This window comes from Lynx canadensis, chromosome D1 (genome assembly GCF_007474595.2).
Source record: "Lynx canadensis isolate LIC74 chromosome D1, mLynCan4.pri.v2, whole genome shotgun sequence".
Classification (NCBI taxonomy): Eukaryota; Metazoa; Chordata; class Mammalia; order Carnivora; family Felidae; genus Lynx; species Lynx canadensis.
In genome coordinates, this window is record NC_044312.2 from 105,140,463 (window position 1) to 105,201,410 (window position 60,948).

Consider the following 60,948-nt stretch of genomic DNA (forward strand, 5'->3'; position numbering starts at 1 on the left):
GTGGAGATGTGTGTGTGCCCAGGAAAGACCTGTCAATATGCTAACCTCCCACCTCTGGCTGACCTGAAGCTATCTGCAAACAGGAAGTGATAGTTAATATAGAGTTGCAACCTGTCTTCCAAACCCTTAAAGTCTTACCCCAACACACACACACACACACACACACACACACACAACGCACGCACGCGCACACGCGCACGCACACACATGCACACACACACACACACAGCTCCTCAACAAAGCCTGGGAAATTTCTTGGTTCAAAGCAGTTAAGGAAATCAATGTCCAATCATCTAATAACACTAAGCTAACAGAGGCATCAGTGACCATACAGGACATGAATACTCTACACAATTAGTTCAGGAAAGCCACCCCTAGAATAACAAAAACAACAACAAAAACCAGTCCCTGGAAGAATCTGCTTTCCAACATTGCTACATTATATTATTTTAAATATGCAATTTTTAACAAAAGAAATTATAAGATATGTAAAGAAACAGAAAACTATGACCTAAACACTGGGGGAAAAGCAATAGAAGTTGTACCAGAGGAAGCCTAGATATTGGACTTACTAGGGGAAAAAAAAACCCTTTAAATCAGCTATTATAAGTATGCTCTAAGAACTGAAAAACCATGTCTAAAAAGTCTAAAGGAAAGTAAGAAAGCAATGTTTCATGATAAAGAATATCGATAAAGACAGAAACTATTGAAAAGAATCAAGTAGAAATTCTAGAGCAGAAAAATATGTAACTAAAATGAAAACATCATTCAAGGGGCTCAACAGAATGTGTGATCTGACAGAAGAAATAATCCACCAACTTAAAGATAGATCAATTAAAGGGCACTGGATGGCTCAGTTGGTTGAGCATCCGACTTCAGCTCAGGTCATGATCTCACAGTTTTTGAGTTTGAGCCCCACAACAGGCTCTGTGCTGAGAGCCCAGAGCCTGGAGCCTGCTTTGGATTCTGTGTCTCCTTCTCTCTCTGCCCTTCCCTCTCTCATACTCTGTCTCTGTCTCTATATCTCAAACATATATAAACATTTAAAAAAATTTTTAAAAAGGTCAATTAAAATCGTCTACTCTGTGGAACAAAATGATAACAAATGAAGAAAAATGAACAGAGCTTCAGACACCTTTGAAACGCCATCAGTCATACCAAATGTGCATAATGGAAGTTGGCATAATGGGAGGAGATAGTGAAAGACAAAGCTACACAAAGAAGTCTTGAAAATATATTGGATGCAAACTTAAAAATTTGATGAAAAACATTACTCTACATATCCTAGGAGCTCAACAAACTCCAAAAAGGAGAAATTACAAAAGATCCAAACCTGGACACATCACAACCAAGATGCTAATAGACAAAGACCAAGAGAAAATCTTGAAATCAGCAGAAGACAAGAATTCATCCTGTAAAGGGGATCTTTAATAAAATTCCTCATCAGAAACTATGGAAGCCAAAAGACAGTGAGTGGTATGACATCTTCAGAACACTGAAAGAAAAATACTGTCAATCAAGAATTAGATATAATAAATATTACAACATTATTAATACAAAATAATATTGATAATAAACTAAAAATAATTCAGAAATAAAAATGTAATAAAGTGGTATAGAAGAAAAAAAATAAAATGGTATGAAAGAAAACATTTATTTAACGTAAAAGAGAGCAGTCATATAGAAGGACAGACAGAAGAACAAAGACATACAATATAGAAAACTGACCATGAAATAGCAGACATAAACCCTATCTTATCTGTAACTACATTAAATGTAAATGTATTGAACACTCTAATCACAAGGCAGAGACTGGCAAAATGGATTTTTAAAATGAACTCCAATTAAGTGATATATATATAAGAGACACACCTTAGATTCAAAGACACATATTGGGAAATATGGTTGAGAAAGACATTAATTATCCGACCTTGACCTAAAGAGATACTGGCATTGGGCAAGACGCTCAATTTCACGGAACTCTAGTTTCTAAACCTCTATGGTCAGAATAGATGGGAGGATGCCAAGAATTCTACAAAGGAAAAAAGAAAAGACACAAATATGTCCAATATAAGTATGGAAAATATATGCCATATAAACAGAAACCAAAAGAGAGCTAGAGCAGCTATAAAAATAATGTCAGACAAAATAGACATTAAGACAAAAAATTGTTAGTAGACATGAAGAAGGACATATTTATAATTATTTTTTTAAGTTAAATCTGTCAGGAACTCAGCAATTGTAAGCATATATGCACCAACAACAGAGTCCTGAAAACACATGAAACAAAAACTGGCAGATTGGGCAGGAAAAACACAAAGTTTAAAAAACAACAGTTGGAAACTTCAATACCCCATATTCAACAATGTATAGGAAAACTCTGAAGAAGAGCAAAGGCAATAGGAGTATTGAACAGCATTATTAACCAACTGCCTAGACCTAACAGACATCTATATGACACTCCATCCAACAACTCAAAGTACACGTTCTTTTCAGGTGCATGTAGAATATTCTCTGGGACAGACCATATTTTAGGCTGTAAAACAAGTTTCAATAAGTTAGAAGGATGGAATTCATACCAAGTATTTTCTCTGATTATAATGGAATTAAATTAGAAATCAGTAAAAGAAGCGGGTGCCTGGGTGGCTCAGTCAGTTAAGTGTCTGACTTTGGCTCAGGTCATGATCTCACAGTTCATGAGTTCGAGCCCCACGTCAGGCTCTGTGCTGAGAGCTCAGAGCCTGGAATCTGCTTCAGATTCCATGTCTCCCTCTCTCTCTTCCTCTCCTCTTCTTGCGTGCTTGTGTGCTCGCTCGCTCGCTCTCTCTCTCTCTCTCAAAAATAAACAAACATTAAAAAAAAAAGAAACTGGTAAAAGAAGGACATTTTAAACTATCACCAATATGTGCAAATGAAACAATACATTCCTAAATTACCAAAAAGTCAAAGGAGAAATCAAAAAGAAGAATAGAACACATTTTGAGATGAATAAAACAAACCACATACCACGATTTATTTGATGCAGCTAAAGTAGTGCTTAGAGGGAAATTCATAGCTATAAATACTATATTTTTAAAAAGAGAAAAAAGTCTCAAATCAGAAACCTAACTTTCCACCTTTAGAAACTAGAATGGGAATGGGGGGCTGGGAGAAACGGGTGAAGGGGATTAAGAGCACACCTATCAAGATGAGCACTGAGTAATGTACTGAATTGTCAAATCACGATATTGCACACCTGAAACTGCTATAACACTGTATGTTCTGTAGGTTAACTCTACTGGAATTAAAGTTAAAAACTTAATAAATATTAAGAGCATAAACTAGAAGAGAAAACTAAACCCAAAGTCAGAAGAAGAATGTAGATAATCAAGACTACAGTGGAAAAAATGAAATAGAGAATAGAAAAACAGACATAAAAGAGTAGGGGACACCTGGGTGGCTCAGTCAGTTAAGCATCTGACTCTTAATCTCAACTCAGGTACTGACCTCAGGGTTTAAGCCTTGCTTTGGGCTCCGTGTGGGTATGAAGCCTACTAAAATAAAAAGAGAGAGAGAGAGAGAGAGAGAGAGAGACTAAAAGGGGATACTATGAATAATGATATGCCAAAAATTTAGTTCACCTACATAAAATGGACAAATTCTTAGAAATATACAAACTATTGAAACTGTGTCAAGGAGTAATAAAAATCTAAATAAATCCATCATGTTAAGAGACTGAAATAATAATCGAAAATTTTTTGTAAAGAGACCCCAGTCCCAGGTGGTTACACTGAAAATACTCCTAAACATTTAAAGAATTAACACCAGTCTTTAACAAATTGTTCTAAAAATGAAGAGGAGAAAATACTTCCTGACTCATTCTATGAAGTTAGTATTACCCTGATACCAAAACCAGACAAATATATCAAACAAAAGGAAACTATAGACCATTATCCATTATGAATATAAATTTTTAAACCTCAAAGGAAAAAATGTTTCAAATACAATCCAGCAACATACCAAAAGTATCAGACATCATGACCAATTAAGATTTATCGTAGGAATTCAGAGCTGGTTTAACATTAAAATCAATCAGTGTAATAACCATGCTGATAACATAAAAACAAAAAATACATGACTATCTCAATATACATAGAAAAAACAATTTAACAAAATCTAACACCCTTTCATGATTAAAAAAAAAGAAAACATTCAACAAACTAGGAATAGAAAGGAATTTCCTCAACCTGAAAAGCAGCAGTTTAGGTGTGGGGAAAAAATCTGCAATTAACATTATACTTGATGGAGAGATACTGAATCCTTTTGCTCTAAGATCTGGAACAAGACAAGGATGTCTGCTTTTGCCACTTATTTTCCACATTGTACTGGAGGTTCTAGCCAGGAAAATTAGACAATAAAAAGAAATAAAAATATTCAGTTTGGTTGGTCAAGGAAGAAGTAACACGAACTCTCTTTGTAACTGATAAGATCTTGGGCTATAAAATTCCAAGAAATCCACACACAAAAATCTAGTACAAGTAAGTTCAACAAGTTGGAAGGCTATAAGATCAACATATTTTTCAAAAAATCAGTTGTTATTTCTATACATGAGAACACAATTACAATAACATCAAAAAATAAAATGTTCATGTAATTTATATTCAGGAAAAAAATTAACAAGATTAGTGTAAGACTTGTCTACCACAAATTGGAAAGCATTATTGAAAGAAATTAAAGAAGATTTAAATAAATGGAAAGAATTCATGTCCATGGATCAGAAGATTTAATATTAAGATGGTAATAGTCCCCAAATTAATCTATAATTCAACCCAAGCCCTACCAAAATCTCCACTGATTTTTATACAAGCTTATCCTACTATTCATATGAAAATGGAATGGACCCAAAATAGCCAAACCGATCTTTAAAAAAGAAAACAAACCATTACACATATTACAAAGGCCGAAATCTGAACACTGATTTCACCAAATGCTGGTGAGAATAGAGAGCAACACTGCATTGGTGGGAAAGCAAAATGGTACAATCACTTGGGAAAGCAGTGGCTTTGAGGATTTCTTGCAACACTAAACATACCACCATACAATCTAGCCATCAGTCCCTTGGTGTTTACCCAAAGGAGCTGCAACCTTATGCTCTCACAGAAACCAGCACACGGGCTTTTATAGCAACTTTATTCATAGTTGCCAAAACTTGGAAGCAGCCTAGATGCCCATCAGTGAGTGAATGAACAAATAAACTGTGGTCCATCCATCCAATGAAATATCATTCAGTGCTAAAAATAAATCAGCTATCAAGCCAGGAAAAAGACATGGAGAAACCTCAAATGCGTATTACTAACTGAAAGAAGCCAATCTGAAAAGTACACACGCTGTATGATTCCAACTATATGACATCTGGAAAAGGCAAAACTATGGGTACGTTTACTTTTTATGGAGTAAAAAATCAGTGGTTGCCGGGGGCGGGGGGTGGGGCATAAATAGGCAGAGCACAAAGATTTTTAGCGCAGTGAAAATATTCTGTATGATATTATCTAATGATGGATATTATACATGGATGTATACATATATAATGATGGATGTCATTATACATTTTCCCAAGCCCTGCAGAATATACAACACCAAGAGTTAACTCTAAGGTAAGCTATGGACTTCGGGTGATTATGGTATGTCAGTGGTGGTTAATCCTTGGTAACAAATGTACCATTCTGGGGAGTGATGTCAATGAGGAGGAGGCTATGTATGTGTGGGGACAAGGAATATATGGGAACTCTCTGTGCCTGTTTCTCAATTTTGTTGCAAACGTAAAACTGCTCTAAAAAATAAATAAACAAAGGGAGGTGGGGGAGAGGGGAAAATGTGTGATGGGCATGGAGGAGGGCACTTATTGGGATGAACACTGGGTGTTGTATGTAAACAGTGAACCACAGGAATCTATCCCAAAAACCAAGAGCGCACTTTGCACACTGTATGTTAGCCAACTTGACAATAAATTATATTTTTAAAAATTTTTAAAGTATATTTAATAAATAAATAAATAATATCTTTAATAATATTTATTTTAATAATAATATTTATTTAATGATAATAAATACATAAGGTCTTTAAAAAAAAAAGAAAGAAAAACAAAGTTGGAGGGCTCACGCTTCCCAATTTCAAAAGGAAGTACAAAACTATAGTAACCAAGACCCATTGTGCTACTGGCATAAGGATAAATCATAATTTTTACTGCACATAAAAATTAGTGCAGTAGAATCAAGAGTCCAGAAATAAATCCTGAATAAATCTGAAAAGGAAATCACAAAAACAATTCCATTTATAATAGCGTCAAAAATAATAAAATACTGGGGCGCCTGGGTGGCGCAGTCGGTTAAGCGTCCGACTTCAGCCAGGTCACGATCTCGCGGTCCGTGAGTTCGAGCCCCGCGTCAGGCTCTGGGCTGATGGCTCAGAGCCTGGAGCCTGTTTCCGATTCTGTGTCTCCCTCTCTCTCTGCCCCTCCCCCGTTCATGCTCTGTCTCTCTCTGTCCCAAAAATAAATAAACATTGAAAAAAAAAATTTAAAAAAAAAATAATAATAATAATAAAATACTTAGGAATTAACCAAGTAGCTGAAAGACTTACACACTGAAAACTACAAAACACTACTGAAAAAAATTAAAGAAGATGTAAGTAAATGGAAACACATCCCAAGTTCACGACAGGAAGAATCAATGTTGTTAAGATGTCCATACTGCTCGAAGCAGTCTACAGATTCAATGCAATCCCCATCAAAATCTAAATGCCATTTATGCAGAAACAGAAACACCCATCCTGAAACTTATGTGGAATCTCAAGGGATCCCAAATAGCAAAAACAACTTTGAAAAAGAAGAACAAAGCTGAAAGACTCACACTTCCTGATTTCAAAACTTACTACAGAGATACAATCATCAAAACCGCATTAAGCACAGTCTTTCCAACAAACAGTACTGGGGAAACTGGTTACCCACCTGCAAAAGAATGAATTTGGACTTACCTAACACCATGTACAAAAATTAACACAAAATGGATCAAAGACTTAAATGTAAGACCAAAAATAAAACTGTTAGAAGAAAACATGAGTCCAAAGCTTCATGACATTTGATTTGGCAGTGATGTTTTTGGATGTGACACCAAAAGCATAGACAATGAAAGAAAAAACAGATAAATTGGACTTCGTGAAAATTAAAAATGCTGTGCCTCAAAAGACAGAGTAAAAGGGGCGCCTGGGTGGCACCTGGGTTAAGCACCGACTTCCGCTCAGGTCATGATCTCGCAGTTCACGAGTTTGAGCCCCACATCAGGCTCTGTGCTGACAGCTCAGGGCCTGGAACCTGCTTCAGATTCTGTGTCTCCCTCTCTCTCTGTTCCTCTCCTGCTTGATCGTTCGCATGCACTCTCTCTCTCAAAAATAAATAAACATTTTAAAAAAAGAGAGAGTAAAAAAGCAACACAATGAATAAGATAAACATTTGCAAATCACATATATAATGAGGGGTTCATATCAAGAATATATAGAGAACACCTCAAACTCAACAACAAAAATAAACAATTCAAAAATGGGCAAAGGACTCGAATCGAGATTTCTTCAGATAAAGTCTACAAATGGCCAATAAGCACATGGAAAAATGCTCAACATCACTGACCATTAGGGAAATACAAATCAAAACCACAATGAGGTATTACTGTATACCCATAAAGATGGCTATTATCAAAAAAATAAAAGACAGAAAAAACAGAAAATAACTAGTGTTGTCTAGAATGTGAAAAAAAACAGAACACTTGTGCACTTTTGGTGGGAACATAAAACGGTACAGCTGCTGTGGAAAACAATATGATTGTTCCTTGAAAATTTAAAAATAGGATTATCATAGGATCCAGCAATTCCATTTCTGCATATATACCCCGAAGAATTGAAAGCAGGGTCTCCGAGAGGTATTTATGTGTTCACCCATGTTTAGAGAAGCATTATTCACAATGGCTACAATGTGGCAACCCAAGTTTCCATCAACAGATGAATGGATAAGCAAAATGTGGTATACAACTATAATAGAATACTATTCAGCCTTCAAAAGGAAGAAAATTCTGACGTGTGCTACATCGTGGATAAGCCTTGAGGACATTATGCAGACTGAAATAAAGCAGTCACAAAAAGGCAGATGCTGTGTGATTCTACTCCATAGGAGATAGAGTGGTCAAAACTGTAGAGACAGAAAGGAGAATGAGGGTTGCCAAGGGCTGGGAGTGAGGAATTACTGTTTAACGGATGTAGAGTTTCAGTTTTACAGGAAGTAAAGAACTATGAAGACGGATGGTGATGATGTTTGCAATAACATCATATATGTATTTAATGCCACTGAACTGTGCATTTAAAAATGGTTATGATAATAACTATTATGTGTATTTTAACACATAATTTATTTTAAATTGGAAAGAGTCAATATAATACACGCCATTAATAGAATAAAGGATAGAAACAATCACTAAATTGTGATAGAAGGAAATAGGTTGTAATGGCTGATAATCTTATCTCCTTACCTACAGAGTTTGTCTAAATTCTTTCAAGATGGGTCATTAAATCCCTCCCACCCAAACCTACATTTTGGTAAATCAGCCTAAAACTCTGCCTGGAGCCAGCATGGCACATTTGAGGGATTCCTGTAGGCTAGTATTTAGAGGAAAGTGAGGGGTGCCTGGGTGGCTCAGTTGGTTAAGCGTCCGACTTCGGCTCAGGTCATGATCTCGTGGTTCGTGATTTCAAGCCCCGCGTGGGGCTCTGTGCTGGTGGCTCAGAGCCTGGAGCCTGTTTCAGATTCTGTGTCTCCCTCTCTCTGACCCTCCCCCATTCATGCTCTGTCTCTCTCTGTCTCAAAAATAAATAAAAGTTAAAAAAAATTTTTTTTAAATAAATAAATAAATAAATAAATAAATAAATAGAGGAAAGTGATAGAAAATGAAACTGGAGAGGCAAATTGAGGCCAGATCCTAACAGAATCCAGCCACCCCTAGAAAAGAATTTGGAATTTAGCCTGTAAGTACCAGGATGCTATTGAAGCCTTTCTAGCAGCAGGGAGGGTTTCTCGATCAAACTTTGCAGTTATATACAGTAGTCCCTCCTTATCGGTGGTTTCACTTCCCAGGGTTTCAATTACCCTCAGTCCACCACTGCCAGAAATGGGCGATCCTCCTGACAGATGGTCAGAAGCCTAAGGCTACCTCACCAGCCCACATCGCTCATCCCATCACCATCTCGTGGGCTCTCCCCATCAGAATGCCTTCTGCGGGGATCCCGCCCCCCCAAATCCTATAGTCTAAGCCAGACACCCCCCCCTCCGTTGGTTGTTTCTCCTTCTGACCTAGAATATGAAGTAGAGCACCCCAGAGGATTCTTAGCACCCACCACAGGCCAGCCGAAGGTTAAAGTCATTTTCTGAAGACTTATATTTTAGTTGAATGTGACGGTTGTAATTCAATGAAACCTCTGGTTTCTGACGGGCCACAGGTCTGTTGCATTTTTACCTCTCCCCCCGGACAGAGTGGGTGTTATCTTCTCAGTGTGGTTTCAACTGGTCACATTTTAGGTTTGCATATGTATGTGTTTGTCATTGCTGGGGTTTTTTTGTTTTGTTTTGTTTTTGTTTTGTTTTGTTTTGTTTTGTTGTTTTTTGTCTTGTTTTGATTCAGTGGCTCGGGACTAAGCTCGCATCTTCTGGTGTCACGGTGATCAATCTGCTATCACCCACCCCCCCAGGTCCATAGCTGTCGCAGTGCAGTGTCTCTACATAACTCACAAAGAACCAGTGTGACTCCCATCAAGAACGAAAGATTAATCGTGAACTGGGGAAGAACTCCGCGATTGTTCTCAAGAGGCCTCACGGAAAATACAGGCTACTGAAGTCCTTCCCAGTGTGCCTTCTCCCTACTTCTTCAATAAAGGATGCAATCTGATCACAAGTCGACTCTACCCTTCTTAAAAACTATCTGAGTGAGCATAGACAGATACAGCCGGTCCAGGGGCTATAGGAAAGTAAAGGTGAATGGCTACTTTATCTTAGGCTGGAGGAGATGGGTCTGAGTGAAGGGACGCCGTCATCTGAGAACAGGAACTACTCTGACTTTGAAGGCAGGCATAATGTCAAGGTAGCGATGGCAAGACTTCTGATTTTACTGTGCTTTCATTTCGTCACCTGTAACACAGAAATCATAGTTCCTAGCCCACGGAGTAGATGCAAGTATTAAATTATAATACATCACTAAAGGACTTAGAAGAGCTTCTGGTTTATTCTAATCCCTCAATAAATGATTATTGATTATCATTTATGAGCTCTTCTCATTATAGCTGTAGGACGAGGATATAGGAGGCTAGGTGGAATTGTTATTTTCCAAGAATTAGTGACCAGAGTCCCCCTCTGAAAGCAGATGTGCTCAACATTCTAAGTCCATAAAAACCACTGGAGAGCTTGCTGGGGCGGAGGGGTGCTGTTGTGGTCAAATTGTGTCCCCCCAAAAAGATATGTTGGGGTCCCAGTCCCCCAGTACCTCACAATGTGACCTTTGTGGGAATAGGGTCTTTATAGAGGTAATTACAATAAAGATGAGACCATTAGGGTGGGCCCCCATATTAATGACCGGTGTCCTCATGGAAAGGGGAAAGTGGACACAGAGGCACACACACACACACACACACACACACACACACACGAAAGAGTATGTAAAGACCCAGAGAAAACATGAAGACAGAGGATGGGAGGGATACATCTATCTACCAGCCAAGAAACACCAGATTGCTGGGAAATCACCAGAAATGAGGAAGAAGCAAGGAAGGATCTTTTCCTAAAGGTTTCAGAGGGGGCATGACCCTGTCAACACCCTGATCTTGGATTTTGGACGTCAGGCCTCCGGAACAGTGAGACAATAAATTTCTATTGTTCTAAACCACCCCGTTTGTGATACTTTGTTACGATAGCCTAGAAAACTACCACAGGTGGCTTTTCACTGTAATGAGCACTACATCCCCCCTCCTTAGAGAGTGTTAGGTTTATAGAGGGGGGGATCCTCACACCCCTACGTCCCACAGCATGGGGGATACGTATTTGATAGAACACGCAGCAAGGCACTTCTGCAAAATGCTGCTGCTGATGTCATGTCAGCTGGAAGATGATGCCAGGTTACAAAAGAGGCCACCGCCACCTGAAAAAACTGCTCAGAACTGTCTACTTGATACTGTAGACAGTGGAAGCCTCCACGTACCCACCTAGAATGAAGGTAGAATCTACAGAAAGAGGACCGTATCCCGACATGGGGTTATATGCACAGGGAATAAGGCATGTAGTGAGCGAGGAAGACGGTCACCTCTCCACGAGCAGTCACAGCTCAGGTATCTCCTGGGTGCCCGCATTGCAAGTAAAGGAATCAGGTGGGGGTGGGAGCGGTCCCCAGCCCTCCCACGAACCATCCTACAAGCCACTGGAGCCAAAAGACCGGCCCACCCTTCGTTGTTAGGGGGCGGGGGGCAAAACTTGGACTCAGATGTGAAATGGAAGGCCTAAGATCGTCAACTCTGAGCCTTGAGAGCTTAAACGAGGATGTTTCAATCATCAGGACTGGAAGGACCATCCACTCACCCGCGCTCACTAGGAGAAAACAGCGTCAGTTCCATTGCAGGCACCTGAGCGCCCCCAGGGCAGACACGCTACCCCGCACGGTCACGACCGTCAGCCCTTTTGTGAGTTCTCTCCCATGATCACGTATTCCTAAAACGTGGAATCCACTGGCACACGTAACTAATACTCTGTGATCTCTAACACAACATCTGCTAGCACATGAATTCCTGTCAGTGGCAGCTGCCAGAGGGGCATCAGCAGTCCCACGGGCGGGCTCGTGAACGTTTCAGGCGGCCAGAGTTCAAGTGTCGTGTTTACCACGGATCTCGAGTTCTTAAGAGAGTGGGGGGCAGAGCCTCTAGGCGGTTTAGCTCACATGCTGCTCAAATTCTGCCTAGTTAATTTTTTTTAACTCCGTTTGCATGCTTTACCGCCCCCATTGATCTCAGACGATGTGCACAGTCAAAGGCATTCATGAGTCTGTGGTTTTACAAACTTCCTTTAGCATCTTCCCATAAAACGTGTGCCCCGCTCTCTATTCAAACCTAGCCCAAACCTAGGACAGACTTTCAGAAGTACTCCGCGGCCTGTCCTGATGTCAGTTCTTGCACGTGGGCGTGCTTCCACTCATCCTGAAAAAGCACACCGCAGCAACTCTCGGGCAAAGGAAGGCCCACCCCATCGTGGGATTTCTGGGGAAATTGTGAGCACGTTCTTGTTTGTCGCGGTGAGCGAAGCAGGTGACACGCCAATAGAAGCCTTTAGAGAAAGAGAGCCAGGAATGCTAGAACTTTCTGCAACGCTCAGGACAGTCCCAGACGATGATGAATTGTCTCTTGGGACTTTTGAATGTCCCACCAGCCATTCATGAGGAAGATGAACTTATTTATGATTATCTAAGATCAGAACTTAATAACTTTCGGGAATTATCCTATATCCAAGTTCCCAGGAAGGTAGCCGCCGTGTACTTTGTTTTTCACTTGGGACTTCCCCAAGAGGGATTAACCACATAAAATAATAGGAGAAAAGGTCATGCTACCCGTGGGATGTAAGTTACCCATACAACACACTGTATCAGCCTGCATTTGTAACTGTCTCATGCAAACATGTAACAGAAGAGACCTAAGACAGCTTTAAGGTAAAATGAATTACCAAATTGGAAAAAAAAAAAAAAAAGAAATACAGGGAGCTCATTTGATTTTTATTATCGTTTTAATGCTTATTTTTGAGGAGTGGGGAGGGCACAGAAAGAGGCAGGAGGACAGATATCTGAAGCAGGCTCTGTGCTGAGAGCAGAGAGCTCAACGCGAGGCTCGAACTCATAAAACTGTGAGATCATTGACCTGAGCCAAAGTCTGACTCTTAACCAACTGAGCCACCCAGGTGGCTGTTTTTTAAAATTTTTTTTTCAATGTTTATTTATTTTTGGGACAGAGAGAGACAGAGCATGAACGGGGGAGGGGCAGAGAGAGAGGGAGACACAGAATCGGAAACAGGCTCCAGGCTCCGAGCCATCAGCCCAGAGCCCGACGTGGGGCTCGAACTCCCGGACCGCAAGATCGTGACCTGGCTGAAGTCGGACGCTCAACCGACTGCGCCACCCAGGCGCCCCCCAGGTGGCTGTTTTAAACATGGTGCGTATTATTGCCAACTGTGGTGGTTGATTTTGTGTGTCAGCTCGAGGGGCCGGCAAGATGCCAAATGATGTTTACCTGGTTAAGCGTCATGGCTGGGTGTTTCCAGAAGAGAATGGCATTGGAGTTGGTGTACTGAGTAAGCGGACCGGTGTGGGTGGGCACCGTCTGATCCACTGAGGGCTTGCATAAAATGACAAGGCAGAGGAAGACTGAATTTGCTCTCTGCCTGACTGATGGAGCTGGGACATCATACTTCCACCTTTCTCAGGCCTTCAGACTGCCATCTACACCATCTGTCTCTGACTCTGAGGCTTTCAAACCACACCGCCAGCTTCCCTGGGGCTCCAGCTGGCAGAGGGCAGGTGACAGGACTTCTGGGCCCCCACAGTCATGTGAGCCAATACCTTATAATAAATCTCTTTATATAGATGTCTGAAATATAAAGAAAGATATACATATGTTCTATTTTTCTGGAGAACCCTAATACATCACCCTACATGCATATTTTAATATTTTATAACACATGGTAAAAACTCTCTCCTCAACATCCCATATCGAAGTTACACATCTGGGTTTTTCCCTGTTGTTTTTCAGTCATACTCCGATGCTAGTTTCAGCACTCTGAAATTGGCCTCGGCCTGGTCTGCCCACGTGGGTTAACATTTATCCTTCTTTCTGCTATCTTACTAAGAATTCTGTTCTTTTTTTTTTTTTAATTCTGTTCTTTATCGCTTACTGCAATAATTTCATTCACACCTCTGCTCCTTTTGTTTTTTTCGTTTTTGGGTTTTTTTTTTTTTTTTTTTGCATTTCTTATACAGATGGCTTCTGATTTTCTTACCTCTCTTAAATATAAACTTATGATTATAAAAATGTTCAGGTATCTATTACATCTTCTAATATATTCAGCCTTGAAATTATACGATGAAATAGATATTTTATTATAATTTAAAAAAATTTTTTTTAACTTTTATTTTTTATTTTTGAGACAGAGAGAGACAGCATGAACGGGGGAGGGCCAGAGAGAGAGGGAGACACAGCATCTGAAACAGGCTCCAGGCTCTGAGCGGTCAGCACAGAGCCCGACGCGGGGCTCGAACTCACGGACTGCGAGATCATGATCTGAGCCGAAGTCGGACGCTTAACCGACTGAGCCACCCAGGCGCCCATATTATAATTTTTTTGTACCTTATATTATAGTGAAGGTCTTACACTGGGCTGGAAGATAGGACAAGCCTGGTTTTGCCACTAACTGGTTGTGTCCTGGTAAGCAAGTCACTGCCTTTCTCTGTGTGTCAGTTACATCACGTGTGAAATAAGAGAGCCAGACCAGAGACTTTCTAGGTTTTCTCCCAAATGCATCACTCAAAATTTCATATAAGATAACATGGTGTATAAAGGACTTTACTTCTAAACCCATGCTATTCTTTTGACCTTTTTAGGAATTATTTTTATAAGTTTTGTCTACATACTTGCTTTCCTATGGCCTTGTCTTTTTTTTTTTTTTTTTTTTGAGAGAGAGAGAGAGAGAGAGAGAAATGAGTGGGGGAGAGGTAGAGAGAGAGGGGAACACAGAATACCAAGCAGGCTCCAGGCCCTGGGCTGTCAGCACAGAGCCCAACGTGGGGCTTGAACCCACGAACCACGAGATCATGACCTGAGCCGAAGTCAGATACCCAACTGACTCAGCCACCCAGGCACCTCTTCTGTGGTCTCATCTAAGCCTGTTTGCTAATACAGTGTTCTTAATACCATGTTCTTAATACACGGTACTGGTGAGCAGTCCCTGACCTTCAAAGAAGGGTTGTTTGTCATATTGGTTATGCCGTAATTTCCCTCTCCTTAATACAAACACTCTGTTTCCTGGCTGTGGGTGAATCATTCCAGAAATGTTTGCTTATGAAGAATTCAATATAGATTGAGGTATTAGAAGCCACAGGAACATCTGGACTCCCCAGAGACCATGGAGCATCTAATAGTCGACATTTCTTGTACATATATACGAAGAAGGAATTGACCTACGGGAAGGGAAACACTCTAAATTAAGCACATCTCTGGGAATTAACAGGGCAAGAGAAAACCCATCCTTGTGTTCTAGAACATGAAAAATTGACTTAGCTTTATATCTCAATATTTGAGATTGAATTCATGCAATAAAACCATATTCAATAACTAAAAAAAAGAATATGCTACAGTCACCTGTATAAGAATAGTTATATAGAATTAAATTAAGTATAATTAAATATAATTATTTTTATGAGTACAGAGTGTCAGCCTGTTGTCAATTAGGCAGAGAACATGAGGTCTTCATGTACTAGATTGTTTCTTTTTCTCATTAAAAAACAAAATGGGGGGGTGCCCCAGTGGCTCAGTTGGTTAAGCGTCCAACTTCAGCTCAGGTCATGAGCTCTTGGTTCATAATTCCAGCTCCACGTCAGGCTCTGTGCTAACAGCTCGGAGCCTGGCGCCTGCTTCAGATTCTATGTCTCCCTCTCTCTCTCTCTGTCCCTCCCCAACTCGCGCCCTGTCTCCCTCTCTCAAAAATAAATAAACATTAAAAAAAAATTAACGGGTTATTTTTAGGCAAAGAAGGGTTAATGCTTTAAAAAACTGAATCCTATTTAAACTTTTATTCCATGCGATAGTTGTACATTATTTTGTTTTACAGTTTCCAAGTGTAATCTTTACTTTCAAACCACAGCTTTATTATTATTTAGTTTTTCACTTAGGAAGTTTTTTTTTTCTAATTAGAAAATCATTATAAGACTCCGTTGTCTGACAACAATATTTAGCGTATTTGTACAAATTATGGATTCTAATTCACTATTTGGCTCTCTTTGTATACAATGACTACAAAGTGTATATTTTAATTTTGTTGCAGCCTGGAGAGATTTTCTTAACTATTTTTTTTTTTTTTTTTTTTTTACTTCTTAGAGGTTTTTTAGTATAGGTGCTGCCGAAGCAAGCACGTCTTAGAGTGGTTTTTTTTTTAACGTTTATTTATTTTTGAGACAGAGAGAGACAGAGAATGAATGGGGGAGGGTCAGAGAGAGGGAGACACAGAATCTGAAACAGGCTCCGGGCTCTGAGCTGTCAGCACAGGGGCCCGATGCGGGGCTCGAACTCACGGACCTCGAGATCGTGACCTGAGCCAAAGTCGGTGCTCAACCGACTGAGCCACCCAGGCGCCCCTTAGAGTGTTTTTTTAAATCCTTTACCCTCTTTTGCATAGAAGGGCTAACCAATTTCTTGAAACCGGTTGAAATAGAGCTCCAGTGTCTTGAGAGACTTTACAACCTGTATCCCATAATGCCCTCCAAGGATGGTGCATCAACCCAATTCAAAGGAAACCTAAAGGAGACGTTTCCTTCATTATCCTTCATAAATCTAACTTAATCTTGAAGAACAGGGAGCTTTTACAACTATATGGCTTCAGCATTTGAAACTCTTACATTTACTGGGGGGGGGGGAGGGATTGGGCAGTAGAATCTAAGCCTTTCTTTAAATTTGAGAATTCTAGAAATCTACACACTGATTCACCTCTGTACACTTTAACTCTCTCCAATGTTCTTTTCTTGGAAAATACATAGGTCCTGCAGATATGATGCCTTTGAACCAAAAAGACTGAAGCCCCCACTGGTATTCCAGCATCTTCCTGGATTTCCCTACTCCCAGCTCTCAATTCATAAGGGCTTTCACTAGAGGGAAAAGAATTTGCTCAAACGACGAGAAAACAATTTTTAATTCTTGGATGAGTGAGAAATCCATATGCATGAATTTTTATCCAAAGAGAATGTTGAAAAAATGTGTCCAGGGGCGCTTGGGTGGCGCAGTCGGTTGAGCGGCCGACTTCAGCCAGGTCACCATCTCGCGGTCCGTGAGTTCGAGCCCCGCGTCAGGCTCTGGGCTGATGGCTCAGAGCCTGGAGCCTGTTTCCGATTCGGTGTCTCCCTCTCTCTCTGCCCCTCCCGCATTCATGCTCTGTCTCTCTCTGTCCCAAAAATAAATAAACGTTAAAAAAAAAAAAAGTTTAAAAAAAAAAAAGAAAAAATGTGCCCATTAAATTATTTTAAAAGTCATATTCACATAGTTGCCCTGAGCTTTCCATGACCCAGGCCTTCTCCAAGAGGAGACAAGGGGTAGGATTGGAGGGACATTTAATATAGCGGTTTTCTACAAAATGTGGACAGGGTGTAGAGAAACCACAAGTGACAGAATAATGTCCCAAAGCTGTTAAATCTTAACCCTGGAAGCCTGCATAAGCAAGTGAAAAGAGTGGCACCCCAGACCCAGAAGAAGAGAGTTGCACGGAGAGGGCCACTTGGACAGTTGTGACCCATGGTCAAGGGACCCACCGGCCCTTGGCGAAAGCACAGGGAGGAAACTGAGGCAATAAATCATTTGCCCTTTTTTCCCCTCCAGTTTCCTAACAGGGTGTCCTGTTGGAGACCCATCAGAAGCCAGAGAGCTAGGGAGCCTGTTGATGAAATCCATAAAAAGACTAGTCTCCGGGGACAACAAGAGAATAGAGAAGGGTGGAGAGAAGATCTGGAGGGGCAGGTGAGACATAGCCAGCAGGACCTCTGCCCTGCTCTGTACCCCGGGAAGGTGAGCAATGTGGACTGCGTCATCTGTACTCCCTATTCTTGTCCTTCTGGTGGTGTTCAGCCAATGAAATTGGAAGTCAGGAGGAAGGAGAAGTCCAAGTTCACTCTCCCCTTTTCTGCTCAGTTTCCGCAGTAGCTGTGCGGAATAGGCAGCTGAATTGGCTACAACTCTTGTTACTACAGTGACACAGTTATTGCCTCTTGCCCCTTAAGGGCTTAGGAGAAGTAACAGCTTCCCTGTAACAGCTTCCCAGTGCGTGCCAACGTGGTTCTCATGACCCCGCCCACACTTCTGTAAATAGTTCCTTCATTAATCTACAATGAAACACTTTTTAAAATGTTTATTTATGTTAGAGAGAGAGAGAGAGAGAGACAGAATGTGAGCAGAGGAGGGGCAGAGAGAGAGAGGGAGAGAGAGAATCCCACAAAGGCTCTGCACTGACAGTGCAGGGCTTGAACTCACAAACTGTGAGATCGTGATCAGAGCCGAAATCAAGAGTGGGACCCTCAACCAACTGAGCCACCCAGGTGCCCTTACAATGAAACACTTAAGACTGCATTCTTGGGGTGCCTTGGGTGGCTCATTCAATTGAGCGTCCATCTCTTGATTTTGGCTCAGGTCATGATCTCACGAGTTCATGAGTTCGGGCCCCACATCTAGACCAGCTGACAGTGTGGAGACTGTTGGGGATTCTCTCTCTCTCTCTCTCTCTCTCTCTCTCTTTCTCTGCCCCTCTTTTGCTCACACTGTCTCTCTCAAATAAAATAAACTTAAAAAAAGCTGTATTCTGTTTTCTTTTGGGACCCCATATAATACAACAATGCACAGAAATATGCACAAAGATATGCAAAAGCCATCAGCATACCTGGAATGGATGGGATCAGTGTAAAAAGACTAAAACCTTTTTTTTTTAATTTTTTATGTTTATTTATTATTTTTGAGAGCGAGAGAGACAGAGCACGAGTGTGGGAGGGGCAGAGAGCAAGGGAGATACAGAATCCCAAGCAGGCTCCAGGCTCTGAGCTGTCAGCCCAGAGCCCGACGCGGGGCTCCAACTCACGGAACGCGAGATCATGACCTGAGCTGAAATGGGCCGCTTAACCAACTTACCCTTCACCTAGTTCACCCATCCCCACCTTCAGGCCACCTCCCTACTGGCAACCATAAGTTTGTTGTCTATATTTAAGAGTCTGTTTGTCTCTTTTCTTTGTTCATTTTTTTTGTTTCTTAAATTCCACATATAAGTGAAATCATATGGTAGTTGTCTTCCTCTGACTGACTGATTTCACTTAGCATTATACCCTCTAGTTCCATCCATATTGTTACAAATGGCAAGATTCCATTCTTTTCTATGGCTGAGTAATATTCCATTGTACGTGTGTGTGTGTGTGTGTGTGTGTGTGTGTGTGTATCTTCTTCACCCATTCATCTATGGATGGATACTTGGGTTGTTTCCATATTTTGGCTATTATTAATAATGCTACGATATACATAGGGTGCACATATCTTTTTGAATTAACATTTTTATATTCTTTTTTTTTAAGTTTATTTATTTAAGTAATCTCTACACTCAACCTGAGGCTTGAACTCACGTTCCTGAGACCAGGAATTGTATACTCTTTTAACTGAGCCAGCCAGGCTCCCCAGTGTTTTCATTTTTTTTTTTTTTTTTTTTTTTTTTTTTTTGAGACAGAGACAGAGCACAAGCAGGGGAGAGGCAGAGAGAAAGAGACAGAATCTGAAGCACAGATTGTCAGCACAGAGCCTAACACAGGGCTCGAACTCACCAACCATGAGATCATGACCTGAGCCGAAGTTGGATGCTTAACCAACTGAGCCACCCAGGCACCCCTCATATTCTTTAGGTAAATACCCAGTAGAGGAATTACGGGATGATATGCTAATCGTATTTTTAATTTTTTGAGGAACCCCCCCCCAGTGGCTGCACCAGTTTGCATGTCCACCAACAGTGCACAAGGGGTCCTTTTTGTCCACATCCTCACCAACACTTACTGTTTCTTGTGTTTTTTTATTTTAGTCATTTTGACAGGTGTGAGCTGATATCTCATTGTGATTTTGATTTGTCTTTCCCTAATGATTAGTGATGTTGAGCACCTTTTCCTATGTCTGGTGGCTATCTGGATGTCATCTTTGGAGAAACGCCTATGTCTTCTGCCCATTTTTTAATCGGATTATTTGTGGTTTGGGTGTTGAGTTGTGCAAGTTCTTTATATATTTTGGATACTAACCCATTATTAGATATGTCATTGCAAATATCTTCTCCCATTCAGTAGGTTGTCTTTTAGTTTTGTTGATGGTTTCCTTTGTTGTGCAGAAGCTTTTTGTTTTGATGTCATCCCAATAGTTTGTCTTTGCTTTTATTTCCCTTGCCTTAAGAGATATATATTTAGAAAGATGTCACTACAAACGATGTCAGAGAAGTTACTGTGTTCTCTTCTAGGATTTTTATGGTTTCAGGTCTCACATTTAGGTCTCTAATCCATTGTAAATTTATTTTTGTATATGGTGTTAAGAGAGAGTCTGGATTTATTCTTTTGCATGTAGCCGTCCAGTTTTCCCAATACTATTTGTTGAAGAAACTGTCCTTTTCCCATTGCATGTTCTTGCCTTCTTTGTCAAAGATTTATTAACTATATAAACTTGGGTTTATTTCTGGGCTGTCTATTCTTTTCCATTGATCTATGTGTCTGTTTTTGTGCCAGTACCATACTGAGTTGATTATTACTGCTTTGCAGTATATCTAGAAATCTTGGATTGTGATACCTCCAGTTTTCAGATTATTTGTTCTAGTTCCATGAAAAATACTGTTGATTTTTTGACAGGGATTGAATTAAATCTGAAGATCGCTTTGGGCAGTGTAGACATTTTAACAATATTTGTTTTCCCAATCCATGAACATGGGATATGTTTCCATCTGTTTGGGTTTTCTTCCATTTCTTTCATAAGTATGTCATAGTTTTCAGAGCACAGGTCTTTCACCTCCTTGGTTAAGTTCATTCCTAGATTTGTTATTATTTTTGGTGCAATTGTAAATAGAATTGTTTTCTTAATTTCTCTTTCTGTTACATCATTATTAGTATATAGAGATACAACAGATTTTTGTATGTTGATTTTGTATCCTGTGAATTTACTGAATTCATCGATCAGTCCTAGGGTTTTCTATATATAGTTTTCTGCAAATAGTGGAAGTTTTACTTCTTCTTTACCAATTTAGATGTCTTTCATTCTTTTTTTTTTTTTAATTTTTTTTTCCAACGTTTATTTATTTTTGGGACAGAGAGAGACAGAGCATGAACGGGGGAGGGGCAGAGAGAGAGGGAGACACAGAATCGGAAACAGGCTCCAGGCTCTGAGCCATCAGCCCAGAGCCCGACGCGGGGCTCGAACTCACAGACCCTGCGAGACCGTGACCTGGCTGAAGTCGGACGCTTAACCGACTGTGCCACCCAGGCGCCCCTCTTTTTTTTTTCTGATTGCTTGTGGCTAGGACTTGCAGCACTATGTTGAATAAAAGTGGTGAGAATAGACATCCTTGTCTTGTTCCTGGCCTTAAGGGGAAAGCTCTCAGTTTTTCACCATCGAATATGATGTTAGCTGTGAGTTTTTCCTATATGGCTCTTATTATGCTGAGGTGTATTCCCTCTGAACCTACTTCATTGAGGATTTTTATCATGAGTGGACATTGTACTTTGTCAAATGCTTTTTTCTGCTCCATTGAAATAATCATACGGACCTTATCCTTTATTTTGATGTGATGTGTCACACTGATTGATTTGCACATGTTGAACTACCCTTGCATCCTAGGAATAAATCCCATTTGATGGCGGGAATGACTTTTTTAATGTATTGTTGAATTCAGTTTGCTAATATTTTGTTGAGGATTTTTGAGTCTCCATTCATCAGAGATATTGGCCTGCAGTTCTCTTGTTTTGTTTGTTGTTGTTGTTGTTGTTTTGTTTTTGTTTATCAGTTTTTTTGTTTGTTTTTTTACTTATTTTCTGTAGTATCTTTATCTGGTTTTGGTGTCAGGGTAATGCTGGCCTAAAGGGACAATCTTTTAAGGATATGATGTTCTCTCTAGGTCAGTAGGGGAAGGTAATTCATTCACTACTTTTCCTTACCCACTGCCTTCAGGTGAGCATCATTTGGGGGATGGGGAGGATTAAACTAGACATACAGCCTCCATAATCAACGTTAGTCTCTTTAGAGTCTCATATTCTCTTATTCTTGCAGTTATTTCAAAAATCAAGGCAGGGGGTGTCTTATTTTGGTTTCCCCCAAAGCAGACTCTGACATAAGGATTTGGATGCTAGCAGTTTATTCAGGAGGTGATCTCAGGACTTACTGTGAGATAACGGAAAAATGATATAGGAAGATAGAGAAGTCAGGGAAGTATGCATTCATAAGTGGGTTACTGGTACAGGGAAGTAGGGGTCAGTCTTTCTGAGGACTCTCTGAAAGACAAATGAAATACACTTCAGGATTTTCCCTCTGGGGGTCAAAAAGCCAGAGTAATTATCCATCAATACCCACCTTTCCTTTGTTAAGAAAAAGTCCTGGGTTATTAACTTCCCAGCACCTTCAGCCTTCCCTCTCAAACATCCTCAGGAAGAGATGCAGGAATTACCTGTTGGTATGGGAACAGTCTGAAGATGACTTCCAGAACAGGCCACATCCAGAATGGGATATGGATGGGACATCAGTAGCATTTGCTGCCATAGGTTTGAACAACAATCCTCTCTCCTGTATGTCTCCAGTTCCCTTCAGGAAGTTGGTGCTATTTCTACAAACTCAACAAAAAGGTGGGCAATTCTGTCTTCTCCAGTGCCTGGTTAAGCCTGGTCCCCAAAAACTGAGGCTTAGTCACTGACATGTTCCTATTCAGATGCCTCTTAGTACTTCGTTCAATATGGATTGGTTCGTGTCATACATCTTTACAAAAAGCTGTCAAGCTATTTTATGGAAGTACACAAATTAGTACTAAAGTTCACATGAAAAAAAAAAAAACAAAACAACAAACAAACCATAGAAAATAGCCAGAAAAATAATGAGAAAGAAAATACTATGGGGGGAAACTAGCCCAGTCAGATATTAAAACCTACTATGAAGCTTATAATTAAAACAATGCTTGAACTAACACATGTATAGATAAACGGACCAGTGGAATAGAAGAGAAAGGCCAGAATTAGGTCCAAATACATACAGAAATTTAACATGTGACAAGGATGGCATTTCACATCCCCAGAGTAAAGATAGACTGTCTAATAAATGGTATTGGAACAACAAGGTAGCCTTTGGGGAAAATATAAAATCACATCCATACCTCACACTACACAGAAGCAAAACTTTACATGTATTAGGAATGAAAATGTAAAAAGCTAAATCACATACTGCATTATTCATAAAAAAAAAACTAATAGTTTGGGGGAAGGAAGCACTATGGTAGGAAAAAGGCACATTGACTCCAAATACTAAACTGTCTGAGGGGAAAATAAAGCCTATTTGGATTATTTATGAATTGTTGTTGTTGTTGTTGTTGTTGTTTTCAAATAAACCACACCAGTTCTAGAAGGAAATACAAGTGGATTCCTATTTAATCTTAGTCTTGAGAAGGCTTTCTTTCTTTTTTTTTTTTTTTTAAGTTTATCCATTTAGAGAGAGAGTGTGTGAGTGCAAGCAGGGGAGGGGCAGAGGGAGAGAGAGAGAGAGAGAGAGAGAGAGAAAGAAAGAGAGAGAATCCCAAGCAGGCTCCTCACTGTTAACACAGAGCCCAACGCGGGGCTCGAACCCACAAAAAGTGAGATCATGACAAGAACCAAAACCAAGAGTCAGATGTCTAGCCAACTGAGCCACCCAGGAGCCCCAAGAAAGGCTTTCTAACAAAGACTTAAACTCCATAGGTAGTTGTCTTGTTCTGTTTGGGATGCTGTAACAAAAATACCATAGACTGGGTGGCTTAAACAGTAGACATTTATTTCTCATGGTTCTGGAGCCTGGAAAGTCCAAGATTAAGGTATCTGTAGATTTAGTGTTTGGGAGAACCCACTTCCTGGTTCACAGATGGTCATCTCACTATGTCTTCACATAGCAGAAAGGGCTAGTAAGCTCTCTGAGATTATAAAGGTACTAATCCCATACATGACAAGGACAGGAAGTCCTAATCCCATTCATGAGGGCTCCTCCCCAATCATCCTCAAAGGCCCCATCTCCAAACACCATTGCATGAGGAATTATATTTCAACATACGAATTGCAGGGCTGAGTGGGGATACAAACAGTCTATAGCAGTAGCAAAAGATTGATAAATTTTACTACAGAATTTTTTTAAGTTGTTTTTAGTGTTTATTTATTTTGAGAGAGGGAGAGAGAGTGTCAGCTGGGGAGGGGCAGAGACTGGGAGACAGAGGACCTGAAGCAGGCTCTGCCCTTTCAACCCACAGCCCGATGTGGGGCCCAAACTCAAGAACCATGAGATCATGACCTGAGCCAAAGTCGGATGCTTAACCAACTGAGCCACCCAGGTGTGCCAGTACAGAATTTTTTTTTATTTAATATGAAATTTATTGTCAAATTGATTTCCATACAACACCCAGTGCTCATCCCAACAGGTGCCCTCCTCAGTACCCATCACACACACCCCCTCCCTCCCACTCCCCATCAACCCTCAGTTTATTTTCAGTTTTTAAGAGTCTCTTATGGTTTAGCTCCCTCCCTCTCTAAGTTTTTTTTTCCTTCCCCTCTCCCATGGTCTTCTGTTAAGTTTCTCAGGATCCACACAAGAGTGAAAACATATGGTATCTGTCTTTCTCTGTGTGACTTATTTCACTTAGCATAACACTCTCCAGTTCCATCCACGTTGCTACAAAGGACCAGATTTCATTCTTTCTCATTGCCATGTAGTATTCCATTGTGTATATAAACCACAATTTCTTTATCCATTCGTCAGTTGATGGACATTGAGGCTCTTTCCATAATTTGGCTATTGTTGAAAGTGCTGCTATAATCATTGCAAGTGCCCCTATGCATCAGCACTCCTGTATCCCTTGGTAAATTCCTAGCAGTGCTATTTCTGGGTCATAGGGTAGATCTATTCTTAATTTTTTGAGGAACCTCCACACTGTTTTCCAGAGCGGCTGCACCAGTTTGCATTCCCACCAACAGTGCAAGAGGGTGCCCGTTTCTCCACATCCTCGCCAGCATCTATAGTCTCCTGATTTGTTCATTTTAGCCACTCTGACTGGCGTGAGGTGATATTTCAGTGTGGTTTTGATTTGTATTTCCCTGATGAGGAGTGACGTTGAGCATTTTCTCATGTGCCGCTACAGAAATTTTTTAAGTGTACATAATTAAAAGCCACCATAAAAATCAAAAGATAGGAGTCAAATTTGGAGTAAAGATATCCCAGATGAAGTGTTAATATCCTGAAATACATAAAGGACTCTTTTTTTTAATGTTTTATTTATTTTTGAACAAAGCTCAAGCAGGGGAGGGGCAGTGAGAGGGGGACAGAGGATCCGAAGCAGGCTTTGCAATGACAGCAGCAGGCCCAATATGGGGCTCGAGCTCACGAACCGTGAGATCACAACCCACGCCGAAGTCAGATGCTCAACTGACTGAGCCACCCAGGTGCCCCTATAAAGGACTCTTAAACACAGAAGGACAAGGGTCCAGAAATCTGATAGAAAAATGGGTAAAGACATGAAGTTTCGCTCTGTCTACCTTTTCATCCGCACGACTTTCAATGTCCTTTCTCCCACAAAATGTTTCTGCCACTCTCAGCCACCCCCAGAATCTGTCCTCCACCCCTCTCTTCCATGCCTTTGCCCTCCATGCTCCCTGTCTGCAATAGCGGCCTTTCTGTTGACCATTTTACAAAGTTCCAGCCATCTCATCGACCTCATTTGTTCATTTGTTCATTCAATAAGCATTTGCTGAGTCCCTATTATACGCCAGTAGGAAGACAAAGGTGAACATGATGCACTAACTATTCCATCAAGATACTCATTGCCTAGTACAGCAGTTCTTGTACATTTACATTTCATGCAAGTCACACGATGTGCATCATGGATACACCCCGGGTGTTTTCTGATTTCCTGTAGGCTCTGGCTTAGATGAAAATAGACTGAAGTTCATTGCAATCCTCATTTCACATGCTGTGACTCCCCTTCTCTCATGCCATTTATCGATTTCAAAATTCCACCTTCTGTTTGGAGTCTTCCCTGTTTTCAAGTCCAGTAAGTGAGTTTCTCCTCTGTTCTCCTTTGGGGACTCTTGTTTCTCCAACTGTAATTAACTGTAGCATCTAGGTCATTCTGTCTTGTGGTACAGCCATGTACACGATCCCTGAGTGCCCAGCTCGCTCTGTGTCTCCCAGAGCACCAAAAACAACCCTTTCTTCTCCGCACAGATACCATTTAAACACTCGGCCGGTTGAATTGCATTTCATTGGCTCCTTGACCGAAACCGGAAGCAAACACCGGGGGCGGGGGGCTGAGCTCTAAGCAGCTGGTGACCTGGCCTGCACCTGGGAGAAAATTGAAAGGGACTTTAGATCTTTCTAAACGTTATCACTCAACCGAGCCTCGTGTGTTCATTCTCTCGGGAAATCAGGTTGCCTACAGCAAAGAGTTGGGAACAGAAGCAAGAGAGACTTAGCCGCCGGCAGAGCAAAGTGAGTATGTGTCGTCCGTCCAATGGTTTTTATGGCTAATGGAGGGATGGTGATAAGATCTTTCTGCCAAACAAGACACGATGAATCTGGGTGTGGGGTGGAGCATGCGGCAGGGTTTATTGCACAAACATTTGGGGGGGGGGGGGTCTGCTCCAAAAAAATTAAAGAAGTTTTAAAAACCAGACCAGAATTTGTAAGTGGCCCAGAAAACTGAGCAGCGTGGGACATGCAATGAATAGACACCGCACTAACAACAGGGCTTCCTCTGAAGAGGATGCTCTCTATTTAACCAATATTTATGTGACTGGGACCTTGAGGGATTCATGTCCACTCTCCCAGCCTCAGTATCCCTTTCCAGAAATTGAGAGAATTGGACTCAGTGTTCCCCAAGAGACTTTCCACCTCTAAAGTTTTGTAATCAGACGGTATTACTCCATGCCAAGCTTTATAAGAGATTCGAAAACGAGAAAGACACAGCTCTCGCCTTCTGGCAGCGTTTGGTTCCTTCGAGCCTTAGTTTTCTCACCTATAAAGCTGGTCTGGTGTTTTAAGGATTAAAGGAAATGTGTTTGGAAAGCGCTGACTGCCTGGCCATTTATATAAGAGCCCCATAACTGGTACCTGATATTATCTTTAAAGCAGGATTAATACATTCATCAGTGGTTAAGATGCTCAAATGAGCTCCTGGAGGCAAAAGTCCTTTTTTAATGCAAACATTAGTGCTTACGTGAAAGATGAGTCTAGGGGCACCAGGGTGGCCCAGTCGGGTAAGCCTCCGACTTCGGCTCAGGTCATAATCTCATGGTTCGGGGATTTGAGCCCCCACACCCCGCAACAGGCTCTGTGCTGACAGCTCAGAGCCTGGAGCCTGCTTCGGCTTCTGTGTGTCTCCCTCTCTCTCTGCCTCCCCTCCACTTGCACTCTGTCTCTCTCTCTCTCTCTCTCTCTCTCAAAAATAAATAAACATCTTTTTTTAATTTTTAAAAAGATGAGTCTATCACATGTATTCTTTTTTTTTTTAAGTTTATTATTTTGAGAGAGAGAGAGCACGCGCATGCACAAATGGGGGAGGAGCAGAGAGAGGGAGGAGAGAGAGAATCCCAACACAGGGGTAGATGTGGAGCTCAAATTCACAGACCACGAGATCATGACCTGAGCCAAAGTCAGACGCTTAACCGACTGAGCCACCCGGGCGCCCCTATCACATTTATATTTATCACATTTCTTTAGCAGCAGGAACCCGATGGCTTCAGCAGGACCCATGGCCAATTCCATGTTTGTGGTGGCACCTCCCAATGGGTATCCTGAGATCCAAGGAGGCATGTGTCAGGTGCCCCCGTATCCCAGCAACCAGCCCCAAGTCCACCTCATTCCTGTGAACCCCCCTGGTTTGAAGTCATCTGTAACTGAGCAACCTGCCCAGAGAGCCTTGAAAGAGGGCAAAGTCTTAGGGGTAAGTGACATTTCACTCTGCAGGCCGGGGGTCCCTGGCTGGAGTCGGACCAAGTGGGAGGCTTGGAAATACGGAAACTTCAAATCCAGGAGGCGGGGTAGGAGCTGATCCGGCCTTGCCAAACCCAGATCTACTAGAAATCTCAGCTGTGTTCGGGGCGCCTGGGTGGCGCAGTCGGTTAAGCGTCCGACTTCAGCCAGGTCACGATCTCGCGGTCCGTGAGTTCGAGCCCCGCGTCAGGCTCTGGGCTGATGGCTCAGAGCCTGGAGCCTGTTTCCGATTCTGTGTCTCCCTCTCTCTCTGCCCCTCCCCCGTTCATGCTCTGTCTCTGTCTGTCCCAAAAATAAATAAATGTTGAAAAAAAAAAAAAAAAGAAATCTCAGCTGTGCAACATCACCAGGGTCTCAGTGTGGGGCCTTGTAATTTCTGCTTTAGGCACTTTAAGAAAGAGGAAGCAAAGCCACAAAAAAGTGGTAAACTGGAATGTTGGTCCTGTTGCAAGAGTACACGTCGATCCACGTGGCCTCTGGAAGAAAGTGGGTGTATCAAGCCACTAGGTGGAGCCTAAACCCAGCTTTCTCGAATGGAATCTTTGGCCATTAGGGGAGGAAAAAATCAGGTTAGACAGCCAACAAAATAACACTTCACAACGGTTTTCCCCCTGCAAGGCCATCCTGGGCAGGACCAGCAGGGGCACATTTCACTGCGCAGCTGAAAGATGACAACCACGGATTCCGACCCAGGCAGCCTGAGCTCAGGGCCTAATGCGAGGGTCAGTCGATTCAGCCTGTGTGGAGGGCAATTTGTATCCTCCAAATTTACCAAATACCCGATAATTCCATTTCTGAGACTGTCCTGCAGATACGCCCGTGCACACAAGAATTGCGATGTGGATGAGCTTATTAACTGCAGCACGGTTTGTGTGGACAACAGAATGGGAACAGACAAAATATCCATCAATGTATCCCGGTTACATCGATGTATTACTCAAAGAATGGAACGTACTACAGCTATAAAAAAGAACAAGGAAGGCTTTTGCGTAATGAGATGGACCTAGCCCAGGATACATCCTTGAAGGAAAGAAAAAATAGTCTGTGTATAGTCTGTTACCATTTGCACAAATTTGAGGAAATAATATATTTGTGTGTGCCGCCATATTTGTAGTGTATACACAGAGACATGTACATACCTAATATATCTATGTATATGTCCAAATATTACTTGTGCAGGAATATATCTATATCAGTTTCCTAGGGCTCCCATAACAGAGTACCACAAACTGGGTGGCTTTGGACAACAGAAGTTGTCTCACGGTTGCGGAAGCCAAAAGTTCACGATCAAGTTGTCCCCAGGGCCATGCTCCCTGTGAAGGCACCAGGGGAAGGTCTCTCCCAGCCTCTCTCCCAGCTTCTGGTGGTTCCTTGGCTTGTGGAAGCACGGTGCCGATCTTGGCACACATGGAATTCTCCTGTGTGCTTGTATGTCTCTTCGTATCTGTCTTTTGAAAAGGACTCCAGTCACGTAGGATCAGGCGCCCACCCTACTCCAGTATACATCAGATTACCTAATCACATCCACAACCACCCTAATTCCAGATGAGGTCACATTCTCGGGTCCTGGGGGTTAGAATTCTAATATACTAATTTGGTGAGGGAGAGACGGACACAATTCAATCCCTAAAAACATCCTAGAGAAATAAGAGATGAACACAAAGACTTATCTACAAGGATGTTCATGATAGTATTATTTATAACGGGGAAAAAGGAGGAACAATCTTCCCTGTTCAGTATCTCTGTTCCAACTACTCCCCAAAACATCCCAAGATGGAATCAGGCAGCCTTTTAAAAAATATGTTTGAAGAACGCTTACTGCCATGGGGCTGTGTTCACGATAAGATGTTAAATGTACAGAGCCATCTTGTGTTCTCGGAATATGTATTTGAAAAGAGTCACGGGAGGCTAGATACCAAAACGTAAGTGGGGTGTTTCCCCTGAGCGGAGGGTAATTGTGGGAAGTCTTCATTTCATTTTTCTACTTTTCATATTACTTGTTAGACCAGGAAAACAAACGATTAATGAAAATAAAAAGGAGGCACAAAGGGAAGGCAGGATCCAGCCTCAGAAACCAGGGCTTCAGCTTGTGGCTCTCCTGACAGGCCATCCAGATCCTGATTGGCCTGGTCCACGTGGGCCTCGGCTCCATCATGGCCACCGTCCTCTCAGGGCACTACACAGCGATCTCGTTCTACGGAGGCTTTCCCTTCTGGGGAGGCGTCTGGGTAAGTAACGTGAGGTCACCCCGCACATGAGCTCCCGGAAAGTGCCAGCACACCCGGGGCCACCTTGTCAGGCTGTGTGGCTTACACTCTGCAGCAGCTTCCCAGCCAAGGGAGCCAGCAGGGCGCGAATCTGGCTCAGGCCTCGCCTACCAAGCATGTCGGTTGGTCGGGTGGCTGTGACCAATGGGCACAGACCAGGTGGCTCCCACAACAGAAATGCGTTACCTCACAGTTCTGGAGGCTGGAAGGCCAAGATCGAGACGTCTGCAGGGTTGTTCTGAGGCCTCTCTCCTTGGCGTGCAGATGGCCGCCTTCTCCCCGTGTCTTCACGCGGCCTCAGTGTGTCTGTGCCCTAATCCCCTCCTCACATAAGAACACCAGTCACACTGGATTAGGGCCACCCTAGTGATCTCACTGAAACTTAGTCACCTCTTTAAAGGTCCCCTCTCCAAAGATAGTCACATTCTGCGGTACTGGGGGTGGTTAGGACTTCAATAGGTGAACTTTGAGGGGACACAATTCAGCCATAACACCAAGTGACAGCCCTACAGGACGCCGTTCACCTGGAGTGGGCACCTTTTCTAATTGGCTCACGCCATGGGTCAGCGAATTTTCTTCTTATTCATCAACCCAGGGCTGGCACCTTTTTCCAATTCACACAACAATGCCCATGTGTAAAAAATGTATTGGTAAAGCCCTCGAGTGTTGCTCAACTTAGGCCCCCAGCCTGAGCTCCAAGAGAAAAGACATTTCCACCCATGTTTGAGAGTGGCTACCCAGCCACAGAACAGTCATTAAGCAATGGGGACGCAACCTAGGTGCACGGATGGGCTTCAGAGTCCCCGTGGTGGCAAAATATTTGATATGCGAGTGTGTACTTTTTTTTTCCTGGAAAGGTCTATAGCTTTCATCAGATTCTCAGGGTGATCTATGACTCCATAAAAGTTAAGAACTACAAGTCCTTTATCTTCTCCACTTTACTGCCTTTTTGATTCTTTTGCATTCTCTCTAGTGTCCGCTTAGCTACACAGACACACACACACACACACACACACACACACACACACCTCCCTTCTCCCCGTTCTCCCTCCCACCTCCTTTTTCTCTCTGCTGTTACACAGCCTGCCGTCTCTGGACTCACACACCTATCTATGATTCAGATGCAACTTTTCTCATAAATAGCAGAATTCCCAAGTAACCTTAGATAATTAACCAAAGTCCTTCTTATCCCATGAGATTTAAATAAAATAGCCTAGTGTTATCATCCACCATAATCCCCCTACAACGCCTGCAACATGGTAGGGCTTATGTTCTCGGGAGCATCTTTCTGTGAGCACCTGCTCTCTTTTGTTTCCATCTGGGTCTCATTTCTTGAGGCTGAAGTCCTCTCTCTGCTTTGCATGGACCCAGACTTGGAACTCAGCCCCTGTTCCTCCCCCCCAAGCCCTGTGTCTGTATAACCAATTTTAATGGAGTTTGGGGCAATGGAGAGGCTGACATCACAGCCAAAGAATGGCTTGCTCTTAAGCATTGGATGTTATTGAATAATCTTTTTTTATATATGAAATTTATTGTCAAATTGGTTTCCATACAACACCCAGTGCTCATCCCAACAGGTGCCCTCCTCAATGCCCATCACCCACCCTCCCCTCCTTCCCACCCCCCATCAACCCCCAGTTTATTCTCAGTTTTTAAGACTCTCTTATGGTTTGGCTCTCTCCCTCTCTAACTTCAGCCAAGGGATACAGGAGTGCTGATGCATAGGGGCACTTGTACCCCAATGTTTATAGCAGCACTTTCAACAGTAGCCAAATTGTGGAAAGAGCCTAAATGTCCATCAACTGATGAATGGATAAAGAAAGTGTGGTTTATATACACCATGGAATACTACTTGGCAATGAGAAAGAATGAAATCTGGCCCTTTGTAGCAACGTGGATGGAACTGGAGTGTTATGCTAAGTGAAGTCATACAGAGAAAGACAGATACCATATGTTTTCACTCTCATGTGGATCTTGAGAAACTTAACAGAAGACCATGGGGGAGGGGAGGAGAAAAAAAAAGCTATTGAATAATCTTAAGTGCCTGGCAATTGCCCTGGCATCTCCCCTTCTGCCAGGTTGCTAAACTCTCTTGACTGCCCCCCTCCTTTTATCTGCAAAGCAGTTTTGTTCTTGGTCACCTTGTCCAGGACTATGTATTTCCTAAAGATCACTCATGTCCTCTCCCATAACAAAGGCCCATTTCCTTTGGCACCTTAAAAGGACCAGCAAGGCCCGCAGAAGGCCAGCCTCTTGTTCCCTTCCCTTCCCATCAAGTCTCCATAACAGAAGGTTGTAAGACTGAGATTTATTTTTCCACGTATAGGAAAAAATCACACTCCGTTTAAAAGGCGTAGGAAGCTAGAGTAACTTTCCATTGTAAAACCATTTCCACCCCAAGGTACACGCATCTACCCTGAGTGGTGGGAGGGTCTGTGTGGTAAAGGCGAAGAACATGGGGTCTGGATTCAACTATCTGGACCAGCCATCTGCTGGATGGTCTCGGGTCAGTTATTTAAACTCCACAAGCCTCAGCCTGCCCATCTGTAAAAGGAGAATAATAATAGTTCTGGATGGGCACCGTGCAGTTAAATAAGGCAAGGTTTGAAAAGCACCCCACACAGGGAGTGCTCGGCGAAGCTGTTGTTCAACCACAGCCGATGCCCTCTCAGACCACCGTTGCCACCACACTGGGCTCATGACAGTGAGTAAGCCCACCGTCTACCGCGCCTGCAGAATACCAGTGTCGAAATAAAGGCACACGGTCCACCTCCCTGTCTTCATATTTGAGGTGGAGCATCTTAGAGGTGCGACGCTACCTTTCGAGTCCTCACCCAGGTGACGTTGGGCTTCTGGCTCAAAGCAGTGAAGATGCTGGTGACCTTCCTCCTTCCCTCCAAAGCCCCCGTGCCTAACGAATCCCAAGGGAAGGATGGCAAGCCAACAAGATGTGCCTGTGGGCAAATAAAAGACAAGGAAAGAAATATACTTCCTGCACATCTCCTATGTGCGAGCTCGACTGCGTGTAAGATAACGAATGCCAAATGACCCACGCAAGGCATGGATCCGCTCCTGGCGGTCACCCTTAGGAGGACAGGTAGTTTTTCCCGCTGTTCGTGTGAGGAAATAAAGACCTCAAGAAATTAATCACTTCCCCACATCACATGAGTTTCAAGCCAGAACTGAAAAACCAGGTCAGCTCAGTCCTAGAATCTGTATTTATCTCACTCTGCTGCCTTGTCATATGGTACAAGAGAGCTTGTTCTTCCTTCCTTTTACCCTCCCTGTCTCTCTCCCTCCCTCCCTTCTTTCTCTTCTTTCTTTTCCCTTCCCTTCCCTTCCCTTCCTTTCCTTTCCTTTCCTTTTCTGTTTCCTTTTTTTTCTTTCTTTCTTTCTTTCTCTTTCTTTCTTTCTTTCTTTCTTCCCCTTCCTCCCTCCCTCCCTCTTTCTTCCTTATCTTCCTCCCTCCCTCCCTCTTTTTTCCCTTCCTTCTACTTCCTTTCCTTCCTTCCCTCCTTCTTCCCTTCCTTCCTTCCTTCCGTCCTTCCTTCCATCCTTCCTTCCTTTTCCCCATGTTGAGTTGGAGGTCCCAGCAGAGGAACCTAGTGTGCATGAGAGAATACGTGTGACCAGAATCATGGAAACCTGGAGATGGGGCCCTAACCTCTGACCTCTTTCTAAACCCCCGCTCTTCTGTGCCAGTTCATCATTTCAGGATCCCTCTCAGTGTCAGCCGAAAATCAGCCAAAATCCTCTTACCTGGTAAGTCACCTCCTGACCCGGGCTCTCCCAGCGGGACCTATGGGAGACACACACGGTGGGGAAAGGTTAGCGCACAATCCCCCCCTCATCCTTGCACTTACTTCCTTTCATAAGGCTTTTTTTTTTTTAAGTTTATTTACATAGTTTGAGAGAGAGAGTGTGTGAGGGGAGGAGGGGCAGAGAGAGAGGGAGAGAGAGAGAGAGTCCCAAGCAGGCTCCACACTGCCAGCCCAGAGCCCGATGTGGGGCTCCATCTGTGAGGTCACGACCTGAGCCGAAACCAAACGTCAGACACTCAACCGCCTGAGCCACCCAGACGCCCCTCCTTGCGCTTACTTCTTTTTTTTTTTTTTTGAAATTTATTGACAAATTGGTTTCCATACAACACCCAGTGCTCATCCCAAAAGGTGCCCTCCTCAATACCCATCACCCACCCTCCCCTCCCTCCCACCCCCCATCAACCCTCAGTTTGTTCTCAGTTTTTAACAGTCTCTTATGCTTTGGCTCTCTCCCACTCTAACCTCTTTTTTTTTTTTTTTTCCTTCCCCTCCCCCATGGGTTCCTGTTAAGTTTCTCAGGATCCACATAAGAGTGAAACCATATGGTATCTGTCTTTCTCTGTATGGCTTATTTCACTTAGCATTACACTCTCCAGTTCCATCCACGTTGCTACAAAGGGCCATATTTCATTTTTTCTCATTGCCACATAGTACTCCATTGTGTATATATACCACAATTTCTTTATCCATTCATCAGTTGATGGACATTTAGGCTCTTTCCATAATTTGGCTATTGTTGAGAGTGCTGCTATGAACATTGGGGTACAAGTGCCCCTATGCATCAGTACTCCTGTATCCCTTGGATAAATTCCTAGCAGTGCTATTGCTGGGTCATAGGGTAGGTCTATTTTTAATTTTCTGAGGAACCTCCACACTGCTTTCCAGAGCGGCTGCACCAATTTGCATTCCCACCAACAGTGCAAGAGGGTTCCCGTTTCTCCACATCCTCTCCAGCATCTATAGTCTCCTGATTTGTTCATTTTGGCCACTCTGACTGGCGTGAGGTGATACCTGAGTGTGGTTTTGATTTGTATTTCCCTGATAAGGAACGACGCTGAGCATCTTTTCATGTGCCTGTTGGCCATCTGGATGTCTTCTTTAGAGAAGTGTCTATTCATGTTTTCTGCCCATTTCTTCACTGGGTTATTTGTTTTTCGGGTGTGGAGTTTGGTGAGCTCTTTATAGATTTTAGATACTAGCCCTTTGTCCGATATGTCATTTGCAAATATCTTTTCCCATTCCGTTGGTTGCCTTTTAGTTTTGTTGGTTGTTTCCTTTGCTGTGCAGAAGCTTTTTATCTTCATAAGGTCCCAGTAATTCACTTTTGCTTTTAATTCCCTTGCCTTTGGGGATGTGTCGAGTAAGAGATTGCTACGGCTGAGGTCAGAGAGGTCTTTTCCTGCTTTCTCCTCTAGGGTTTTGATGGTTTCCTGTCTCACATTCAGGTCCTTTATCCATTTTGAGTTTATTTTTGTGAATGGTGTGAGAAAGTGGTCTAGTTTCAACCTTCTGCATGTTGCTGTCCAGTTCTCCCAGCACCATTTGTTAAAGAGGCTGTCTTTTTTCCATTGGATGTTCTTTCCTGCTTTGTCAAAGATGAGTTGGCCATACGTTTGTGGGTCTAGTTCTGGGGTTTCTATTCTATTCCATTGGTCTGTGTGTCTGTTTTTGTGCCAATACCATGCTGTCTTGATGATGACAGCTTTGTAGTAGAGGCTAAAGTCTGGGATTGTGATGCCTCCTGCTTTGGTCTTCTTCTTCAAAATTCCTTTGGCTATTCGGGGCCTTTTGTGGTTCCATATGAATTTTAGGATTGCTTGTTCTAATTTCGAGAAGAATGCTGGTGCAATTTTGATTGGGATTGCATTGAATGTGTAGATAGCTTTGGGTAGTATTGACATTTTGACAATATTTATTTTTCCAATCCATGAGCAGGGAATGTCTTTCCATTTCTTTAAGTCTTCTTCAATTACCTTCATAAGCTTTCTATAGTTTTCAGCATACAGATCCTTTACATCTTTGGTTAGATTTATTCCTAGGTATTTTATGCTTCTTGGTGCAATTGTGAATGGGATCAGTTTCTTTATTTGTCTTTCTGTTGCTTCATTGTTAGTGTATAAGAATGCAACTGATTTCTGGACATTGATTTTGTATCCTGCAACTTTGCTGAATTCATGTATCAGTTCTAGCAGACTTTTGGTGGAGTCTATCGGATTTTCCATGTATAATATCATGTCATCTGCAAAAAGCGAAAGCTTGACTTCATCTTTGCCAATTTTGATGCCTTTGATTTCCTTTTGTTGTCTGATTGCTGATGCTAGAACTTCCAGCACTATGTTAAACAACAGCGGTGAGAGTGGGCATCCCTGTCGTGTTCCTGATCAAAAATATGGAACGCTTCACGAATTTGCGTGTCATCCTTGCGCAGGGGCCATGCTAATCTTCTCTGTATCGTTCCAATTTTAGTATATGTGCTGCCGAAGCGAGCACATCCTTGCGCTTACTTCTAACCAGACACAGACGCTGTCACATGTGCTCACTCATACTCACACGCAGGAGCACGTGAACCTGGCCAGAGTCATGGCAGGAAGGAGTCCAGAGGGTTCAAGGGAAGGAAGGATAACACAGCCCTGAGTGAAGGCCTCAGGGTGTGGAGGCAGAGACAGAACAGCATCCGTCCCTCGGAGGCTTGTGCCGGAGGGGGCACAAAAGTCCCAGGGGCCCACGCTCCCCTGCAACAGAACGGGCACTGCCAGTGGCCGTGGCGCACAGAGCGGGCCTCTGGCCCTCTCTGCAGCGAAGCCAGGGGAAGCCCAACCACCTGCTTCCCTCAGGAATCCAGCCAAGCGGTCTCTGCCAATCCCATGAACAAGACTCTGAGGTCCCCTAACAATGGGCCGAGAAAGCGCCTTCGTTCCCCTCGCGGCAGGTCGTCTAGGGTGGGGCGCCTCAGGATGGCCAGGTCCCTGTGCCTCATGAGATCTGGGCATGTCTTTCTGCACATGGCCCAGAATCATGGGACATCAGAGCCTGTCGCATCCCAAGACACTGGGCGGAGCTTCCTACCTATCCCCAGTGGGATAAGCAAGTCGAAGATGGGTAGGTAAACTCGAGGAAATGGCGACTGACTAGTCCCCTCTCCGCAAGATCCGTGATCCTTGTTAAAGGCTCTGAGAAGTCCTACAGCAAAGGCCTGTTTCACTTTGTTCAGCCCAGCTTTTCTCAAAGCTAACTTACGCCCACACTTTTTTGCACAGAACATCACTTTACTTGCTACAGAACTGAGGTTCCAGGGATTCACGTTAAGAAGCTCGAGTCTCTGTTCATCCCAGCTACAATGATTTTCCTTCCCCACCCTGACCCTCTGTGTCTTCTTCAGCTGAATGGCAGTTTGGGCTTGAACATTGTCAGCGCAATCTGTTCTGTGGTTGGAATGACACTCTTCATCATGGATATGAGTCTCCCTCCCATCTATGCCCGCCCTGACTCTTATCCCTACTATGACACCTGGGGTGTGGTGAGTACCCCTCTGAGCCAACATCCCCCCACAGGTTCAGACTCGGCTACATTTAGAAAATTGTTAAAAGGCCCAAACACCAAGCTTCTTCACACAGCACTACAGCAGAAGGAAGTACCATCAAGAATCAGAAGAATGTTTAAAGTCCCCGACATGTCGCTTTACTGTTGTGTTACTTTAAGCACGTGACTTTTCTCAGTCTTAGTTTCTGCCTTTACAACAGAGTAATCTACCTTATGACATTATGAGGAGAATTAAATGTGACAATAACACACACGTGCCTCTACCTGAATCCTTGCTCACTTTCTCACCTTGCTGCCCATGACTAGGGACAAGGGGTCAGCAAAGGTTTTCTGTGAAGGGCCAGAGAATAAATACTTAAGGCTTTGCAAGCCATCTGGTTTCTTTTTTCTTTTTTTTTTTTTAATGTTTGTTTGTTGAGAAAGGGAGACCCAAGCAGGCTCCAGCTGTCAGCACAAGGCCCAACGTGGGGCTCGATCTCACGACCATGAGATCATGACCTGAGCCAAAATCGAGAGTCAAATGCTTAACCGACTGAGCCACCCAGGCGTCCCAGCCATTTGGTTTCCATGGCAGGTACTCAACCCTGCCCTGTAGTGGGAAAGCAGCCACAGAAAATCCGTAAGCAATGAGCATGGCTATGTTCCGATAAAACTTTACTTACAAAAGTAGGCAGCTGCCAGGAGTTGGCCCATGGATCATAATTTGCCAACCTGTGCTGTGGAACAGGGCTGCCCAGTAGAAATATAATGTGAGCTGTGTGTGTGATTTTAAATTTTCTAGTTGCCGCCTTAAGAAAAAAGAAGAAGGAGAAGCAAACGAAACAAGTAAAAATATCTTAATAATATGTTTTATTTCACCCAATATATCCCAATGTCATTTCAACACGTAATCCGTGCAAAATGAATATATATATTAATTTGCTACTTGGCATTTGGGCTACTCGGTCTTTGAAATAAATCCTGGGTGTACTCTGCACTTTAAGCACCTGTCACTTTGGGACCAGCCACATCCCAAGTGCTCAGCAGCCACACGGGACTCGCGGCTACAGGGCTCGTGGCTGCCGGATTGGTGAGTGAGTGCAGCTACAGAGAGGTCCGCGTAGACGCTGTCTCTGCGTCTGCGCAGCCGCCCCTCCTCTCCCTCCCCGCTCACGTGATCCAGGTGTTTTCCTGAAGGATGACCACCCTTCCCTCTAGAGGAGCCCTGGCAGTGAGTGTCAAAGGACCAGGTCTCGTCCACACACCCTTGACCCTCACACGAGCCTGGTGAGACATTGTCCCTACAAGGCTGAGACGAGGTTAGGGGCCTTCCTCCAAGCCACAGGGACAGTCCACGGCAGAGCCACATTTGGAACACCCCGGCCAGCACTCCTGACCTCTACCCGCTCTGGTTCCAGACCCCCGGAGTGGCGATTTCGGGCGTGCTGCTCATTTTCTGTCTCCTCGAGTTCGGCATTGCCTGTGCATCTTCCCACCTGGGCTGCCAACTGGTCTGCTGTCAGCACAACGTGAGTCCCGAGGTTCCTGGGTGGGAGGGAAGACGCCCGGAAGGGGGCGGAGACCCCAGGGTCACCATGCTTCCCCTTCCGGCCCAGGAGCAGAGAAGTCTCCCAGGGCCTCAAGGCCTCCGCACCTGCCTGGTCCCTCTTGCACCCCTCCCAGCGCCCCTCCTGTGCGCCTGTGTTTTCCAGGTGGGCGTGGTCCTCCCGAATGTCTATATGGCAAACCCAGTGGTCGTCCCAGAACCAGTGAACTTGCCACCGACTTATTCCAACGACGCCCAGGGCTCCAGATAAGCAAAGCCCCAGCTTCTAGAAGCATCTTTCGCTGAGACCAAAAGAAGACCTCCCCGTTCTGGGCTTCTGAAACCCAGGATCCTCCTTCCCTGACAATGTTAGGGAAATGTCTCTCTAAGGGGCGTGCATCGTGACTTCGTTCCATTCGGCCTGGTAAATGGTGCAATAACTCTATTAAAAAGGAGACAGAAATTGAAAGTGGATTTTAACGAAGAGATCCTTCCCCGGGGTGTCTACACCTGGGGCCTTGTGTGCTTACCTGTGTGAGCTCATGGTTGGAAAAGCAAATGTCTAGACAACCCAATATTCATCCTTTCAATCATTCATTTGGTGATTAAATATGTCCTGAGCATTTGGTATGTTCAAGGAAGTTTAACATTGGTGAACACAGCAAAGTCCGTGACCTCAGGGAACTTCTGGCCTCACGGAGAGGACAACGTGCAAGCAATTTTCCCTAACACGGGACAGAACGTGGGAACACACAGAGATACAACGGAGGGATATGATTTATTTTATTTTACTTTATTTTATTTTATTTTATTTTATTTTATTTTATTTTAGAGAGAGCACACATGAACAGGGGGAGAGGGGCAGAGGGAGAAGGAGAGAGCATCTTTTTTTTAAGTTTATTTATTTATTTTGAGAGAGAGAGAGACCGAGTGGGGGAGGGACGGGGGGGGGGGGAGAGAATCCCAGGCAGGCTCCACACTGATAGTGGGGCTTGAACTCACATACCATGAGATCATGACCTGAGCTGAAACCAAGAGTCAGACACTAGACCGACTGAGTCACCCAGGCGCCCTGAGAGGGATATGATTTATTCTGGCAGTGGTGGGGAAAGCAAAGAACAAGCCTGGTCGAGGAAGCAAATTTGAGGGGGGCATTAAAGGAGAGAGCAGGGGTTTTCAGTGCAATAAGGAGCCACACCATTGGGAAGACCTTGGAAGAAAGTGAGCCATGGAAAAAAAAGCTCACAAAAGCTTGCAAAGAAAGCTCACAAAATGATCACTCCTTTTATATGCTATTACCCCGGATGCAACAGTACTCATGAATAAACATTGTCTTCAGGCAATGTTAAGGTATCTTCCAAAGTTATGAGGCTCACACACCTTTATTTATAAAGGCAAAGAGAATAATCCAAAGAGAACTGGCTATCTCTAGAACTTCTAGGTTTACACACATTAATTTAAATATTTATTTAAATATACATGATGGCAGTTGGCTTCGAAAAGGTTAGAACATGATTTTACTCTTGTAAATATATTTAGCCTCTGGCTTTATCTAAAAAGTTTCTTCTCAGTGGCTTGTTCACAATTCTTCTGCATCTTCTCTGACAGGGATCCTCGGGATGCCCATCGGCTAGTCGGGTTCCAAGGCCGCGGTGGGTTGTCATTTGCTAGAACTGACCAGGTCTCAGGAAATCATGGACAATCAAAATGTAATACCCTGCTTCTAGACCAGCCCTTCACTCATCTGTTCTGTAAGCTGAGATGTTAGTACACTGGGCTCCCCAAAAGGGACTGGCCCAGTTAGACTACTCTTCGAGGTCTGGGTGAGCAGAGCAAGTCTGGCCTTCTTTCTGCCCTCTTCCTTACTGCTGCCTCTCACTGCCCTCTCTCATCCCACACCTGCTCCCTCCACGGACCTCAAACCCTCAACCTTGATCTCCCACTCGGTCCTCAGAGTCTCTTTCCTGACTTGTCCGACCTGTGAGTTAACTTAGACACTCCTGACAAGCCTCACCTCCTACAGTGTGGGTCATCTTGGAGATCGAATCTTCTCGAGCACCTGGTGCATCTCAGGATACGTAGCACCTGCCACCTGCCACATGCTGAAACCATTATGGAGCTTGTTGGAGCAGAGCCCTTTTCCCATCCCACCACCTGCCCTGATAATGTGCTGGGAGCTAGACCCCTCATCCCAGACGGCCTTCCACCTGAAGTGACAGCTCACAGCTTCCTGTGGGCAACAAATGTTTATCCTTGCTCTGCACCACGTCATAAGCGGTCCGTCTGCACAATGCCATTCACTCCCAGCCTCCCTAGAACAACGGAGCATAGAAAATGGAAGAGACCTTGGCCATCTAGCATCATCAGAGCAGCCAGGAGCCCAGACAGGACTGGAACCCAGACTCCAGATGGCCGGTCCAGGGCTCCCTGCAGAAACAGGGACACATCATAGGAAAACAAGGTGATGACAGTCAGAGACACCGTCTCTGCCTCCTCAGCTGGCACCTCCCCCCAACTGGCTTTCTCCCCCAACTCCCCATCCAGTGACAATTTTGCTATCACCAAAGTCACCAGTGCCCTCCAGTGGCTTTGTTCCTGTCCTTATCTTACTTGACCTCTGTAGGATTTGACCCAGCAAACCGCCCTGTCCTTAAAACACTAGGCTAGTTCCACTCCAGCTTCTCCAAATGCCCTCCTCATTCTCCTGCGTGAGCTCCTCTCTCTCCTCTTGGGCCTCCAGCATTGCTCTCCAATAAGGCACTGCCCTTGGCCCCTTTTCCCAGCCCAGGTACTCAAGCCTGTCTCCTGGGAACTTGAGATCCAGCTCTCGAGTGAGACTGGGATTCAAATGTGCTCATCACTGCACAAAAGCTCTATAAAGTGTTTACACTGCTTTCCAGCCAGGTCTTGAATTGAGGGCTCATCATCCCCCAAAGTGGGATTTCTTATGGAAGAGATCATTCTGTTTCCTAGTTGATATGCCTGCCCCCATCTCCTCCACTGGTAAGTTCAAGTGCTACTTCCCCAGGGAAGCTGTCTTAGGTTCCTAAAGCCTGAAGCCTCCAAAGGAAAAGCAGGCATCTAGAGTGGGAGCAGCGGAGAGGTGCGCAATGTGACCTGGCAGTGATGACGTCCAGGGCTTAACTTCGAGGGCTGTTGGTTTGTTTTGTTTTGTTTTGTTTTTTATCTTAACTGGAAAAAAAAAGCCTGGTTTTTGTGTTGCAGTTGGAAAAATATGACTGTGGCTATGTGTCACAGTAGCTAATTCACACTTGCGACATTTATAGCCCCTCTCGACCTCCCTAAGAACTTTGCGACCTTCCATTGGGAAAGCGGGCTCACTCTTTGGAAGGTGCATTACAGTGTCAGTATCTGTGTGGGTGTCAAGGAAAGGCACCTGTTTCCCGGGACCCCAGCCCCTGTGCCGTGAGGCAGCCCATACTTCCCTGACGTTTCCCTCCCAGGACTCGTGCTGCCCACAGTTTATAGCATTCACGTGGATGTCTCCCTGGGTGCAGACCTAACATCTTCGACAGCTCCCTGCTGTCTTGCCAGGCTCAGGATAAGACATGGGACACAGCAGCTATCACCAGACACTCCCTAGAATGAAGAGTACCCTCTTGCTTCCAGGAAAGAATCCCTTACGTACCCACTCCCTCAGTCATTCGTTCAGTGACACGAAGTACCTATTGTATGCCGCGTGCTGGATGGAGCAGAGGTAGTTCCCGCCCTCCTGGAGAGCACACCCCCCCCCCCAGCGCTGGACTGGCAAGTCACATGATCAGTTGAGTGCCGACAATCATGGGGAAAAAGAATGCTTATATAGGCATTACTGGAAATGGAGAAGAGGGCAGAATTTCTGCATGGAAGGCCCCTCCAAAGAGGAGACGTGAAGGCTAAGAATAACTAGCCACACAGAGAAGGCAGTAAAGACCATTCCAGGCAGGAAGAGGAAGCTGTGTGAAGCCGCTCCTGCGGAAAAGAGCTTGGAGTATCCAGGGAACTGGAAAGAAAGCCAGTGCAGCTGGAACCTAGTGAAGAAGATGGAGAAGGTCTCGAGAAGGGGCTGGAAATGCTGGCAGGGGCCACAGAGGGCTTTGGATTTTATTCTAGGGCTAAAAGCCATGGGGTGGTTTATGCAAGAGAGTGATGTAATTTGGTTTACAGCTTGAAAGACCACCCTGCCTGATTTGTAGGGAAAGGATAGGAGGAGGGTGAAGGAAGGAGGCAGGTGGACCTGGGAGGAGATTTAGTGATAGTCCAGTACAGGGGCTGGCAAAGTAAGGCCTGTGGGAAGGCCAGATCTGGCCCACCAAATGTTTTTGTAAATAAAGTTTTATTGGGACACCAGCCAGGCCCATTGGTTGACTGGCTGCTTCCGTGCTACAACAGAGACCATACAACCTGCAAAGCCTAAAATATTTACTATTGGACCCTTTGCAGAAACATGTGCCCACCCTGGAGATAGATAATGACGATGAGGAGGAGGAGGAGGAGGAGGAGGGGGATCGTCCGTTGTGTGCCAGAATCATTATGTTCCAAGCTATTCTCATGGTGAGAAAGGATTAGCTGTGACCCACTCACCTTCTGTTGCCCTTGGTAATCAGACTGTTCTGGTGAAATCAATTCAGACGGAAGCTGTAGTTACTCAACCACAGTTCCGGGAAGTGCCTGGGGACACAGGTGCCCATTAACAATCTGCTGAATGCCTGAGCTAGGTAGTGACAGTGGGGACAAAGAGGAAGATTTGGGACATGGCTTGGAGGGGAGACCTCTAGGGCTCATGGACTGCGGGGGGGGGGGGGTGGTGAGCGGAATCAGAGGGGGAAATTGGGAGCAGTGCCAAGGTTTCTGTCTTAGGTAACTGGGTGAAGAGCCACTTACTGAAATGGGGAAGGCTGGAAAAAGTTTCAGGAAAAAACCCAAATTTCAGTAATATTCCCCTCAAAAGCTCATAGACACATAGCATTCCAGAGGTGACCAAGAACTTAAAGATAATCTCCATTTGATGCTTGAATATCCTCTGTCATTGTCCCCATATGTATAATATCAGCATCACCTGGGAGCCTGTTGGCCCTACCCCAGACATGCTTACTTAGGAATTCTGAGGATGGGGCCCATCAGTCTGTGCTTCCGCAAGCCTTCCAGATGATCCCAACGCTCACTCAGGTTTGAGACCCTTTACCCAATAGCATCTTCTCAAATGACTGCTCCTTCTGATTTTGAGCCCCTTATATGGTGGCAGATATCATGCTGGTGCCTCCGAAGGCAGCCCATACCATCCTTAGACAACTCCACTGAGAAGCTTTGCCAAAGAATAAACTATGTCTAAAATCAAGTAAGACACTCCCCAAGTTATCACCTGGAAGATAGAAGGATAACTCTCCCCTTTGGAGTTGAGCAACCGGAGTGCTGGATAAGACTCAGTCCCAGCCCATCTATTTCCCACCAAAGCTTCCAGAACACCCAAGTCCCTCACCTTCCCTCGGGCCTCCTCTTCTCCCCACTTCCTGCCCAGGTGAGGCCACTGCCAAGTACCCTTTTTTGTGTCTCATAAAGCTAAATCAGCGACCAGGGGTCAATAGGGAGAGCCTAGACAGATGGAAGGGCAACGAAGGCAGGAACAACAAGTTTAGACTTTGCCCAGGTAAGACACCAATAAAACTCCATAAAGGACTCCCCGTGGGGCCAGTCCAAAGGCTGCCAGAAGTCTTTTACCATCAAAGAGTATCCCTCACCCACTACTACTGAACACGGCACAGGGATGTAGGTGCCCAACAATATCTACGGATAGACTCAGTCTTCTGAAAAAGAAGGAATTGATGTCGAGTCCTTACTATCTACTAAACTGTTCTGCTCCATGCCCTTTCACCTGCATGATCCCATTTCACAGACAATACAGAGGGGCACTATGTTTTAAGAACAAGAAATCTGAAAATCTGGACCTCAGGAAGGGTCGTTTGCCCACGCCCACACCACTAGTAACTGGGGGAGGTGGATTTGAATCTATGTCCCCTGCCTACAAAGATGTTGCTCTTTGGCCACCTCATCCTGCCATGTCCGCAGTGCTGGCCCCGGAACAGAAGAGAAGCATGTGGTGATGGTGAAGACAACAGTCACTGTCCTTTGTGTACTAGAATCATGATGTCCCCAGCTACCCGCTCACGGTGGGAATGAATTAGTTCTGACCCACCCATCCTCTTGTGCCCTTGATAATCAGAGGCCCCCCCGGGGATGGGAGGCAATAAAAAGAGTGGAGTAAATAAATGTCAGCAGGGTGCATCTGCCAATCTCTCATGGGACTGCGTGATTGGTTTCAGCGAATATTAGTCAGCAAAATATGTCCAGGCAGGAAATAAGCCAGATGGCAATAAAGAGGATTTCCTCCACCAACCATCAGCCCCACACAAATGAGGGCAAACCCAATAAGGCAGAGGAGGAGAAGAGAAATATGTCTGCAAGACTCGCCTCTCTGCAACCTCCCTTTCCACTGAGTACAAGGAAACTATGGGGTGTCTGGGAGGGCCAGTCCATTACGCGTCCGACTCTTGATCTCAGCTCGGGTCTTGATCTGGGGGTCATGAGTTCAAGCCCCACGTTGGGCTCCGCACTGGGTGCGAAGCCTACTCAGAAAAGAAATGGAAACTAGTCCCCCTTCCCCTTGGTAATGGCTTCTTCCACCCTGCCTCAGTCACTCACTCTCAGGGTCACACCTGAACCCGGTCACTGCCGACCTCCACCTCCTAGCTTTCCAGCTCACCACCAAGCCCTGTAGTTCCTGCTCCCACGGGGCCTGCAGCCCATCAGGCTCCCACCCTCTCACCATCTCCACTCCGTGCTCCCCGTGGCTCAGCTCAGACTCCCCCCATGGCTCAACCATTACAACAGCTCCCAAGTCCCTTGCCCCACCCACCCCAGTTTGCTCTTCAAAACCCCAACCCGGGGTCAGCCCAACCGGCTGCCTCCCTGGTGCCTGAAAACCCGTCTAGCTATTCTGTTTCCTTCCCTGGTCTGTACTCTCCCGACCTCTAGACGACAACCTTGTATCTTACCTTCTCTCTGCAAACCCCAAGACCTCCTCCCCACTTCTCTCCTAAAGAGCTTGCTTCCCGTTTCCACCAAGTAACTGAATGCCTTCGGAAGAGAATTACAAGCCCTGACCAAAGCCCTCGCTGAAACCATGGCCTGCTTTCCCTCCATTTATTACAGAGAAAATGTCCCAGCGCCCCCCCCCCCCCGACCCTGGCACCTGCTTCCACCTTCCGTTTCACTCGTATCCACATCATCACTTTTCACAAGCTACTCAATTACCCTCCCCCAACAACCCCCAGACATGTCATTTCTCCCCTCTGCAAGATGAAACCCTCTCCTGATGCCAGAGCCAGCTAAAGACGCTGCCCTGTTTCTCCATTTCCCCTTACGGGGAAGATTTCAGAACAATTTCTGCAACTCTGTTGTCTGCAGAACAACATGTCTGCATGCCCTTCCCATCCCTCATGAACTGACTCTAGTCGGGGTTTTCCGTCTCTTCACCAAAAACCTCTCTTGTCAAAATCCCCGTGATGCCCACGTGGCTAAATCTGAAGCAGGTTCTCAGCCCTCAGCCTCCCTGACTTATTAGCAGCATTTCATTCCCTCGGCCACGCCCTTCTTTCTCGAGCTTCTCTTCCCTTGGCGTGCAGGACACCACACTCGCCAAGTCTTCTGGGTTTTCCCACGTGGCCATACGCTCTTTATTAGAATCCTTTTCTTTTCCTGTTTCTAATTGTTTTAATGTTTATTTTTGAGAGAGAGAGAGAGAGAGAGAGAGAGAATGAGCAGGGGAGGGGCAGAGACAGAGGGAGACACAGAACCCAAAGCAGACTCCAGGCTCAGAGCTGTCAGCACGGAGCCCGACGCAGGGCTCGAACTCATGAACCGCGAGATCATGACCTGAGCCAAAGTCAGACGCTTAACTGAGTAAGCCACCCGGGCGCCCCTAGACATGCCTCTCTTTAAGATCTCCCCACATCAGGGCACCTGGATGGCTCAGTCAGTTTCGCACCCGACTGTGGCTCAGGTCATGATCTCACAGCTTGTGGGTTCGAGCCCCGCGTCCGGCTCTGTGCTGACAGCTCGGAGCCTGAAGCCTGCTTGGGATTCTGCGTCTCCCTCTCTCTCTCTGCCCCTCCCCTGCCTGCTCTCTGTCTCTCAAAAATAAATATATGTTAAAAAAAAAATTCTCTTTTAAAGATCTACCCACATCTGTTTGGGGACTTGGTTTTGTCAGTCAGTGCACCCAAGATTCTTAGAAGCTTCTGAGTCTAGCTGAACGGGCCCACTGCCACTGTGCAAGTCGTCCAAAGACCCTAACAACAGCTGTATAGACCCCTCCTTGATGTGATCTTTGTTCTCAGGTCTAGTTTTACTTAGCGTATCATTTCTACATTGGGGACCCAGGAAACAAGAGATGATGTGATTTCCTGACCCACCAAATTCCAGGCCCTCTATATCCCTGTAACTGCCACTTGCAAACTGAATAATTCTCCGTCTGATCCCTTTCCTGCAGTACTTGATCATACGCCTCCAGGAGCAACCGGCTGACGTTCCCAATATTCTGCCTGATGGTCTCCTCAGCCAAATCCAAACGCTGTCACGTGCATTTCCTGTCTTCCAAAACGGGACAGTGTTCCATCTACTGCCTACCGTGGGTAACCGTGGATCCAGCCTTCCACGGCAGGGCTCTCACTGCTTCCCCAGACCCCTCTTGCCACCTAGTCCCGAAGACAATGCATGCATTCAATTTTTGTTACCCCACGTCCAGCTACCAACTTCTCTGTCAGTTGGCCCTCGCTACCTGTCAAACAACCCCAAAACTTATGTGGCTCGTGATTCTCTGGGTCTGTTGGGCCGATCTCTGGCCTGGGCCAGCTCAGCTGATCCCTACTGTGAGCTCCAAGACTAGCCGGTGGCTAGAGGATCTCAGATGGTCTTACTTGCAGGTCTGGCGGTTGGAAAGCTTGTCTGTCAACAGGGACAACCGGTCCGCTTGTCTCTCCTTGTCCAGCAGACGAGCCCGGGTTTCTTTACAAGGCAGCCTCAGTAGTCCAAGGAGCAACAAGACGGAATGAGCCCCAACATGCAAACGCTTTCCAGGTCTCTGCTTGCATCACACTTTTACCACTGTTCCGTTGGCCAAAGAAGGTTACGTGTCCAAGCCCAGCATCCAGGAGGGAAGGTCCACCCAAAGACACGGAAACAGGGAAGGGAAGAATTTGTGACCATTTGTACAATTTATGCCAGAGGAAGGTGATGGCCTCAGATCCTTTGCCTTTCAGACAATTCCAACCATATTCAGTGCCAACCCAGCCAACAACCCTACCACTGGCCCGGCCAACATTACAGGCCCTGCCAGCCCTTCCTTCCCCAATGACGCTCCAGTGGTAAAACACCCCGAAGGTGTAGCTCATTTTGTCCAGCAATAGATGACACAGGTCGCCCATTTCAGCGCCAAGGAGGAGCCATTGCGGCAGAAATCTCCCCTTCTCCCTGAAACCACTGTGCCCATGGCCTTAACACCATTGCTGGGCCCAGACGAACAACCATTTTCTCCCTTCTTTATTCCTCAGCTTCATTTCTGTTCGTTATTGATGTCTTTGGGTTTTTTTTTTTTTTTTTTAATTCATAAATAATGTCCCCTGGGCTCTAGGCATCTTTTGACCTTGGTGAACTGCAGGGTGCATTTGCCCCCAGGCTCCTGGTGTGTGCGCACACGGAGCGCTTGGAGGTCCAACTCTGGCCCCTTCCCCAGGCACGCTGTCACCCCCAAGAAGCAGAGGGAGCAGCAGGGGGGGCGCACACTGCGGCCAGCACTCGTGGGGGAATGAGTGGAAGAGGGAAATGGACACACACGCCGCCTGCTGGAGCTCTGGAATCGTGCCCCACCCCCACCCCAAAGGGCGAGCTATCCGATGTGCAAGACACACATGCTAATTTAAAGCACGACTCTTCCTTGACAAGAGGTACCTTTCCCCGTTGGCACAAAGAAGCCCTATGGACTAACAGGGCCCCCGCATGTGCCTTTCACCCCATCGACAGTCAGCTGTGGGAGGCGCCCCTTCATCTCTGCCTTCCTCCAGAGCCCTGGCTCTAGTCTACGAGCAGGGACAAGGTCAAGATGCTGGAAACTATATTCCTGGTGCCACGCAAGAGGGCAGCAGGGCTCCTCACAGACTCCAGGATGATTTGCAACTGACGCATCGAGGAGAGGACCCACAAACCTTTCTCTTGCTGATGTGATATCTGCTTCTCAAAGAACTTCAACCAATAATGATGCTCAGGCATTTCTTTTCTACCAGGAGTAAAGAAACGTGGGCAGCACAATGCGTGGAGAGTCTAAACCCCATCCTATCACACCTGAGAGCCTGGAGCCTCCCAGGTCAGGACTTCTGGGTGACACACTGTTGTCACCAATCACCAGAGGGCCCTGTGACTGCCATGGACCCCTTCGAGTGTCTTTCCAGACACCATTCTAATCCAAGAGCTAGAGGGCTAGGAGGGCAAGTGGGATGGGCACCTAATATGTGTGTGGCACCTACGTTTCACGAAGCTTGGGTATTTAGTCCCCAACAATAATCCAGGTAGGTATTCTCAGCCCATTTCACAGGTGACGAGACAGAGACTCGGAGAAAAATCCTTCTCTGAGCCTCAGCCACAGAGCAGTGGACACAAAACAGGCCCGCACCCCAGAGCTCTTCCGACCACCCCTGTTTTCCAGTTCCTTCTGCTTCCTTTCTTCTCTAAAAGGTTTCAGTTCCCATGTATACCCCACAGGTAGGGAAGCAGCACTGCTGGCCTGAGAGCAGTGCCCGGGCATGGTGCTAGGGAGGGTAGGGGGGAGGAACCCCTGGGGGAATCTATTCTCACTCCACCAGGGAGGAAAACTTGGAGGCTGGGATCCAAAAGCCAGCTCAAGGCTGCACCTTCTTCGTCATCCCTACTCAAGACATGCACCCCAAGCAGCCCCTGGGCTGCATCCCTGATTCAGAGCACTGCCAGGACAGTGAAAGAGGAGGGGAGGGACACACGACCATGTGCTGGGCACCACGTAGATACTGTCATCTTGTATAGATAGGGGTTCAGTACTTGCTATAGGCCAAGGGTACACCCAGGTGAAAATCCAAATATTTAACAACTGATACATCGATGGCACCAACAAATTTGGATAAGCAAAGGCCCTGGTGCTGGAACAGGGTTCTGGAGGTGCACGTCTCTGGCCAGGCATTAGTCCTCTAGTTGTTGGATCAAGAGGAAGTGAGAGGGCCTAACCACTGGACAGATGAGTCTGGAGGTCTGAGGGGCCCAGGGTGACAAGAATGAAAGCATTTCCTTATTATGGTAACCAGTATGCTGTGCATCAGTCTCCCCTAGTGCGGCATCATCCTGGGTACAAAATGGAACAGAACCAACATGGCCCCCATCCTCTTAGAGCTCACCATCCAGCAGGAAATCTTACAATAAAGGAACTCTCTACCCCTGCTGTCTTGTGGAATCCCCAAAACATAACTTACAGATGAGGAAATGGAGGCGCAGAGAATAACTCACCCAGAGTCCCACCATGACAAAGTCAGTGGAACGAAGTACAAAGAGCTCCTGATGCTGTGTAGTTTCCTATCAATATAGCAATGTTTCAGAATATATAAAGGATTCTCCACACTCAATGGTAAGAAAACAAATACTCAATGGTAAAGAAAACAAATGGTAAAAAAACAAATGGTAAGAAAACAAATCATCCACTTACAAAATGGGCAAAACACTTGAACAGGCACTTAAAGAATATAGAATTGCAAATAAGCAGTTGAAGAGATGTTCAACACAGTCACCACGCCATGATGAGACACCACCACAAGCTTACTAGAATGGACGGAATAAAATATACTGATAATGCCCGGTGCTGATGAGAGTGAGGAGCAACTGGAAATCGCATGCGTTGCTGGTGGGAATATAAGTGGCATTGCCACTCTGGAAAACAGTTTGTTGGACTATTACGAAGTTCCATATCATGCTTCCTCTGTGACTCAGCAGTCTCTGTCCTGGGTATTTATCCTAAAGAACGTGAGATTTATTTTCACACAAAATCCTGGACACACATGCTCATAGAAGCTCTATTCAGAATAACCAAAAACTGCAAGTGACACAAATGTGCTTCACTGGATGAATGCTGGACTACCTTATCCGTCCAGTGGAATACCTCTCAGCAATGAAAAGGAGCAAGCTGTTGATACACACAGCTTGGATCTCAAAGGCATATCATGAGTTTTGAAAAAGCCCATCCCAAAGGATGAGCCCATGTATCTTGTATGAGCCCATGTATATGACACTCTCAAAGTGGTGAAATTACAGATGGAGAACAGATCAGTGGTTGCAGGGGTTATGGTTAGAAGGAGGCTGAGTGGGGTGCCTGGGTGGCTCAGTCAGTTAAGCTCCGACCTCAGCTCAGGTCATGATCTCATGGTTTGTGGGTTCAAGGCCTGTGTCAGGCTCTGTGCTGACAGCTCAGGGCCTGGAGCCTGCTTCCATTCTGTCTGCCTCTCTCTCTGCCCCTCCCCCACTCATGCACACCTGTGCTCTCTCTCTCTCTCTCCCTCTCAAAAATAAATAAAGTTAAAACATTTAAAAAAATTGTAGAAGGAGGCTGCAATAATGGCCCAAAAGAGGGAGCATCTTTGTGGCAATGGGACAGTTCTGTGTCCTGATTGTGGTGACAGGGACATGAATCCACACATGTGACCAAATTATATAGAACTATACACCCAAAAAGTGAAGTTAAACACTGGGAAAACCTAAATATTCAAAAGCCAGGCACTTTTCTTCTAATATTAAACAAATTTTGAATTATAAATACAAAAGTAGGGACACCTGGGTGGCTCAGTTGGTTAACCGTCTGACTTCAGCTCAGGTCATGATCTCACTGCTCGTGGGTTTGAGCCCCATATCGGGCTCGGAGCCTGGAGCCTGCTTCAGATTATGTGTCTCCCTCTCTCTCTGCCCTCCCCCACTTCAGTCTGTCTCTCTCTCTCTCAAAAATAAACATTTAAAAATTTTTTTAAAAGAAAGCAATACAAAAGCATATTTTATTTCTCACCATGAAAAAATAGCTCTCCTCACTGAAAGCCCACTAGAAACAATAACAACTCAGCTTGATAAATACCCTGATGCTCAGATTGTAGCCTCTAAATATTTCCTGCCAAAAAGAAGCGGGGCTGGGGTTCCTGGGTGGCTCAGTCGGTTAAGCATCTGACTCTTGATTTCACCTCAGGTCTTGATCTCACGGTTCATGAGATCAAGCCTCACATTGGGCTCTGTGCTGACAGCGAGACACCTGCTTGGGATTCTCTCTCCCTCTCTGACCCCTCCCTCTCTCTCTGCACCTCCCCCACTCATGCGTGTACGTGCTCTCTCTCTCTCTCAAAATAAATAAACTTTTTAAAAATAATAAAATTAATAAGATAAAATAAAAAGAAGCAAGTCTCCTTGATGAATGGACTAAAGTATAGGAATACGCTGGACCAGAAAGAGGAAACAGCCAGTGGCCACAGCGATCATCTCAGAAGGATGCCAGAGCCAGTTAGAAGGGGCTCCCACTGGCCAAAAAAGGAATAATCTGAAAATCAAGAATAATGACAACAGCAATAAGAATCACAAACAATGCCTGTGATGAACTGAAATACATGGCCTCCTAGTGGTGGTATTTTTAAAACTGGTCACCTTTATTCCTAGGCATTTTTACGGGGTCTGGTGCAATTGTAAACGGGATTGATTCCTTGATTTCTCTTTCTGCTGTCTCATTAGTGGTGTATAGAAATGCAACTGATTTCTGCACATTAATTTTATATCCTGCGACTTTGCCAAGTTCGTGGATCAGTTCTAGCAGGTTTTTGAGAGGAGGCTTTTGGGTTTTCCACATAGAATACCATGTCATCTGCAAAGAGTGAAAGTTTGACTTCCTCCTTGCTGATTTGGATGCCTTTTATTTCTTTGTGTTGTCTGCTGAGGCTAGCACATCCAACATTATGTTGGGTAACTGTGGGGAGAGTGGACATCCCTGTCATGTTTCTGACCTTGGGGGAAAAGATCTCAGTTTTTTCCCTATGGAGGATGATATTGGCAGTGGGTCTTTCGTATATAGCTTTTATGATCATGAGTATGATCCTTCTATCCCTACTTTCTTGGGGGTTTTCATCAAGAAAGGATGCTGTATTTTCTCAAATGCTTTCTCTGCATCTATTGAGAGGATCTTGTGGTTCTTATCATTTCTTTTATTAATGTGATGTATCAAGTTGATTGATTTGTGGATATTGAACCATCCCTGTAGCCCAGGAATGTATCCCACTTGATCGTGGTGAATAATTCTTTTAAATATTTTTGGATCCAGTTTGCTAGTATCTTGTTGAGAACTTTTGCATCCATGTTCATCAAGGAAATTGGTCTATAGTTCTCTTTTTTGGTGGGGTCTGTCTGGTTTTAGAATCAAGGTAATGCTGGCCTTGTAGAATGAGTTTGGAAGTTTTCCTTCCATTTCTATTTTTTGGAACAGATTCAAAAGAACAGGTGTTAACTCTTCTTTAAATGTGTGGTAGAGCAGCACTATCGACAATAGCCAAATTATGGAAAGAGCCCAAATGTCCATGAACCAATGAACGGGTAAAGAAGATGTGATATATATATATATATATATATATACACACACACACACACACACACACATACATACATATACACACACACAATGGAATACTACTCAGCAGTCAAAGAGAATGAAAGCTCACCATTTGCAACAATGGGAATGGAACTAGAGTTATTATGCTAAGTGAAACAAGTCAGAGAAAACCAAATATATGATTTCACTCATATGTGGAATTTAAGATACAAAACAAATGAACATAAGGAAGAAAAGGAAAAGTAACATAAAAACAGAGAGGTAGACAAACCATAAGAGACTCTTAAAGACAGAGAATAAATTGAGGGTTGCTGGTGGGGTGTTGGGAGGGTGGATGGGCTAAAGGAGTGATGGACGTTAAGGAGGACACTTGTTGGGATGAGCACTGGGTGTTATATGTAAGTGATGAATCACTTAATTCTATTCCTGAAATCATTATTACACCACATGCTAATTAACTTGGATTTAAATTTTTTAAAAAAGGGCACCTTTAGAGGTTTCCAAAGGCCACACCCTCTATTCTAAAAACTGGCAAATAACAGGAGAGAATGGAGCATTCCTAAAAGGAAAAGCAAGGGCAGGAATCACTCTGCTAGAGAGCAGGGCTGTCCACAGGTCATCAGCGGGACAACAGCTCCAAGTGGTGGGCGAGGATGGGGCCGGGCTTCACACTGGGCTCAGTCTGGAGCTTCCATTTCTCTTGCTATTTCTAGTTCTTAGAGGGCCAATATAGCTTGTCTGATCCCTGGCCTAAGGTCACTGATGTGGGAGATGAAAGGGCCACCATAAAGACAGGAATGGCTTCAGTTAGCTATCACCACAACAGGGCTGTGTAACAAACAACTATGAAACCTCATGGGCGTACCACAAGCAGCATCTATTTTTGCTCACAGGTCTATAGGTCAGCACGGCAGTTCTCCTGATCTGATCCGGGCTTGGCAGAATTCCCAAGTGCGTTTGCATTCATCTGAGGGTCAGCTACATGGCCCTGCTGACCTCGGCAGCACTCTCTCACACGCATGGGGCCTCGTTGTGGACAACTGGGCAGACTGGCTTTGCCGCCCGTGTCTCCTCCTCCAGCAGGCCAGCCTGGACATGTTCTGTGGCAAATGTAAATTTCCAGGACAGAACAGAAGGAGCCAAGGCCTCCTGAGGCCTCAGGTCAGAACCGGCACATGGCCGTGTCTGCCTCTTTCCGTTGGCAAAGGATGCCTCAAGGAAGCCCAGACTCAAGGTTCTGGGAGAACGGACTCCAGTTCTAGTGCAAGAGGTGTGGATACATGAAGCAGTAGAGAACTGGGGCCATTTTTTCAGTCAACTTGTCACACTTCTGTCCCTGGTTTGAGTAAGAGCTGGCCCAGGCTATGCCCTTCGACCATCTCCCGTGCCATCTTGATGCCATAGGTCCCGTGTGGTCCTCCTGACTTTGCAGAGGCCTCTAGGGTGATAGTGACACAAACCTGAATCTGGAAACTGATGCACAAATTCTCCGTGCCTGTGCTACTTGAAGACCACCCTGTCCGCACACACACGCACACGCAAACACGCTCACACAACCTCACACACATCCTTATACACTCATAACATGTTCACACACCCATACATTCCCACACTCACATGTACCCACGTTCAAATGCACACTTATGCCGATTCACTTACACATATCACATGTGCTCACACTCACATACACTCATGCATACTATACATGCTCACACATACACATTCACACACACAGGTTGCAAACATACTCACACATCCATCCCCATGCCCCCACCGGCTCACATACTCGCCCCTCCACTCACACACACTGCCCCCTGCCGCCGGAAAGCTGTGCACCTGGCCTCTCTGATCTAACGTGGGGCAAGTTCAGGGGAAGGAAGTCCAGCAGCCTCCTGGTGACTCTCAGAGCGTCCCTCCTCGCTGCAGGAGGGTGAAGGCCAGTGTGGATCCCGCTCACGGCTCTGGTGCTAACAGTGGGACCCCAGCAGGCCACTTGCTTCTCTGGGCCTCGGTTTCCCCTTCTGTACACGGAAGGAAGGAACTAAGCGCTCTCCTGGGCGATTCCTCAGCTTCCTCAGCCCCTGCCAGGTGGGTGGAGGCCTCAGAGCCAGGAGGGGCTTGAGAACCTCCCAGAGGCAGCAACTCCCCCAGCAGAGCGGGTTTCCAAGCCCCACGCGAATAGGAAGCCTTTCACAGGAATATGTGTGAACTCAGAAGAGGCGAGCAGAGGCAGCAGGGAGCGAGCAGCGCGGGCAGAGCGGAGGAGGCAGCTCGGTGAGTACCCGAGGCACAGCGGCCAGCTGCCTGGTCCCGGGGGGGGGGGGTATACTGGGAAGTGGGGCAGGGGCATCGGATCCCGCAGGGATTGAGGAAGAGACCACTGGACCAAGAATGCTGTGACCGGGGTTCTTACCCCACCTGGCAGTAAGAGGGGGCAGGACAGCTCCCTCCCCGGCCCCATCTGAACTACTGGCCTCCCGCTGACCGGCACCTGCCGGCTCAGGACCCCCAGTGGTGGGCGAAGGAGGGACATCTGTCTGCTCTCCTCTGAAGACAGATCTGAAATGACTCAGGTATCCCCTAGAGACCCTAGGACCTTAATCATCCTTCTGGGGATATGGAGTCTTCCTCTCCACCCCAAGTGGGGCAGAAAGATGATTCCGACCCAGACATAGGCACCCTGCCCTTTTGCTTCTCCAAGGGAAAGAAAAGGACGTGCAGGGAAACTGAGCTGGAAAGGGGCTTAGGGCAAATATTGTCCGGACCCCCATTCATAGATGGGGGAAGGGAGGCCTACCCAAGGGAAGGGGCTGTCCCCGCCCACAGGTCCTCAGGGAGTGTGCGCAGCAGAGCAGATCGGGACCCTGCTGAGGGGCCAAGGGGTGGGCGTGGGCCCGTCTGGAGGGTGGAGGGTGTGGGGAGCGGCGAGGCCCGCCCTCCTCCATCACGTGTTATGCATCTGCTGGCGTCCTTTGCAGGCCAGTGGGGCAGATCCCGGAGGGCTGGGATTGGAGGAGCCTGGTCGGGAGCCCCCCCTTCCCCCCACCCCCACCCCCCAGCCCCACCCCCACCCCGGCAGCCCGATGCCACAGGGTCAGACTTAGAAGGCGCACATTCCTGCCTGGTCGACAGTGGCGGGGTCTGGAAGCAGGGATCTAGACAGGGGAAGCGGACGGGACATCCTTGGAAGCCTAGAGCATCTCCGTTGCCACCAACATCGTAGCCACGCATTTGACGGATGGGGAATCTGAGACCCGGGGAGGTTAAGCAACTTGCCCCAGGTCATGCAGCTGACTGAGCTCGTAGAGTGGTCAGGTGGATTCTTCCCAGGTTAACCCTGGGCACTATGACCTTCACCACTAGGCAGAGAGGCCTCCTCCTAGTTGTGCAGCGCCCCCCCCCACCAGATGTGCTCCTGCACATTTTTACCCAAGTCTTCTTCCTCTCGAGCCTCTCTCCTCCAGCTGGTAACACCGCTCCATGCTGTTCCAACTGTGAATGAGCAAAGCTGCTTCTGGCTCCTCGTGAATAAAGATGATGTCCTGAGATGCTCACGAGACAAGTCCTGGCTGCAGGGGGGCGGGAAGGGTCAGTCTATGACTCTGGTTGCAGCCAAAGGCAGTGAGGTCCATGAGTGAGTGCAGTCGAAGACTAAGGACATTGGATCAATGCAGGGAAGCTGGTGCAGTCAGTGCCCTGGGGCTCGCCGACGCCATCTGGGGCAACCTCTTGCCCCAATGGTATGACCCCTAGATCGAGGTGGGGGACGCAGGGAGTTGGGGAAGACCAGAGGGTAGAGTCAGAGGGCCTAGGTCTGTGCCCCCACTCGGTTCCCCTTCCAGACCAGGTGACCCCGGGCAAGCCACCTGCTCATCTTCAAAGAGACAGGTAATGAGCCCCGCCTCCTGGGTGGAATGTGCTGGGCCGCTGGGCCCCTGCCTGTCCCGGAGGGTCCTGGAGAACAGTCCCCAGCAAGGGCACCGTTCACCTCACCCCAAGCTCCAGAGCCGCAGAATCCGAGTGCTGGCAGGGGATTTAGGGGCCCAGCATCCCCCGGCCCCATTTTACAGATGGGGAAGCTGAGATTCATGAAGAAAAAGTGACTTGCCCCCGATCAGATACCTCGCTTGATGTCTCTGAGCTCAGTTTCCTTACCAGCAAGATGGCAAGGAGGATAGTATCTAACTCAATAGGTCGTTAACAACAGGAGAAGCTGGAGCGGCCCTGTGCTGGGCGCCAGGTGGGGCACCCTGTCTTATAAAAACAGTGACTGTGTCGGGCAGAATCAGGGCAGCCCCATGGCTTTTCTGGATGCTTTCAGAAGAGACAATCAGCCCCAATTTGCCCACCTGGGGGCGCCGGTCTTGTGTCATGGCACGGCTAGATTTAGGGCGCGTGGTCCTCAGCCCGGCACACCGCATGTAACAAGGGGACTTGGTGCATCTTGCTTTTCCACCGGCTTCCCCTCCTTCCCCCTCCCCCCAGCTGGGGAACGGCAGGGTCTGGGTAATGGGAAGGAGAGGTGGGGGCAGGGAGACGGGTACCTGACCGCTGCTCTAGGCGGCTGGCTTCACCCTCCCTGACACCGATTCTCTGCAGAGGGGTCTTATGGGATCTATGGAGACACCCCCGTCTCCTGGGAACCGCACCCCCAGCTCCTCCCTCCGGTCCAAATTGCAGGGGATGCCTATCAGTTTCTCCAAGCCTCCCTAAAGCCGGCAGTCATTCTTGTCTCCAGGTGAACACTTCTCGCGCACACAGTGCCCAGATCACTCTAAATGTTCCCTCCCAAATCCTCTCCCAGTCTCCACTCCCCACCCTGCAGATGCAGGTATGACATCATCTAGCAGGTCCTCGGCCCCCTGCTTTTCAAGTCCCCCACCCCAGGCTATCCGTGGCAGAGCTCACCCCTAGCATGGTCTCAGGGGAGACCTCTGTTTTAACGTCTCTGACAAATATGCCCAAGGGCGAGGTCCACAGCCTGTCCCTCTCGACCACACCGCTATTTCTGACCCTCCGTGTACCGGTCTGCAAAATGGGCTGAGTAACACCTACCTTGCAGGGCTATTGTAAAGGTCCATGGCTTCCATACAGATGACAGTTCTTTACAAACTGTAAAGGGCAGTGCCTACGAGGGGCCAGCACTACCCCTGCTCATTCAGCCACTCGTAACTTGCCTATTGGTGATGTCTAGGTGTCTTCTGCATCTGTCACAGGCAGTCATGTCCCCTGGTGGGCACCCTGTAAACTCCTGGAGGCAGGGGACCATGACTCTCCCTCTTTTCCACCTGCCTGACCTTGGCACACATGCACAGTGTTTAGGCGAGCTGGCTGATTGGTTGGCAAAGAAAGAAGAATTCTCTTTCTGGGTGTCACAGAGCTGGCAGCACGGCCCAGGTGCAGCAGAGGGGTGGCCCCCAGCCTGAGGGTGCCGAGGTGCTGGTCGAGGCTGCAGGGGTGGGTAGAGAGGAGAGATTGCGAGTCTCAGGAGCTATGTGACACATCCCGAGGGTGCCGAGGTGCTGGCCGAGGCTGCAGGGGTGGGTAGAGAGGGGAGCTATGTGATGCGTCCATGCTCGGGCAGCCCCACCCCGCCCGCCTTAGCACCCGAGACCCTATTTCTGTAGGTGTTTTCTCTTCTCCGGAGGAGGGCGAGGTCTCACCTCCCGCCCCGGAGACGTGTTGTTAATTCCGACTCGCTCCCTTCTGGGGGCTGCTCAGCGCCCAGGAGGAGCCCCAGGGAAGGCTCCTACACGAGCCACAACCTGCCCTGGGTGTCCGGGCAGTGTTCACCGTCCCCGTCCCCAGTGAAGCGACAGTTCCACAGACAAAGCGGTGAGGTTTGTTCCATTGAAACCTTGTGTCCTTCTACCCTAAAGTCCTGTCCTTCTCTGCTCTCGGGTGTTCCCGATCCTTTCTAGATGCTGGTGAGAACACAGGTGGTTTCCAGTGAACTGCCTTGGGGAGGCAGAAGGTTGGAGGCTCGCTCGGTCGGTTGTTTTGAATGTGCTTGCTGCTCTGCAGACTCTAAGCATTTTAGAAGCGTCACTCCAGGGAGTGGGGCTCCAGCGCTGGCCCCCTCCCTCTGACAAAGGCAGGGGCCAAACCCAGGAGTGAGCGAGTTCCTCAAAGTCAGAGCTCCTCCTCCAGGGAGGCAGGAGTCCAGGGCCCAGACCAGTTCTTCCACTGAGGTGCTGTGTGACCTTGGGAGACACCCTCACCCTCTCTGAACCTCCGTTTCCTCATCTCTAAAACAGCTAATAGCCCAGGACTGTCTCTCCCTTAGAGGAAGAAGAGGGTTCAGTGTTCCATGTTCACAAACCACACGGCAAGGACCTGTGGGGCCGGCGGTCCCCCTCGCCCCAGACTCCCATCCTTCCGGGATCAGATCCCTTCAACCTCCCTCCACCAACCTCTCCCGGCACTGGCCCTGCTCCCCACTGCGAGGTGCTGTGAGGGCAGGACGTCAGTCTTGACTCACCTCTGTATTCTCAGCCCCTATATTTGGTGCTCATGATAAATGCTCATTAACCATCTGTGGGACTGAATGGCAAACTTCTCTTGCTTCTCCTCTTAGACACTAGGCTTCTTGGAGGACGTGGGCTCTGCGTCTGACCCCCAGTTACATTCATTTCTCGAGAGTGTAACAGTCAGGAGAAGCTAGGTGATGCTGCTGTAACAAACAGCTCCATAAAGGTTTATCTCTGCCTCGTGTTCCTGTCCCCTGGGAGCTCTTCTCTCCGTCGTCCTCACTCAGGGACCCAGGCAGACAGAGCAGCCTCTGTCTGGGATATTGTTAGTCACTGTGACAAAGAGAAAAAGAGCCCTGTGGTGTCTTTCTCTGATACCTAAATGCCTCCACCCAGAAGCTGTGTGTGTGTGTATGTCCTTCCAACCACATTTATTTAACAAAAACAAGTCATGTGGCCACACCAAATATATGGTGCCCAGATTGGAAAAGCTAGAACAACGAGCGAACGGTAACCATGGCTGCCACTGGGGCAGCAACGGGGGGACACGGGCAGGCTTTGGAGACGGGCT

At 45.9% G+C, this 60,948-nt stretch overlaps 1 protein-coding gene and 1 non-coding gene across 2 annotated transcripts; one reads left to right on the top strand and one right to left on the bottom strand.

The window, feature by feature from the left end:
* The first annotated feature begins 27,796 nt into the window (after positions 1-27,796).
* Positions 27,797-39,480, top strand: LOC115526447 (membrane-spanning 4-domains subfamily A member 8-like). The gene is made up of 6 exons (XM_030333834.1): positions 27,797-28,006; positions 30,162-30,284; positions 34,026-34,085; positions 37,524-37,661; positions 39,082-39,192; positions 39,376-39,480. Exons 1-6 carry the CDS (start codon positions 27,797-27,799, stop codon positions 39,478-39,480), a joined length of 747 nt encoding a protein of 248 aa, XP_030189694.1.
* LOC115526690 lies at positions 36,528-36,634 on the bottom strand. Its single transcript, XR_003972720.1, has one exon. It is a non-coding gene; the product is annotated as a U6 spliceosomal RNA (small nuclear RNA).
* Positions 39,481-60,948: the final 21,468 nt, after the last annotated feature.

Bases quoted from the DNA above. Each gene is read 5' to 3' on its own strand.
- LOC115526447 (XM_030333834.1), top strand. From the start codon at position 27,797: ATGGCTTCAGCAGGACCCATGGCCAATTCCATGTTTGTGGTGGCACCT. The intron at 30,285-34,025 runs GTAAGTAACGTG...CTTCTGTGCCAG, and splicing joins CCTTCTGGGGAGGCGTCTGG to TTCATCATTTCAGGATCCCT. The intron at 39,193-39,375 runs GTGAGTCCCGAG...TGTGTTTTCCAG, and splicing joins TGGTCTGCTGTCAGCACAAC to GTGGGCGTGGTCCTCCCGAA.